Source organism: Podarcis cretensis (genome assembly GCF_951804945.1).
Source record: "Podarcis cretensis genome assembly, chromosome: 2".
Taxonomy (NCBI): Eukaryota; Metazoa; Chordata; class Lepidosauria; order Squamata; family Lacertidae; genus Podarcis; species Podarcis cretensis.
The window spans coordinates 45,516,939-45,589,027 of record NC_137171.1 but is presented as its reverse complement, the minus strand read 5'-3'; the positions used below and the strand labels follow the sequence as shown (position 1 = coordinate 45,589,027).

Here is a 72,089-nt window from a genome sequence, read left to right as displayed (position 1 = left end):
CTGATCACATGACCCAGAAAGCTGTCTGTGGGCAAACATCAGCTCCCTCGGCCTGAAGTGAGATGAGCACTGCAACCCCATAGTCGCTTTTGACTGAACTGAACCCTCCAGGCAGGGGTCCTTTACCTTTTTACCAAAATATATAAAATTCTCAAGGCTGTTGTGAGTAGGTTTCTCAGGGTGTGCAATGTGGGCAAGGGGTGGGCTTAGCAGTTCCACATTCCTCTAATTTTAACACGCCTGTTGTAAAATGATGCCACTACGAGCAGGTGATGAAACTCAAAATGAGAACACTGTAAATGCATTCCCCCCCCCCCCGAATGAACGGACCAAGCATGGGACTCTTAATCTCAGGATTGTGGACTCATGTCCCATGTTGGGCAGAAGATTCCTGCATTGCTGGCGGTTGAACTAGATGACCCTCTCTTGGTCCTTGCCAACTCTACAATTCTATGATTATTAGCTCCATAAGACTGAAAAGTGTCAAAAATTAAAAACAAGCGTTTATTGGTGCCGCTCAAAATGTTTATTAATGACTGAGTCCCAAGACAGCTGATGTGAGTTCATCATGGGCTGTCAAACATGAAAACAGCTCGAGAGTGTTTCAGGCATTGATAGAAAAAGCTGTGCAGTAGAAAGATACATAAGGAAGCAAGGAGACTCTAGAAGCCGATTATTCTAACCCTCTGTTGGGTTAGCAGCACAGATATCTACATGGGCAGCATTTCCTGGGTAGTTCACAGCTGTACATGTTTCTCTCGGTCAGATAAAATAAGGTTCTTGGCAAAGGGAAAAATGCATTTAAAAGGCAAGGCCATTTTTTAAATAAAAAAAAGCTCATTAGGTTAAAAAAAATGATTCTAAAGATGGTGATAATTTTGGAAAACATGACTCATTACATCTGAGTATTTATAGTATGACTTTAAAGTATTGTAGTAATTTTTCCTCAAGCCTAAGTAATGAAGTGCCTATATGGCATTTGCTACCCGTAAACTATTTTTTCTTAGAATTCTGAAAAGAAAACTGGGGCATGTGAGCAATGAGGGGAAATGTAGTCAACTGTCTGTAGATAATATAACCCATTTTTCTTAGAACTGTAAGCTAGGTCTTAATTATAGAAAATAAATGCCTTATTTACTAATCCTCCCAGTCTCCTCTAATTTGTTACTTTATCACACTAAGAATAATTAAGTTCTGTCAAAACATTCCATCAGTTAATCCTCCACCAAACTGAATTCATTAAATATATATGTGTTAGAAATGTAAGCCGTTTTGTTTCTTGGAACCTGCTGCTGCTGCTGCTTAAATAAGCAGAGCTGTGTTTGTATTACCGTATAGTAACATTTTCACGTTTCTGCCCCCCCCCCCCCCAGACATTTGGTGTATTGATGCAATGATTAAGAAAACCACGAATCATTCCAGAGAATCAAACATTGTCCTTTAACAATAATCCTCTGTCTCTCCGGACTATCAGTAGTTATCTCTGCAGCAGTAAACCTGTGTCTGTTCTTTACCATCTCAGATTGTAGATTGAATAGTCCTCCATAAGTGGTGGGGAGGGGGTGAAAGGGAAGGGAAATCCCTGCACATAGATACTGTGAATGTCAGGAACAGGGATGTCACTAGGGAAAACCCAGAGGGGGGGGGGGGTCCTGTACTAGGCTCCTGGTCTCATTGGAAACATTTATTTTTTTAAAAAAAAAAATGCCTACAGGATTGCTACAGAGCACAGTTCTGGTGACTCCAGCCACCCTCCATCTTAATTTGCTTTGTGGTATTCTTGACAAGGCCACAACCCTCAGAGTGTTCTTAGCTTGGGATGGCAGAGAAAATTGATTTAAAGAGAAGCTTCCTCATTCTCACTTTTGGAACCAATCCTCCACAACTGAAACACAGCTATCCTTTGAAATTCACATTGCTCCAAATTCTACAATGCAGCTCTCCAACAAAACAGTGAGTACAAAAGCACAGGCATAATAGAGAATTGTGCCTATAAATACATTCACAGAAAGCACAAAACAAGCATGATATTGGGATAAATCGCTTGTGAAATTGTGGACATTAGTCAAACCTGCATTAGCAGGAGAAATTCACAATAAAATGTTGACATATTTTCCTGAGGATTCCTTTCCCTCGCCCCCAAAATTAGTGCAAATTGATGCAGAAATCCTGAGAAATGAATTTAAGTTCGGGAAAATGAGAAACTGAGGGAAACCATCTCTACACACTAACCATTCTCCTGAAGTTGCTTTAGCATTCCTTCCTGCTTTTTCTTCAGTTTGCACTCCATTTTTGTTGTTTCCCTCAGCTTCCAGTGCTGCTGTTCCTGCCCCCCTACTCCTCTGCACATCTGGGCTTGATTCCTAACAGCTGTCATGGAGGGAGAGCCCAGCTGCCTCAGTTTCTTGTCCAGCCTCACCCCACACCCATTTTAGCTTTCGTATGTCCATGAGCAGCAATTCTCACCAATTGACTGTAGCTGAGGTATATGGCTCAATCCACATGCAATGTCCTGGGCCTAGGAAATCTTGCTGGCTCCCTGTAGGTCAGAGTCAGTGTTTGTTTTTTCCCTTCTGAAAATCTGCCTCAATATCCATCAGCAAAAGCTGGTTTTGTGCAGCCTAGCAACACCCTTGGTCAGGAAGAATGCTAGTCTGAAAACATTTTTACCTGAAAATCCAGTTTTCAGTGTTTAGAGAAACATTTGGATGCAGGAATATTTGATAATGAGTGCCTCCACCTGCAGTCCAAAATAGTGACATGACAGTCTTTGGGGCTGATAAATGGAAAGATATGCCACTTATAGCCAAAAAAAGAGAAAACATAGCACCAAAACAGAGGACAGAAGAGGACACAAACGTCCACATGTGCTAATGTGTATGTGCTATATATGTAAATGAAGAAATTATCATAATTTTACTAGAAATACAATGTATCTCACAATAGTGGGGAATACTGCTCAGTCAGCTGTCCAGTTTTTGGTGGTAGACAGGCAACTTCAAGGCCCTTCCTGTTTCTCTCTGCCTTCTTAGGGTTCTTTAGCATTCCTTCCAGCTCTTCAATTTTATGATTCTATAACCTGGCTGATCAGCTAGAGATACCTTCAGATACATGACTGTATTCTATGAAGTGTAAAGGGTCTAAAAACTACCGCCTAGAATGCCCATAAAGTGGGACACATGACCACCTTAGGCTTGGCTTTGAATCCATGGTAACACTGTCATCCTGCAGTTTAGTAGTAAAAAGTACAAGAATGCTTTGCAGGCTAGTTTCCTCCCATACTTCTCAATTTCCCTGTGCTGCGGTCCCTGACTATCATTTTTTTAGTTGTTCTACTGCCCCTCTCTCTCTCTGTTGCCTTTCATTTGTCTGAAAATGCAACCAACTGCTACAAAGGAATTTCCTTCCTAGTGAAGTTATACTGGCCCCATATCTGATGGTTTTCAGGTGGGCAGCAACAGAATCTTTGTTCCACCTAGATTTTAATAATATTTAATCTGATATATGAAATTTTCAACAATGCTCTTCTTCAATTGGTTTTAATCCTAGTACTGTTTAAATTTTAGTACTGTTTACATTTATTTTTGGATTTTGCGTCTCCCCACTCCATGTAAATTCCTTTCAGGTAATATAAAAATTGTTTTAACAAATAGTTTAAAAACTAAATACTTATGTGGTATCACCCACACACAGTGGAATGGGTACCTTTTATTTAGCACTAAACCAACTACTTTTGCCCTTCATACCTTACAGAGGCATAACTCTTATTTCAGAATACGTCTTTTTTTCCCCCTAAAGAAAACATACATCCTTCACAACTCAATACTTCTCAGAACAGACATTTCACCACCATCTACAGATAGACATCTAACACATAGGTAAAGGTAAAGGTAAAGGTACCCCTGCCCGTACGGGCCAGTCTTGACAGACTCTGGGGTTGTGCGCCCATCTCACTTAAGAGGCCAGGGGCCAGCGCTGTCCGGAGACACTTCCGGGTCACATGGCCAGCGTGACATCGCTGCTCTTGGCGAGCCAGAGCCGCACACGGAAACGCCGTTTACCTTCCCGCTGGTAAGCGGTCCCTATTTATCTACTTGGACCCGGAGGTGCTTTCGAACTGCTAGGTTGGCAGGCGCTGGGACCGAGCAGTGGGAGCGCACCCCGCCGCAGGGATTCGAACCGCCGACCTTTCGATCGGCAAGTCCTAGGTGCTGAGGCTTTAACCCACAGCGCCACCTGCATCCCCTTATCTAACACATAGCCTAGTTCTTTTAAGGGCATTTCTTCCTTTGGTTTTTCTTTGGGAAAATGTAATGATTTGCATTGCTGATTTTGGGAATTCCTGCTCAACAGTGATGTCCCGGTTCTCAAATGCCTACTACTTCATGGGTTGACTTTAATATACGAACATCATTTTCACAGCCTCCTGTTCTCCGAACAACCCAAGAACAGTCATCTACTTAAACATGAACTTAATATTTTTCGACAATATGTGTAAGACAGAGTTCCACTAGGTGGCATTGCAACAGATCAGAGAAATGAACTGCTCACTCAAGACCTGTTCTAGTTGTACAAGGAGGCCAGTCACGTCCTCATGCTTGTGATGAACACCCTCTGTTTGTGTGTGAGAGAGAAGTATTTCCAGTAATGCCTCACTTCTATAATCTTGTAAATTGGCTGTGAAATGTAATTATTTTCTGGAGTAGATGGTGAGGGGTTTTTTTTGTTTGTTTGTTTATTATAGGCAGCTCTAATAAAAATATTTCCAGAGGTTATTTATTACCAAAGGTTCCCTATTTGTGTGTAGGGAAGCTTTTAAATGTGTGGTGTTTTATTGTGTTCTTATATATGTTGGAAGCTGCCTGGAGTGGCTGTGGCAACTCAGTCAGATGGGTGGGGTACAAATAATAAAATTGTCGCTGCTGTTAATTTTATATCAAGATAAAAGAGGATTCTGTATGACAACAGTGTATAAAAGATGGTTTCTTTAAAGTGTTGTAGTGAATCTTGGAGGAGAAGAAAAGAGACGAGCTGCTAACTCTGGTCACTATGGAAACGAGAGACCACTTGAGGAAGAAAAGCAGTTCTAGGAAGTGGAGTTTCCAGATCCAGATCCTGATAGGGCTCCTGTAGCTTTAAATAGTTGCTTAGAATGGAAAAACCCCACTACCAAATTCTGATCTTCACCACTACATTACCTCATGTTACATGCTGCCAGGTAACATTGGCTAATTAAATATATAGGTATCCTATTCATTTTGCCCACATATTTCTGTTCTCCTCCCCTTTATTTTTGTTTGATATCATTGCAGAGTGTGATATGTGTCTATTTTGAATTGAATTGGTGAAAGAAAGGAAGGGAAGAGTGAGTGTGATATAGATTGTGGAAAGACCTGCTAAGATTTTGCCTTTATGTTTAATGTTGAGCTAAACGAGAGGTGGGGAACCTCTGGTCCAGGTACCAATTGTGCTGATTGCTGGACCCAAAACCAAGCCCAATTTCCCCTTTTGTGAAAGCATCCCAGAAGGATTGCATGCTGTGGATATTTGAAGACCTGTGTGGGGAGGTGAGTTAGGGGTCAGAGCCATAAGACTTGCTGGCTCCAGTTGACAGTCCTTTTTCAAAGCTTGCTCTTGGGTTGGCTGCTTTTGTGTACATTAAAATGTGCTGTCCTAATAAACAAAGACGTGGCTGACAGCTGTCATTCCAATATTCCAATCTTGTGGATGAGCTTGATGCAAAGGTGCAAGAGAGTGAGTTGTTATTGAGGCAGAAGTCCTAACTCTGGAATTTCCCAGCCCTTTTATTTCTAGAGGAGATGCTTAATATGAATCTCTTTGAGGTGACAAAGGGGGAAGAGAGGTATCTCTGGCTCAAGGTCACTAAACTGACGCAATGGCGCTTGCATAGCACAGCCATGCATGGGATAGTAAAATGCAGGGTTGCTGAAGAGAGCTACTCATCTAGGGATTCTCTTGGCTCAAGCACTGTCTCAGTGAACAAAGCCATAGATTTAAGAAGATAAATAATTTTGAATGAGCTAAATCTTAAAGTCATAATTGGGGGGGAGGCAAGTGAACAAACTCTGGATTATTCATTGGTTTCTTTGGCAAAGGGAGAATGTCAATATCAGGAAAGATAAATAGCTTTCAGAAATAGAAATAAGAGGAAAAATTCCCTCTGGATACAGCTTCAATTTATTATCAGTTAAGTGTTATGACTGTGGTTTAGCATTCACCGGCTAAGGCTGGAACAATAGCAGTTCAGCAGGGCTTTGCAGACCCTTTCTGATAATCCCGCCATCATGAAAAGTTTATCTGCTAGAGCAAAGCAACAAGTGAGCATGGATCACTTCAATCTATTTATAGCAAGCACTTGAGCATTTTCATTATCAGGGGGATTCAGGTTGAACATAAAGCACATTTTAAAACATGAAAAGGGTCTGTACAGGGAGAGATTGATTTTACAGCATTGCAGGATGGGGGGGGAGAATGATTAAAGACTCTCTGGAAATCATATTGGGAAGTATAATTTTAAATGCAGCCGTATATATTACTGCCCCTAGAACAGTACATAGTTTGGACCTGACACACCACAGATTATTCCCTCCACCATGACTTATGGGAGACCTCAGTGTGGAAATCACTGAAAACAAATGTTATGATGATTCTCCATGTAAGGGCTGGAACTGGCAACAATGTATGAACATGTTGAAAGTTTCCATATCGGTTATGCATTTTCCTGGCAGCTCTTTGCCAGCTTTGTATTAATTTTTATCTCCTTTGATGAGACATCCTGGGAAGTCCCTACCATGCTCTCATGGACATCTTGTTATAGAAATGTTTGAGCAATTGAAATGCAACCTTTAGTTGATGAAGGTGATCAGTTTTGGAGTGGTGACAAGGCAATGCAGAAAACTTTGTGCCAACTCTGAGCTGACCTCATTTTCCTCTAGTGATGTCATCACTTTAATCTGATTTGCTATGTGGCATCACCATTACTCTAAGGAGGACATGGGCCAAAACAAGTGCCTAGCTCAGGCTTCCTCAAACTCAAACTCGACCCTCCAGATGTTTTGAGACTACAATTCCCATCATCCCTGACCACTGGTCCTGCTAGCTTGGGATCATTGGAGACAACTCCAATGGCCAGAAACATCTGGAGGGCCGAGTTTGAGGAAGTCTGGTAGTTGATCCCTACTTTAACCCCCCCACCCCCCAAAAAAAACAGTGCCACCAAGCAGATTGAAAATCTGCCACTGAAGCAGCTGCCTCAACAAGACTCCTGGTAGTGCGGGGGCTGCAAAAGTGGGTGGCTAAATTGATGTACATTATAGCTTTACGGAAGACTAGTTTCTACATACAGTACACTTGCACAGCCCTCTCTACCCTCCATCCAGGCGATGCACTCAAGGAAGGCACTCATTATCAGAGATGAAGCACACATTTCCAGGCAAGGAAGATGTGAAATAAGGGGGGCTAGGGGTGTAGCCTCAGGGAAGCCCTGAGGATGTGATAGAGAGGCTTGGAGACCATATTTGGCCCCTGGGCCTGAGTTTCCCCACCTCAGACCTACAACCCCTTAAGGTAGACCAATATTGGTCCCATATTGCAAATGGAGAGGGATGAGACTGACAGAAAGTTGCCTGCCTGGGCTAGACAACCTTGACTGCTCCACTGACAAACCCAGTTTGCTCCACTGGTAAAAGGAAACACGGAGCACTCCCTAGCTTGTATCAGTGTAAGCACATTTTAGAAGTCCTCTGCAAATATCCCTAGGTTTTTTTTTCCCAGTCCCTCCTCCAAAAGCAAAAGACCTATTAATGCCCATCCAACATTTCCACAAGCAGTAAAAGCAGCGAGAGAAAATCCTCAAGTATCCAAGAAGGAATAATACACCTTTTAATTAAGATTTATAATAAAAAATACTATCCTAAATTACTCCCTTGTTGTTAAAAAGCATTCACTGTGTAATATTAATTGTGTTAATTACCTTACTGATTGCTTGTTCCAGGCCTGATCTTGTTGAGGTGTTGTTGTTGCTATTGTTTAGTTTGATTTAGTGAAAACTATAGCACTGAGAAGCAAGAGTGTCTTTTCTGTCTGGCTCCCTAATATGTCTTCCAGTTAAAAGGAAAAAAAAACAACCCACACAATCTAAATATTGAGGAGAGGTTTATCGGCAGTATGACTAAAATGTTGGACAGGTAATTGAGGGTGAAATTAAAGGGAAAAAATCCTTTATCCAGCCCTTCATCAAAGATTGCTCCTGTCTCATTAGGCTGCTCCTTTCTTCCTTTGGTACCTTGTGTTTCAGCTCTATCTTTTTAGGACATGACTTATATGCATGCACAGTGCAATGGCACAGAAGAAGAAGAAAGAAGTACTTTTCCTCCCTGGTAATCTATATTCGAAATCAATCTCTCCATTGTTCTGGTACCCATTTCTATTTTCTTTCTGAACGATGGCAGATAGCTTGGAGTGAAATATGTACACCCAGTTATTCTCTCTCCCCCATCGCCACCCCTGCCTCTGATAGTAATCCTTACAGCTCAGTGTGCTAGTATTATGGCAACAAACTGTGGAGCATTTCGTTGCAAGGCTAAAACCTGTCGAAAATGCTTAGGAACCAATTCCAGTTTAACCACCTGTAAAATGGGAACAAACAGAAACCTATTTCAAAGAGGTGTTGCAAGGATAAATGAAATAAGTATTTCTACTGCCCCAAAGGCTATATCAGTTTACAAATGCCATTGGAGAGCTGGAGTGTTGGAGCAGCTAAGATGCTGAGTTATATAATGTGTGGTCCTCAGTTCATCTCTCACCTCAGTCAGGGATTTAGAAGGTAATTTTAGGTAAGCCTTTCAGTGAGCAGCCCAAGTGGATCATTATAATAGGGTTGTTTTTTTTAAAATAATTTCTATATTGCTTAATATAATGAAAATATCTCTGAGCAGTGTACAAAAAGCTGAAGCAACAACAGACAACTTAAACAAAATATTACAAAAATACCCAGGTACATATAAACATGTTAGAAAGTTAGTAATATATATAATTCAATATCAATCCATTTTCCTTCTGACACACCCTCCCTCTCAGCCTCTGAGTCCAAACAAACTCTCAGTTCACCCACAAAACTCTCACAATGAGAAGAGTTCCTGGAAAAACAGCAGGCATCACCCCAGTCTCTCACTCTAGACTCGCTTTATATGGCAGGTCGAAGGTGGATGGTATGACCCACTGCTGTGTTCCATTCAGCTGCAATCTCCATATCTTGTTCCAGGTACAGCAGGTTGTCCGCCAGACATGATTATTGTAAAGATTACTGAGTTAATGAATGAGAAGAGCTTTGAGAAAGTGTGATATCACTAGAATAAGGGAAATCAAACTAAAATATTAGAATGGGAGAAACCCCACAGGCTGCTCCTGAGGCCCTAAAGGCTTATAAAATAGTGGTATTCACATAATTATCCAGCTCTTAGTCACTCTCACTCCAGCTTCAAGACACATTCTTACATGCTACATGTAAAATGACTCTGTTGCCCCAAAACACAAATCTCTTTACCACAGCTTCCACAGAAGCAGGGGACAGGCCAAACACCTGTACTGTATAAGGCAGGGGTCAGCAACCTTTTTCAGCCATGGGCTGGTCCACCGTCCCTAAGACCATGTGTTGTGCCAGACTATTTTTTTGTGGGGGGGGGGATGAATGAATTCCTATGCCCCACAAATAACCCAGAGATGCATTTTAAATAGAAGGACACATTCTACTCATGTAAAAACACGCTGATTCCTGGACCATCCACAGGCCGGATTGAGAAGACAATTGGGGTGCATCTGGCCCACGGGCCTTAGGTTGCCTATCCCTGGTTTCTCATCTTGTATGTGTTGATATGAAGATACAGAGGTCAGAATTATCTTCTGTGTTAGGTAAATTGATCGTACTTATGGGAGCTGGACATGAAACCAAGTTTGAAGTTAGTTTAAAACAGGTCTGTACTGCCCTTTTCTGAGAAATTTGCTGACTGGCAAATCTAAAAAAAATGTAGTATGAACACCGATAACTGAGAAACACTCGCCTGCGAGCGCTCCAATTGGAGAACAGCCTTTACCAAAGGTGTCTTGGGCTTTGAAAACCCTCAAACTCTGGGTGAAAGGGAGAAGCGTGCTAAGAGGAAGGAACACTTGTTAATCCCTCCCCGTGATCAACTCCTACCCGGAAACCTATGTCCCCACTGTGGAAGGATTTGTGGACCCAGAATTGGCCTCCACAGTCACTTACAGGCTCACTTTTGAAAACCGTGTTTATGGAAGACTATGAGTGATTGCCAAAAAAGAAGAAGCAGTATAAGAGACTTCCAGTGGCGTTGATGCTGAGTAGGAATTTTCTGCTTCTCCATTGACTGTCCTTGTCAGGCAGGTTTTCTTTTTTGCCTCCTCTGTGCTGGATGCCAGACAGTGTTGAGAGTTTAGTGGGCCCATGTCTCTAATGAGGTTAATTGCTCAGATTTGACAGGAAAGCATGGGAATTGAAGGGGTACTGGTGAGCACCCTTAGGTACATTTGCTATATAATACCTGTTCTGCATTTGTAATAAATTGGTTTGTAAGAACTGAAGCAACCCCAGTTATGTGGGATGTTGATGTGTGTATTAATCTGTTTTTAGTTTGTGGCAGGTTTTAATGTTTTGAATGTTTTAAACAGTTGGGTTTGGTGGGTTTGCCAATAATTTTAGTCTCTTTGTAAACCACTTTGGAAGGGACACAGGTGGCGCTGTGGGTTAAACCACAGAGCCTAGGACTTGCCGATCAGAAGGTTGGCGGTTCAAATTCCCGGGACGGGGTGAGCTCCTGTTGCTTGGTCCCAGCTCCTCCCTACCTAGCAGTTCGAAAGCACATCAAAGTGCAAGTAGATAAATAGGTTCCGCTCCAGCAGGAAGGTAAACAACATTTTCGCACGCTGCTCTGGTTTGCCGGAAGCGGTTTAGTCATGCTGGCCGCATGACCCGGAAGCTGTACGCCGGCTCCCTCAGCCAGTAAAGTGAGATGAGCGCCGCAATCCCAGAATCGGTCACAACTGGACCTAATGGTCAGGGGTCCCTTTACCCTTACCTTTAAACAACTTTGATGGAGTTTTTTGTTTTAGTTTTTTTGTTTAAAAGCAAATGGTATGTAAATTTTATGAAATAAATAAAGGTGTTGGTATCTCCGGAGGCAGGCTGCCAAGAGCCATGACCTGGTTAGGGAGCACCCTTGAGGCCTGGAGTTGTGGGGCCCTGGATGGGGTCAAGAATGCACCCCTATAGACCTTAATGGTGTGGTCCTGGTAATGGCATTTTTGCTAGTCAAAACCACATTCAAAACAACATCTTCTCTTGTTGGCTGTGTGGTCATTGAATCTTTTATCATCTGTGACAGCCAAGCATGATGGATCCTTTCCAGAGGCGTCAACTTCTGTAAAAGAGTGTGAGGGCCCAACTTGATGTCGTGAGGAGCTAGGGGGCAGAGCTGAACATGGTGGTAGCATGGCCCCAGCAATAATAATAATATTGCAGCTATATCAAAAACTGGATTGTGTTTTTTTAAAAAAATACACAAACTGATATGGAAATATGGAGAGCTACAACTTAAGATTGGTGGAAAATATGAGAAACTTTGAGAAACCAACATTGACTGATTCCCCAACCCTATATGCCATTCAAACACCAATTGTTGCCTTTATATATTTCTCTGGCTCCCCATGATTCCATCTGAAGCAGGCCACTTTACCTTTCTGCATGTCAGGGATGGTCCAATTCCTACAAGTGATTATTCAGAGGTTAGTTCCACTGAGTTCAGCAGGACTTGCTGCCAGGTAAGTGTGGGTCCAAAGGTCAGCAGCTTAGGTGGCGTATGCAGATGTGCAAATCCACCAATGTAATGGGGGACAAGATGAGTGATGGAGGAACTTATTCATTACCTTTTGAGTATTAGCATTCATTGAGTGGGTCCAGTGCTGCTAGACCTACTCAGCCATTGGAATCAAGGACAAATCATGGCTTCAAGAAAATGCAGTTAGTCCCCACACTTTCATATGCAATCCAGATGAATGTTAGTGATGAATAAATTGCAGAAGCATGTTACGTCTTCTGAGAGAGGATTTGTGGGGCAGCTAAAACTGTTTTGTTTTCTTGGTGATTAATAATTTGTGAAAGCAACAGCCACAGAGAGCAGGGGAAAACAGCTGGCCGAGGGTAAAGGGACAGAAGAGATTTGTCTATTCGTTTTTGTGTTTCTTTATTGCTTCCTTTCCATAGATCAGCTGTGGCCAAATATTTGTTGGCATTTAGGTCCACACAGTCTTTACAAGTCAAAGCTCTGGGGCACAGCTGTCCCAGGACGATGGCTTCCTAATCCTGACACAGGCTGCCTCAGGCCAGCCACTCTTTGCTCAAACCCACTGCAGTTTTCAGTTCCTGAGTCCCTTATGGCGCAAAGCAATCTGTCATTTCAGCTTTGTTCCCTGCCTGTCTCCTGACTCTGACTCTAACAGTGTTTGGCAACGGTGTCAGTGAGATAGATCCAGATGCATGGCATTCAGTGATGGCTTGGGAAGAGAGGAGGTTGATTAGGGCAGTACCATTCCATTCCTCTGCGGCTGTCACTTGAGTCACAGCAAGCAGGGGCTCATGCTGCTCGGCTTCACTTGGGAGCCTGGGGGTGCAGGAGGTGGGGAGAAAGACATCATTGGACAAACAGGTTATAGCAGTATGTTTTCTCCCCTCTGCCTCCTTCTGCTGTAACTGGGTTCCTTCCAGGACTCAGTTTCACCTCTCCCCACTTGGAAGCCTAGGTCTGTAGCTGGAGAGAGAAAGACGAACCACTCTCACCACTCAAATAAACAGCACCAGTAAGCAGAAAATGCACCCACCCGCCCATAATCTTCACTGTAAGAATGCCGTGGGACTACAGCAGGTAGCCCCAAGCCAGGTGAGTAAAATTAGACCCCCCAGTGCACTTTTCATTGCAGAATTTACAGGTTTAGTGCTCATTTCTCCTTTATTTTGAAATGGATTATTTTGTTCTAGAAGCAAGTGAATGCTAAACCTGTACTATCTTCCACTATGTTTCCAGAAGCAGCCTTTACATCACACGAAAGCTCAATTATAATGTGGAAATTAACAGTTAGGAAAATGTCAGGAAAACAACATAAGCTGTTGTGTGAATGCAGCCCATGACTGTTTAAAGTGATATGTAGCTTAAAATGTGTAGCGCAGATGGGGCCTTTATCTCATAGCACTCATAACCTCCTGGCTGATTGAAATAGGAGAAATAGAATGCCGGAGCTGTTTTTCTCAGAGTTTGCCTTTGTTTGTTTTTAAAAAGCTATGCCTCTGATGCCACAATTGAAAGTTCATGCTAAACTAGAAGAGGATGCTCTTTGAAAAATGTGAAAATGATGGTACTTTTCAAGGTTCTGCATTATGTGAAATCAGGTCCTGCTCACAAATGTTGAGCTGTATGCCATATGTATTCCCTGTTATGAGCAGGGATTGAAAATATGAACAAAATTGCCTTCCTGATGATATAGTAAAGACTCAGCATCAGTTCAAATGAAATTTTGACCTTCCTTATTGTGATTTCCATGACTATCCAGCCTCAAAATCCAGAATTCTATTATGCCCATGGCTGAGAAAATATGTTTATTTGCTTCTGTTAGTATTGTTTAAGTTTCTTTGTAGATAGCAAGAGATTCACTCACAGATATAGATGTTTTGGAAGAGTCTAGTGCCACTTGTTGATTTAGCAATTTTCCTCTTGACCATTTTGTCTTTTGGACTTCAAATTCATTTTCCATATCTCAGTAGAGTAGAATGATTCCATTCTATTCTTTGCTCAAACTCTGCAGAACAGAAATGGTCCTTTCCATCCATTCCTAATCTGGATCTCACATTCAGCATACTTGAGTCAGTTGCTACATTCTTTATTTGGAGGCTCTCAGGGGCGCAAGAGTTGGCATTGTTTTAATGAAATGTGACTGAAGTCCTGAGCCTCTGCTGGTCTGCCTAATATATATATATATATATAAATTTAATTGCTTCATGGCATGGCACCTCCATAGCCTGAGCTGGCTAAATCCCAAAGTGGTAACTGTAACCTCAAGCATTTTTACATTGACTCACATACTTACCCGTATTCAGAGGACTTACTTGTGCAGCAATGATATCTTGCTTCCATCTGACATGAGTTAACCTGTGACCTTTGCAAGCCCCTGGAAGTGCTATGCTTAAAATAAAATAAAAAGCTAAAAAAAACCATGAAAAATGACAATACATGAAAAATATAATAAAAATTAGCATCACAAAAATCAATAAGGAACAGAATTAAAAGAGCAACAACGATAATTGTTCAGTAATAATGGAGTGAAATGGATTCCGTTAAGGAAGGGTTTCTTCAATTTTGGTGCCCCTGTTGAGAATGCTATCTCCTATGTTGTCTGTCACTGCACATCTTGAAGCTTTTTCCTAAAACACAGTGAAAGCCATTTTAATAGCACTTTATTATCAGTATTATTTGGGCTTCAAAGTCAGGTAACTGAGTATTTGTTCCTGTAATTTATTTCCCTTATGTAGTTACAAGATAGCGTATGCAAGTCATGGCATTACATAACTGTTGGTTTCTTAGAAATTCATCCAGTATAGTTTCTAGGATTGTTGCATAGATCATGGTGCAGTGGATTCCCAACATAATATTTGCATTCCTATTTAATAATAAAAACTAATAGTATTACAATTTTGAAATATGATTGTATTGTTTTCGAAAGGAGGAACATTGTAGGATAAATTTTCTTTGTTTTGCTTTGATTTTTCTGTTGGGTGCACTCTATTGCTCTGTACTGGAAGTTCTTGTCGTTGTCCAGCTCTAATTATTTCTCTGCCCTAGAAAACCTCTTTGTTGTCCTGCTCTAATTATGTTCTAAAATTAAATGAATTATCATTTCCTTTTTGTGTCGAGCCTGCATTTCAAAGATCATAAATTCACCTTATCTGTCAAGCAAACTTTATTGCCTAATAGAACAATGGTGATAATAAAACAAAGTAATAGTTAATAGAATCCTTTGTGGGTTTGGGATACCTAGGGATAATAGCATGTCTGACACTCTTTAGAGCCAATATTTACCTTTATTGCTGCTCACAGCCTCCTGAGACCCATTTGTTGTGCAATTCCCATTAAGAGTTTGTAGTAAAACAGCCTGTTGTCTTACTATTTTTGCCATTAAGAACACTAAGTTATAAATAGGTTGTCACTGGTGAAGCAGAAGTATTACCAGAACTTCTTTTCCCTAAATAGTACTCATTTCTTCATTTATAGACAGCTTTTTTGTTTTGTTTTTACAATAGTCCATTTCTAATTTGCATTTTCGCACTTTTTTCCTATCTTATTTCTATTTCCCTACTATATAAGGTATCAACTACCACCATGCACTAACTGCAAGGTTTGGTTCAAATCCCAGTTTGGTGCTTTGGGAAACAGCCTATCTGAAGTGTTTCAGAGGCTTCTGAGTTCAGCTCAAGGTTCAAGGCTAATCCCCATTCAGAAAAACAAAGCTTTGTTTCTTTCTGCCTCCCACGCCCTTCACTATTGGATTATAAATAAATAAATGCTGTACTTCTTTTCTCTTTTGACAGAAGTAGATGAAATTTTCAGGCATAACAGCCCAGCAGAATGGATAAAGAATGACAAATCAAATCTCATTTCTGCCCCCGCCCCCCAGTTGATTCAGGGCACCTTGGGCAGATTCCACTTTACCTCAAGCAAGGCCAGAATCCTTCCAAACTACCCCACTATAAGGTTTGAGTTTTGTCCAAATCTGCTGCCTACTTCTTAGTGTCAACAAGATGATAGCTGATAGCTGGATAACCCCAATCCACAAATTCTCACATGCTGCAGAAGAGCTGTCTAAAGCCCAGCTGTCAGTGAAGGACAGGAGGGAAGCAGTTGATGAAACACACAATATTAAGGGCATTCCCCATGTCCAGCCTTTTCTCCCCCAATTTGTAGTGTTTCAAAGTGCTGTGTTGTTATTGTTGCTGTCATCATAATCACCTTCTAAAGAAGATTTCTTTATTTCTTTGGTTGCCAACATGTAGCCAGATGTTGTTGGACTACAACTCCCATCATCCCTAACCATTGGCCATGCTAGCTGGGGCTGATGGGAGTCAGAGTCTAACAACCCCAGAGATGGGTGTGTGTGCTTTCTTTATTATTTCAGAGGCATGTCCCAAATAGCTACTACCCTATAACACTGATTTAGAGAGTAGTCAGTGGTTGCAGAGAAGACTGGGGATCATCAGTTTGCCAAACTGTCGCTAACTATGGAACAGAGGCTTTAAAATCCCCCTATCCCATTGTCTCGCTCTTCTCTTGTAATGGCAGTAACACAAAGTAAAACGCGTGGGAGAGACACACTGCACATATCAACCACATGAATGGGAACATAAAAGGCAATTGTTCTTCACTTTTCTTTCAGATATTTTTGTTAGAAAATGTAAAATGAAATTGACAGAAATAATGTAAGAAAGATTGTGCCCTACATCCTACTGAAATCAAAGAGACTTGCAGGGAATTGTAATTGTGTCCCCTTCCAATGCTTTCAAGTCACACCCAGCTTTGGCTGCCTTGTGCTGCTAATACTCAATTTCTGTCACATTAGATGACAAATCAACATTTGCATCAAAGCCATGTCAATGATTAAGCTTTAAATCTAAATTTTGCACCAAGTACATATCAGATAAAGCAGCCTCTGTTGTGCCGTTCTTGGTCCTTGGCACATCAGATCCTTGAACAGCAGGTGAAAAAAACCATCAAACCCATTCTTTTCTGTTTATAGAGTGCAGATCAAAATCCCCTTTACCTCTGAAAAGCAGAGCTTAGAGCTCATCTTGGGTTTCATATCACATTCAATAGGCAGTGCCCTTTGCCTATCTTACGAAGGACTTCATTAAAAAATGAATAGCTGTTTCTCGCAATGTGCACAACAGACAGTGATGCTGTGAGTACAAAATACCCTCGAAACAGTTTAGAAAACTTCACAGCAGCTGAATCTAATGGGTTCCTAAGCATCAAGGAAGTCACTTGGTCTGCTGAGATGGGCCTGCAGTGAGACGGAAAGGCAACAAAAGAACCCATGCCTCTGGAATTTTGTCATTTAGAAGGTTTTGCCTCTCCCGTTTTATCTGACATTAATTGCAATCAGATGTAGTGTCACAGCAGCAGCTTGACAGACTGATAATACACTTCTGTACCCTAGTGGTAAAGCACCTGTTTTGCATGCAGAGGGTTGCAGTTTGCAGTCCTCACATCTCCTAGTATGGCAGGCAGAGACCCCTGCCTGAAATCCTGCTGAGATGTGCTAGCCGGTGGAAAGAGTACTGAGTTATATGGACCAGTGGTCTGACTTATAAAATAGCTCCCTATGTGTATTTGCATAATTCCTGTGCACCATCTTGGTTGCTTGAAACACTTCTTTCTAACCCATGCAATGTTTGCGTACAACAGTAATCGGTGGGTGCAAACCTGCAAAAAATAAAATAAAATAAATCTACAGAAGTCTTAAGCTATTCCCTTTTGTTACAGTAGTTTGGTGTTTTCCAATGAGGAAGAGAAATGGAACTTTCCCCAGTAACTCTCATGCAGTTATTTTAGAATGCATAAGCCAAGCTGAAGCAAGGTCTAGTTTATTGGGACTCTAGGTCCCTAAAACAGATGAAGACCCCTTTCTAGTCACAATGGTATGCTTTAACTCAACTTTTTTGATCGTGCTACCAGTGGAAGTTGGTGGGAACTGCAAGAGTACGTCAGCATGAAAGTGGCTTTAAGGCAGGGACGGGGGCGCTCTGGCCCTCCCATTCTTGCTGGCCTCCAGTTCCTATCACTCCTGCCCCTGTTGGCTGGACCTTATGGGGATTGGAATCAAACAACATCTGGAGTGCCCCAAATTTCTCCACCTTTGCTTAGAGAGCAGCGGTAACTGCAGACCTGGCACTAAAGAAAGACTAAGAAGAGGTACCTGCTACCATATGGTTTTGCAGCTGTTGCTTTTTTGTTTCTTTGTTTTATTTGTCTCACCAGCTTCTCTAAGGGACCCTTTTCTATAATGGACTTTGGAAGTACCATTATTTTAAAATGCAGATTGTGGATCTTTCATTCATATAACAGATTATAAACTTATTTGAACAAGGCCTTCCAATTTCCTTACTTACTGACTTCATTTGCTTTGCTTTGTTCTTTTATGCTATCGGGGCATAGGCCTTTAGCCTAGATAGGTTAAGTATCACTTCTTCCCTTAATTCATTTACAAGTTTTCAACCATGACCGAACAGGATATTCAAGAAATGTATAGTTGTATTCTCAGCAGCTGTGGGTCTCCCAGTTGCAGAGGGGCAGAAGGTGTCAACAACTAATAAACTCAATCCATTGCCAGAACTTCCATAATCCCTCCTCATTTGTGTGGGCTTTTATTTAGAACTTTTTTCTTTCTTTCTTTCTTTCTTTCTTTCTTTCTTTCTTTCTTTCTTTGGACCTTATGAGAATGTCCTCCAATAAGCAAAACATGCACACCAAAACATATTGTTCTACAATGTATTGTCTTCTTCTGTACATTTATTTCATTATTTGTTTTTTGGATTGTCTTTGAATGGCTGGGATTAAACATCTATGGGAAAACTTTTATCAGCTCATGTGACACTTCATATTTTCACTGAGGAATTTTATCTTGTCAGTTTTAATGGCCACAAATGCAGTTAATGGCTACAAATGGGTTAGTAAGGATTAGGGAGAAAAAGGAAATAAATAAAACAGTAGCCAAAATTATGCAGCAGCAACTGTTTTTCATATCCCTTTCCACAGTGCTTTTTTTCTTTAAAAAAAACATTTAGGGGTAATCTCATTTTGACTCAAGAAAATCACCATTTTATCAAGGGGGGGATATGGTAAGTGGACCAAAGTGCAAAGATTCACAAAAAGTTTAGGGGTATGCGTACCCCTGCCTACCCCCAGAAAAAAGCACTGCCTTTCCAAACATGCTGTCTTCTGCCACTCCTTCCAAATCACTCATTTTCTATAACATGGCAAAAGAAATTTCTGTCTGCCTTATCATTTATCAAATCAGTCTTAAAATGAAGCCATGTTTAAACATAAAATAAGCCAAGTAAAAAACATTCACTTGTGTTATTCGTAGTATTTTTTTAACTTTATTAGTATAATTAGAATTACAGTATGACATAAAATAACGAGCTTTTGCTAAACTCTGTAAAGCATTACATGCGTCTGCCATAAACAACCTCTATTATAGATTTAGGTTTTATTGCCACATCACTGCACTGAGGTGCAATAAACATTCAATGTCATCTTTTGTTTTTGTTTTTTAAATTATCCCAGGAGTAAACAGAAACTGTCCTCTATAAGAGTGTATCATTATTTTCAAGGAAGACTTACTATTATTACATGGTTTAGCAAAGCACTGTAAAAAAGCTACATAGAGAGAATACCTTGTCCTTGATAAACTGTGCAATCAGGTTTATACAATATACTATTCACATAGACTAACAAACTAAGAGATGATATTATGCAGTCATTGCATAGCAAAAAAGCAGACTAGTTAAGTAATATTCACATCTAATGTGCAAAATGCAGACCAAAAAGTAGCAAAATGGATAATTAGGAAGGTAAAATGCCCTGAATGAACACACTAGTTTAAACGCCAAAAATAACAAGATAAACAAATACCGAAGTTAAAGAGTCGTATTTTATTTTATTTTATTTTATTTTCTATACATATATCTACACATAATACCAGAAGATTACACATCCTCCTTTAGCAAGCTCCAATCAAATTCGCTCATCAAGTTTAGACAGGACTAAATGGTAGACAATGAAGCATTAGTTTTTTGTTTAAAAAAAGTGTCCTTTTCTAAAGAAAAAGTTAACTATTTCATTTTGTAGATACTAAGTGAGCAGCAACCTCTTGATTTATTGAGAAAGAGTATATAAAACATTGCCTGTAACATGTATAGATATCAAACTGACTATCTTATTAGCTATTTTGATTGAAGGTCCATGTAGCATTGTTTTTTTAAAATGCATTCACTACCATGTGTTATGGATTCTGAACCACTGCGTTAATGCTTCCAAAACCCCATCAGTGTCTCCAACATTTTGAAAATATCCGTCTCTGAAATTTGACTCCCCCCTCTTAAAATAAATTCTCATCAGAAATGAAACTGGCTAGAATTATTTTTTTGAAGGGAATACTAATAACTTGCAAAATGGACATCTTGTATTTAAAGCCCTTACATATTGTTCCTACAAATATATTGCTACAGTAAAAATGAAATGTAATAAGTTTACTCAATAAAATGTATTTTCCTGTACATTCTTTTGTGTATGTTTTTTTCTGTATTTAATGCTACATATATTACATCACTTATAATTAACAGTTATGTATCAGCAAATATAGCAATAATATACAGATGATTTTTGTCTTAAATATTTTACCATTTTCCTACCAAATATAACTCCATATTTTTTTGTATTCACGCGTTACCTGAGCATACCAGTCTTAGCCTAATAATATACACTGGATGACAGCTTCAACCTGCAAGTACTGTACAGATAGCCACTTTACAAATGGAATTAATTCCAAGCTCTCCTCTTTGTCTTTCTTACATTTAGTCTTTTCATTTTCTTTTAAATGCCACTGACTCCTTTTTTGTTTTTAACTGCAGGCTCTAAATATGTTTCTTTTTAAAATATAACATATTAAGAGCTTAGAGAGGTGAACCGTACACAATATATTAAGAACATAAAAAAGTAAAAAAATGTACAATCTCATGCTGTATATTTACAAATATTATCGAAATAATAGATTTTGTCTTTCTCCTATCCTTATATTTCAATCTAAAGCTTTTAATGTACGGTTTTATAAAATAATACATTCAACTTTTCTAGAGCTTGCAAAACTGTGTTCTTGTTTTTCCCCCTTCCTATAACAAACAAAAACCTAACCAAAACAAAAAATTCACCCTGTAAATAATCCAAGAGTCGATTTCTCTAACGCGTTAGAAGTAATTAGAGCTCTGCACTTAATGTGCAATAGATTCAATATTATCAAGTCAAGTGACAATCTGATGCTTAAAATAAGACTGCAGCGAGAGAGCATATTAAAGCATTCATCATCGTTAATCAAATGTGCTATTCTGTGATAACCTGTACCATTAGTAAGTAGGCTTCCTTTTATGTAAATAACATTATATACTTTTTAAACTGGTGATTGGTAATTTAGGCAAAGAAAGAAAGAAAAATAAATCTAGGAAAAATATTGTATTTTCTGGAATCCACCACTTTGGAAAGATGTATATATTCTATAAAAGAACTGAAAATAAGTAGCACTCCAAAAATGGAAAATACCATACCATATGTGCAACATGAACATATATAAAGACTGCTTTACCTTCTATCATTTTGCATAAAAATATTTCTCTTCTGACATGTACAGCATCTGTTATGGGAACATTCAGCAATAGGCTATCTACAAGTGATTTGGATTTCTTACATTTCCCTCTCTTGTTCAGATTCACGGTTCAGAATCAGGTGTCTACATCACATTGTTACAGCCCTAGAGTACAGAATTAATATCTTTTCTATTATATATTTATATATATATATAATATACTTTTACTTCATAAAATAAGGAAATCTCAATTTCTTTTAAGACAGAGGCAATGAAGCAAATGGGAATTGCTGTGTGTTTAAAACCAAAAATAATAATATTAATAAGACAATCCCCAGTGCAAAAGAGACTGAACAAACTATATATATGGTTAATGGGGTTAGTGAGGAGGAGGGTTTTGGTCTTTAAGCTGGGGCTCTCTATTTAAATAGGTAGCCCAATACACTAAATTAAAAATCCCAAAAAGCAATGGGAATGCTATTCTTGATAGTCGGTCAATTTTGCTGACGCTGTTAAAAGTTTTCTTGGGTTCTGGAGGTTTTGCTGCGTCAGATTTGACTTCTTTTGGCTCTATTGTTGCGCTTTTAGCAATGGTAGCTAGTCCAGGGTCCCTTGCGATATTAGGGGTGAAGCTAGTTGCTGTCGCTGGTGCTGTGAACGAGTTGTTTTTCATAATCAGAGGATCCTTTACTTTCTTTGGCTAGGAATGAGAAAACATAGACTTTAATCCAATACATCCATTCGACCATCCAGTCAAATGCTTGGACGGCTCCGAAACATACGTATGTTTTAGGAATATGCAAAACATTCCTTTTGTTTTCCACATGGATATTTCCATATTGTAAAAAAAAAAAAACCATGAGATTGCATTTCCCTGCCATTTATGCACAAAAGCAGATGTGCACACTTAGGAAGGGCAAAATTTTCTGATATTTGTTTAAAGGTCATGGGGAACTTTAAATACACATGTATTGAAGGGAATATATATATGTAGGCTGTTTTATATAGATAAGTTTGTTTTAACAGAAGGGTGTCTTGTAAGCATGGGTGCATCCTTTCCCATAAAAATTAAAAGGCTGTCTTTGACAGAGTAGGATGTAGAAGAAGGGGATACCACTGTTTACACACTTCCCTGAGAGAAAATCAATTTAATTTAGTGGAATTTTATTTTGAATAGACATTCCTATGATTGCACAATTCCTATTATGCATGCCCCCCCCATTTGAAATTCTACCTAGATTATATTGTTCACCTAATCTCCCATTCTATACATGTTGTTTTGCACAGCAGCTTCTGAGCTGCAGCAGCAGACTTTGTAGTAAAAGCATTGAATTTCACTATCAATGCCTGTAAAAGCTCATAACAGTTATTTGCTAGCCCAGTGCATTACATTACAGCACTGCATATGAGAGGGCTAGTAACTGGTTGGCAGCCATGCATGGAGAAAGTGTCACTTCTATGTTTGCCAAGTGCACCTGAGCACAGAGATGTGTAGCAAAACTACACACATTCCTTTTAGAAAAGAACGGAACTCTAGATGAGAGAACTCCATTTTCTCCATTCATTTCAATTAAATGAATGGAAATCCAAATGAACGAGCTCCAAATGAAAAATCCATTAGTTTGCCATTAGTTCTATTCATTTAATTGAACTGGAAGCCTGGAAAGGCCTGTACAGACCATAGAGATGTCACATGTAGGGGAAAAGAGGCAGAGAGCAGCAAAACTGACAGAGGTGAACGCTGTCCAACCCCTTGCCTACTTTTTTTAAAAAAACCTTTTGGCATCGTCTCCAAGAAAGCCTCCAGCAACGTGAAGTCTTCTGCCAACATCACAATTTTCCCCAGTGCTATTATTTTCAGACTCAAGGGTCTGGATGGCACGTGCATATACATCACTTGATGTCTTGTGATTTGATGAATCATCCTTTGGTGGCTCACTGCTGAATGTCCAAATGTTCTTAACTGAAAAGTCTTATTTTGACATGGCAACAAGGGTGATATGCAAGCTGTCTTTGAGGTGCTGAATTGATGTTAGCTGTTTCACACATATATGCAAGTGCTCAGCAATTCACATGCGTATGTGTGATTCACTCTTAGCTGCAATCTGAAAAGGAGCTGCAGTAAATTCCATATTTCAATGCAGATATGAACTTTTTTTAAAAAAAATCTTAATGGGCTGCTGAATTCATAAATAAGTTTCTTGTTAATGTTGAAAGGGAACTGCTAGCATCTGAGTTGTAACATCTTTGGGAGGAATTAATGATACTGGATTCCTTGTAACAGTCCTAATTCAAGGGGGAGGGACAGAGAGAGTAAATTGAACTCAGAGGGGCTTACATTTGAATGAGAATGTTTAGGACAGATTATCAAGTTCAAGCACTTTGGTTCTGTAGGATCATGTTTCCCATGCAATGCGTACAGTGGGTCATATGACAATGTATATTATTACCTTTTCGGGAACAACACTCTTGCCATCCCATGCATAGCCTCTCTTTGTAAAGTAGTTCACTGTTGCAAATTCAATCAGTGCCGAGAAAACAAACGCATAACACACGGCTATGAACCAATCCATAGCAGTGGCGTAAGCCACCTTGGGGAGAGAATTCCGTGCACTGATGCTCAGGGTGGTCATTGTCAGCACAGTTGTCACTCCTGCAAAACAAAGTAAGAACATTTCAGAACTCATCCAATCGCCACCCTGTTGCCTACTCCCATCCACCGCACAACTGTGATATCGCTTTGATTATATGCCATTGTAGTTAGTTACAGACGTCTTCAGGTTTGTTTAGCAATACCATGGTCCTTTTTGTAACGCAGACATTGGATCCACCAGCAGGAGCATCCCCTGACCAGAGTTCCATTTGGGGTGTGCTCCAGTAAGCAGAGCAGGGGAGTGTGGCTTTTGTCTTCTACCCCTGTAGCACTCAATGCTACCTCTCACACTGTCCCAGATGTTTGGAGGACCCTTTGGATGTATGTGAGAAGTGGCACTGGCAGCCACCAAGGGAGGAGGGATTGGCAAAAGTTGTTTCTCCCGCTCTGCCTGGGGGATCCCTTCCCTGGATCAAAAAACTTGAGTCTGCCAAAGGAGAAGTCTGGACCAGATATAGATGTAGGAACAGATCAGTCAAGATCCAAAGTGCTACTTTAGAGTGCCCAAGGGCTTGTATGTTTGTGTGTGTGTGTAGGAGGCATTGCTGTGGGCAAATCCTAAATCCAAGCTCTCCTTGACACGTGGAAGGAGTTTCAGATACCTCACATCCTAGCTATAGATAAAACACACTGAGTGACAGGCATTATTTTCATTCAAGTATTCTATATTTTTATTGGATTTGAAGTTTGTCTTATGCCTGTTTTTTTGTAATTGCTTTGTGATGTTTTATGGGGGGAAATTCATAAATGAAACAGATAGTATTGAACATGTGCAGGGTAGCTACTTTTATATATACCACACCATCTTGTGCATGTTTACATCAAAGAAATTTCCACTGTGGGCAATGGTGCTTGCTTCCAGGCAAATGAACCCAGGATTGCAGCATTAGATATTGCAGTAACATAGAATCACAGAGAGTTGGAAGTGACACGAAGGGTCATCTAGTCCAATCACCTGCAATGCAATGCAGTCACCTGATTTATGGCAGTTCCCATGCTTTCTATCTTCCATAAATACTGATGATAGGAAATCATCAGGTTGCAGCTGGAGAAATCAAGTCATATCAGGATTGTCCCTGACCACTGGACAGGGTGAGGAAGTCCACATGAGAGGACAGAAGGAAACCCTATTTAGGTGTTAAAACAATTTGAAAACAGAACACAGAAACTGTGGGAGTGGGGATGGGCACACCAGCTCTGCTGCTCTCTCATCCTCTGCCCCCCGTCACCTTCTACAAATTTTGTGCCTCACAGCAGGGAGCCTCTTATACTCATGTGGGCTCTCTGTGCAATGCTGACATCTGGAAAATCAGGGTTTTACCTCATGTGGAGAAGCGTACTTGTCCCCACTCTCCTTTCCCTGTGGCCTGGATTACTATAATTCCTGAATAGGACTCTTGCTGTACCATTGAACTGGCAAAATGTCAGTTAATTGGATGATTGTGATGGTTTACCACTAGGAGATGCCATTTGGATTTTTCTGCCTGAGGCACCAAAAACATCTTGAGGCAATCCTGATCAGAATCACATCCCTCTTGGCATTTGAGGCAAATTACAGTTATGGCTATGCCTCAACTGGACGAGCCAGCTTAATGGTTTTCAGATGAAATGAATAGTCCTTTCCATTTGTCTTCTTGTTTCTGAGCCCTATCTCGCATGCTGCAGCAACATTTTCAAGCTGTTCTCCACAAGCTTAAAGACTAATGCTGATGAAATAAGAAAAATATTGCTAATGTTGATTAAATAACAGGGGAAATGCCACTGTGATCATATACTTTGCATTTTGAGTAGTGATGTTGTTCACCCGCCGCTGAGCAATTTTATTTTAACTAGCTGCTGAGCTTTTACTGAAAGTGAGAGGTCTGTATCTCTGTTGCATTGCTTACCGTTGCGTTAAATCACATATTCACCAGTTACCTTGACAACTGCAGACATTTCATGTATTAAATCTCTGCTGCAGTATATTTCCACTGTGTCAAGTGTTAGCCAAAACACAGAGCAATCAGAAATATCTTGCACTATCCATATTCAGATGCATTATTTATTGTCAGAGGGGGAAAATAATATGACCTTTCAATTATCAGTCATCCCTATTCTGAAATGTCTCCAACTGCATAACGATTTGTGTAGAAAAAACTGACTTTAAGGCTGTAGTCCTGGCCAGCACAATCCTATGAATGTCTGCTCAGGCCCGTTATGTTGCTTATACTCTCATGTAAATGTGCATAGGATTGGAGCCTAAATCACAGAGAAGTAAATGGAATTTAAGCACCCTGGTCACTCACAGAATAATGAATCAAACTCTGCTGTTTGTTTCTGTGTGTTTACATTCATATGAAATATTTGGAGGTTTTCCTTTTCCATGATAGCTAAACATAAAGCTTTAGAAGGGAAAACCTAGTCAAATACAATATATATAACCTCCCAGAATGAATTGAATTGCTTTGTGCAGCCTTCCTTAACTTGGTGTTTTGCACTGCCATTCCCACATACAGCAGACAATTGCATACAATTCTCATCTGGAGAGCATCCAGTTGAGAAAGGAGGCTTTGTGTCTGGAGCTACTGACAGTGTCTCATAGGATCCTTCATGGAAGCCCCATCACCAGTAATGGACCAAACCCAAAGAGCAATGCTGTGCATGCTAGTCCTACTCCTGCTGCAGCATCCCCTGTTGGCACCACTCCCACACTGCCCAGCCATACAGAGCTTGCCTGTTCAACAGAGAAGCCTGTTGAACAGACAGAAATTTTCAAGTGCTTAGGACCCTGATCACGCAGGATTGTGGAAGGCCTACCTACATTCAGCAGGCATCCCATCAGTGGATGAGCTGCTGGTGCCTGGAGAGCATGGGGCCCACTCTTTGTCCATGCAATACTTTGTGCATTGCACAATACAGCCATAGATTTTATTGGTTTCTGTGGTCCTTGTCTTGCTATTGTCTAACACCATGATATTGCCACAGAAGCCTGGAGATAAGAGGTGCTAAAACACCGGTTGAGGGAAACTGTTCTCAATTATTCTGCTTATTACAAGACCAGAGCAGGCTGGTCCGTTAGGGCAATTGAAGAGCTGCCCCATCAACCTCAGCCAGCCCCCAGCCAGCATGCCTTTTACTAATAACTAATCAGGAAGTAGGAACACGGGTGGCACTGTGGGATAAACCACTGAGCCTAGGACTTGCCAATCAGAAGGTTGGCGGTTCGAATCCCCGTAACGGGGTGAGCTCCCGTTGCTCAGTCCCTGCTCCTGCCAACCTAGCAGTTCGAAAGCATGTCAAAGTGCAAGTAGATAAATAGGTACCGCTCCAGCGGGAAGGTAAACAATGTTTCCGTGCGCTGCTCTGGTTTGCCAGAAGCGGCTTAGTCATGCTGGCCACATGACCCGGAAGCTGTACGCCGGCTCCCTCGGCCAATAAAGCGAGATGAGCGCCACAACCCCAGAGTCGGCCACAACTGGACCTAATGGTCAGGGGTCCCTTTACCTTTAACTTTGCCCTTACCAGTCGAACTGAGCACCAGTCACCAGTGTACAAGACACTTACCAAAGACAGTTCTTGCTGGAACGGATTCTCTGTTGAGCCAAAAGGATACCTGGGATAGAATCACTGTCATAATGCAGGGCAGGTATGTTTGAATGACAAAGTAACCAATCTTTCTCTTCAAATGGAAATGGGTCATCATCACAACATACTCTCCTGAATGGGAGGGGGGAAACCCAAGAATGAAACGTCAATGAAATTCCTATGGGACAACATGCTTCAAATTCACCGAACAGAAATCATGCAGAAACTAGTATACTTTTTGTGCGTGGGATATGTTGTTTTTTGTTTTTGCAACAGCTAGTCAAGAAATTCAGGAAAGGTTAAGAATTCCAGGCTTAGACTATTGGAAGTGGAAGTGTTCTCCCCCCCCCCCCCAAAAAAAAAAATCATCTAAGAGGCTTTATCAGTAAGATACATCATGCCAAATGATTTAAAGCTGCACTTTCCATCATCTTAAAATTCCTTTTGGATAGATTTTGCTGGTGACCCCTTATTTCTTGTTTTTCTCCTTCTCCTGATAGAGGGGATAAACTCAGCAGAAGCATCTTGCTATCTGGACATCTTCTGGAGAGTATCTGCTCTTTGCTTATGGGATATCGTGGCTTGGATTGCATAGATCAGGTTTCTGCTACCTTTGGATCACCAAGCTGAATACGGCTCATCTGCCCTGGTTGGCAGTGTTGTCCCAACAGCAGCAAAAATGCAGCTTCTTGTTTTTGTTGCATTTCTAGGACTGCAAAAATAAGGGGAGGTCATCATGTATCTGGGATGGTCACTATTCATAGCTGCTAGATTGGGTTCACCTTGGTCATCTCAAGTTGTGCAACCCTGGCATAGATTGACATTTGAGGGGTTTGACTGGGCTAACTTCGTTTTAGGAGTGGTGATTTGCCCAAATGTCCTTCAGACCCTTCCTATATCTGGGTTTTATAAATTAGTTTCCTGGCTTAGCTTTCCTCTTTTAAAAAGGGCAAATTGTTCAATGAAAATCGCGGTGGTGTCTGATAACTATTTAATGGCCCTTGTGAAATGGTGTTTTCCAGAAATTAAGCAAGTGCCTCCTTTTTAATCTCATCCTTTTTGACAGTTAGTTGAAAATTTAATATCTTGAAAAGATCAAATTCCTTAGGGTGTCTAATAATGTGGTATTGTATTCGCACAGAGAGAACTGAAACAAAACAAATGTCAGCAGAGAAAAGAAATGAGAAGGTCTGAAATCAAAGGAAATCATCTCCTCAAACCAGAAATGATGCATAAAATAGTTCTAGATCTTTTTGAGCAGGTGCCCCCAATCATGTCCCAATGTGAAATGGAGGATGGTATATATGTGTCCCACTCTCTATACGTAAATATAAGCCAATACTTAGGGGCAAACCTAGTGGTCTTTGGTGAAGCATCAGAAGGCACATTCAGCCAGTTTAATGGGGACCAGTGCATGGTGTGTGGGAATGCTCATACAGATGTGAAACAGATGTGCAAAGAGTGTTTTCTAGGCAATTCCTACACAGCTTACTCCAAAATATATGTCAGGAGCAAAAACAGTTAAGGTGTTTAATATTACCAAGATCTGAAGTTGCACAGCAGTACTCTATCTTTACTTAGTCTAGCAAAGTATAAATTAATTTTGCAAGGATGCAGAATTAATGGGGGCAAGGGGAGAGCAAACTGCTAGAATGCACTGATTTTAGGGATTCTCACCTATTCATAAAAAACATTTGTTCAGCTTCATTCTTAATGGTTTAAGTAGGTTTTGCACAAATACTTCCTCAAAATGTTGTCAAAAAAATGATCTGGGAGCACTGGAAGGCTTTGCTTCAGTGAAAGGCTTGTGAATCCAGGATTGTTTAGTGTATTAGAAAAAGACAACTTAAGAAAGAAAACGATATTGATTTATATAATATATTATCTACATAGTGAGGGGGTCACCTCAGGAAGCATAAATCTGTCTGTTTCAGATCATGTTACTTTTGCATGTTACCAATCATTCGCCATGATTCCATGTTAATCTGCCATTTTGAAATCCATCTCAAAATATATCTTTTAATTAAATGCAATTAGCTGTGAATTATCATTTCAAAATATGTATTTATTTAATATTATATGTAAATGAATATTTTGATATGTTTAAACCACTGAGAATATTTGGAATGTTGCAAAATATTGTGGATGGCTAAAATTATGTGTTCCAGATTAACCAGAGAGGTGTGGGTCAGGTCATTTTATATAAAAAATCATCAAGAACCCCTGAGGTATTTCAGTGAAATTGATTGACAACAAGGTGAGCAAGATAATTAATGTATGGAATTTATTTACTGCTGAAGACACTGCAATGGCTTCTAGGTGAGGTGGCACAAAAGGTAAATGTGTCCTCTCTCTTACACAGAATTTTGAAAAGGCAAAATATCTGCCTTTGACCTTTCTTTTGTTATGTAAGTGCCAGGGAAAATCACATGATTTAAAAGGTGGGCCTTCATTAATCCTTTCGTTTCCCTCCCCAACATATATTTTAATGTTCATAGTTCACTCTTCAATTTCTCTGAGTCTGGTTTGGAATGGTTTTGGTTTTTTTTGGTTTTTTTTTAAATGACTCATCTACTGTGTCTGCATATGTAGATAGATGGATACAGTGCTTTTCCTGGGGGGTATGCAGGGGTATGCATACCCCTAAACATTTTGTGAATCTAAGTTTGGCCTCATTGAGGGGCAGTATTTCAATATGAGTAGGAAAATGAGAGTACCTCTAAACATTTTTTTTAGAAAAAAAGCACTGGATAGATGATAGATAGATGATAGATAGATGATGATAGATAGATAGATAGATGATAGATAGATGATAGATAGATAGATAGATAGATAGATAGATAGATAGATAGTTGATAGATGATAGATAGATAGTTGATAGATGATAGATAGATAGATAGATAGATAGATAGATAGATAGATAGATAGAGATGATAGATAGATAGATAGATAGATAGATAGATAGATGATAGATAGATGATAGATAGATAGATAGATAGATAGATAGATAGATAGATGATAGATAGATAGATAGATAGATAGACTCTCTAGTTCACTATTTCCAACACAGACTCAGGTTTATCAAGCAGAGGTTTCCTAGAGCCTCGTCCTTCATACCTCCGATTTAAAGTATTACAATAACTGAACCTGAGATCTTATGCACTCTTTCACTGCATAATTTTCCCCCACGATATCCCTCCAGGATTATTCATATGTTTATGTATCTAGTTATCAGGGAGGGAGAGAACAGTTTGCAAGCTTAGCCTTTTCTCGTTCCTCCATTGTATGTATCTATTTAGCAGTGATGTGGCAACATTTCAGGTGAGGGCCTCTCCAACCTTTCAAAAGGGTCCAATCTCCACTGTGCAGTGTTGTAGACTTAGCTGTCTTTCTTCTTCACTGGATAAGTTCCTTTGATATTGTTTATTCCTTGATGCAAGTTCCTATCCTGCTTTGTTTTGTTTTTACTTGTCTGTGCAAACATCTTGTGCAGAACTTGGCGCTAATCATAAATAATAGTGATTAATGTCTTTTAAGCCATTATGCTAATTTTGTTTTGATATCTTTGCAAATTGGAATCCCTTATTTTTTCTGCCTGAACTGCCTCGTTCCTGACAGCATTGAGAAGATGATGTGAACAGTGACTCGAATTTTAACTATGCTCCTTCCATTAAGACTACATTTCTGTAGGGAACGCAAATAGCAGGATGGGTAAATGATCTTTCATATCCTGGCTTCTTTGGATGGAAATAAAGGTTTGTTTTGCACATTCCTGAAGATGCAACCAGTCAGGCTGTATTTCTGATACAGCTCAGCACTCTCCGAGATGCTTATTTAGTTCATGATTGACATGGAAAGTATGCTTGTGTGGGAGGCAATATATTACAGTGGCTGGAACCTCAGATTCAGCTCTGTAAAATAGAAATAGCTGCTTTCTTAATGGGATAATTTGGTAGGTTTCATTGACCATTCAGTCTGAGACCAATGAGGGCCTTTCTTGAAGTCCACTCCCATTGGGTTTTGCTAATATGGCTTATTATTATTATTATTATTATTATTATTAAGAGGAGAAGGAGAAACAGGCAAAATAAAACTAATTTTGGTAGCTTTGATAACCCACTGTTGAACAGTTGTATGCATGCCAGGCAGCTTATAGAATGTCATGCAACATGGACACTGAGCTCTGTTTGTGTATATGCTTGAGCTTCACAGGCAGTGTGATTTATTTCCCCAGAAAATGGTAACACTCAAGCTTATGAACAAATGGTGCTCAATTTTAACAGCAAAAGGAGTAGGTGGGTGACAGGAACTGAATCTTCTCCCAGCTGTCACTTATTATCCCACAACCCATTTCCCACAACTTTTGCACAGCTAAAACACCCAAGGGAATGGACAACAAAAAATTAAAAACTATAAACATTTCAAAAATAACAATTTAAGAAAACCGAAAAGTGAGCAGCAAGTAAAATCAAGATGGGTGGTTTGTCAAAATGCCTCCCGGAACAAAATAAAGTTTTCTGCTTCCTTCTGGTATGGGATAGTCTACCATTTCAGAACCACAACATAAAATCCTTTCAAGTGTCCTAACAGACCACACCTCAGATGCATGTGAAACATGCAAGTGGAACTCAGGGAGTAAAAGCCATAGGTAAAATTATACATTATGTGAAAAGAACTGTCCTGGATCACAATTAGTCACTGGGCATGTATGCTGCCTGGGTTCTTTAACACCAAAAAATATTGTCCAGAATGTTCCACAGAACTCCCCATATACTTCAGTCATCAGTTGGAGCACTGCTTACAGTGCTGACCTTGTCTGAAGGAAGGTTGAGTACCTCAAAAGACAGGGCATTTTTGGTGGTTATGCCTATACTGTAGGCTTCCCCCCCTAGAGACTACCATATTTTGATATGGATTCTGATATTTTTTTTTCTGTGATTGTTGTTATTTACATTTATTCATTGCTCACTATATAAAATGTCTCAAAATGACTTACAATTGTAAAAAAAAAAAGCATACACAGACAAGTCTTTAAAACAAACATCAAATAAAGCAGCATTATTTACTAAAAGTGTTCATCCTGCAATATTATTAAAAGGCTAAATCCTGCCCCACTCTATGAAAACATGAACCCCAAAACAGGCAGAGTTACCATATGATCCCAATCAAGAATAAAAGTTTCAGTGTTAAGTTTTGATAGCTTTAGGTAGTTAGATTACTGCTGCTTGCTGGTGGTGTAAAATATTTTTTATTTCCACTACCAAATAATTTCAGTTGTATTGTTTTTATTCTTTTGTGGCCTGACTAGAGCATTTTGAAGAGCATATGGCAGAGGACAAATTTAAAATAAATTATAAAAATACATCTCATGAGATATGTCATTATTTTATGCAGAGTTCCTGACATTGATAATACTCTTGCTGATCTGGCTTAGTAGAGAGAGAGACCATATTTATCACCCACCTGTACTGGACTGCACAATTCCAGAATCTACGGTTTGTCCCATGAGATCATATTGATTCAACCGAGAGCCATCTTCAGCTACTACAACAGACCTTGCTGGTTCCCGTGTCCATTCGTACATCACCTCTGATTTCGTATAAGCATCTAATTAGAGGGGGGAAAGTCATTTCCAAAGATGGCTCAAAAAAGTAATAATTGGCTACTCTGTTTCTCATCACATCATTCCCTTTCCTGTTCCTCTTGTCAACAAGACTGTCTTTTCTCCCAACAGTTTATTTTATTTTGCAGCATCAACATTCCAATGAAGACCATGGCAGAAGTGAGTTTGCCGAACTTTTTCTTTCTGTTATCCAAATGCACACCATGAAATGGCAGTAATACTGAGAGGTGTATTTTAAGAATATTTGATATGAAGGCATATACCGCATTTCTGAAAGTCTTACCAAGTGTATCAACCCAAAAAGCACAAGTAAAGGCTGGGGAGTTTTCTCTCTCGTTTGCCTGACTGATGTGGTATGAAAGCACCTACCACAATATCCTGACTTTGGTCCAAATGTCTGACTCCATCACTCTTGAACCCACTTATACTTTGCCTTCTGTCTACCATGTACATCCCCCAGGGTGACTTGTGCAATTTCAATTAAGACCCAAACCAGTCTGCTTCCAGATTTTAGATTTAAATCCCTGAAACTGCTTGAGCAGTAGAATTATCTGAGTTTAAAGCATTTGGCAAGAACCCCAATGCCTTTCTTTTTCCCTTATCAGGTTTCTGTTGTAGTTTAAATAAGTTTCACCTTTTTAATTCCCAAGGAAATCTTCCTAATGAGTCCCTGCTTTAAACCGCGGTAGCACAAAGTTTGGAAACTATCCATCACTCCTTTCTGCACACTTGGTAAATGCAAGACTCTTTAGTCCATAGTAAGTCATTCTGTTTTAGTACCCAACAGGGAGAAATTATAGAGCTAGTATGCTGACCTCCATAATAGATCAAGGTACTAAATATCAGGAAAATACGGCATTTACAGTGGAAAAAGAATTTATAATTGATGGAGCAAGTTGTATTATCTTGACACCCCAATGCGCTAATGCTGTTGGTGCAATGATAGGGTTCACCAGCACTGAAGAAGGTCACTTTGTAAACAGAACTTCTTCTAGGCAGGCAGAAGATATTCAGAGCTGTGACCACTCCCAAACTCATCTTTTGGATGAGAAGCTGACACCGGGTATGGAATCTAGTACAAAAGGTGGCTTTTCCCCAAGATAGCAGCTGAAGGAGTGACTACTATATCTCAGATCTGTAGTAGTCACCCGGTTTTCCCAAGATGGTAATCCATTATGTTTGGGAGGCAATTTGATGCAAAATGTTCCTCCTGATGGTCTCTCTCACTTCATGGGATCCTACACAATTATTTTCAAAATAGCTTGGGCAGAGACATGAAATAGTAATACTGGGAATCATTGCTTGGCGGGCATTGGCAAGGGCCTGTGTTGATGTCTAGATCTTTAGGTCAACATGTGAACTTCAAATGGCCATCACTTCATTAGACTGCGCTGGCTCTTTGCTATATATGGTTAACCAGACCCTTTGTGGTATTTTGTGAGGTTCCAAACCCTCATTTACAATTCCCATGATCCTTTTGGGAATGATTAACTGGGACATCTATGAGTTAAAATCCAACTGAAATGCATATGATGTTTGTAAGTACATCCTGCTCTTTCAATGGAACTTGTATACCAATAGATTAAACACTTATTTGCATTAATTTTCAATTTAAAACAGGATTGCTCCCATTTGGAGGATCCACATTTTCTCTGTATAAATTGCTGAAGTTCCTCTTTCCCTCGTAAAATGTAGCTGCTGTCAAGAAGAAATAGGAACTATCTATATGCTGTGCTATCACAGTGCTTTGTATAAACCTGGAGCGGAGCCATTTCCTTCTTTGGCTAAGGCCTATGCCAGACAGGATTACATTTATTCATGTAGAAAATCTTCATTTAAAAAATAAAAATGCAGTGATTGGAAAATGTGTGTACACACATACAGTTCCAGGCTTTTAAGTCTCCTGTTCTGACTGTGGAAAGGAAGGATGGGGGGGGGGGATGATTGTTAAAGTCAACTTACAGCTTCCAAATTTCAAAGGGCAAGCATGTGCATCCATGGGAAAGTCTTCTAAATGCATTGGACATTCTGCTCTCACTGTGAGTCTATAAGGGGTCACAGGTAATAGTACACATTTAGTAGCAAAAAGTGACTTTAATACAAATTATAATAAAAGATATGTATTCCAGCACAGTTTGGTTAATGTAGTATATCAAATTATCATTTGCATGAGCTTCCTGAAGAACACTTGCTTGCTTGGCTTAAAAAAAGCATTTTTCACTTCTGCTCACCCTTCTATTGTCACCTTGCAAGTATCTTTATCAATAGCAATAATGTTTTGTGCTATGTTATTACTAGGATCTTTGTAGTTTTCAGTTTGCTCTGTCGGCCACATTGAGGGGTTCAACGTTTTGACTAGAATGGTGGATAGAATACTCAATTTATCAATAAATAAAACTCAGTAGTCACTGGTTATTTTTGCTTTTGAGGCCAGCTCCAACACCCTTACTCCAGTGCTCATTTCAGTAGGACTAGGCAGGAAAAAATGGAGTTGCATTGTGAAAGTCTAGTATGCAATAGCAAAGCTGGATTTCTGCTACGTCTCTTGGTCTCCTTCTCCATTTAACCTGCTTTCATTACTTTCAATTTGTTCGCTTTTTATTGCTCAGGGTTGCTCGTCATCATTACATTCAGAACAGAGCTGTGCTGAAGGTACACATTTCTGAAAGTCAGAAATATACCATTTATTAACTATGTTTATACCCCTCCATTCACTGAAGGAGGTAAGATGATGTACCTGGTTGTGGCCACCCATGTAACAACTCCAGGTTCATGAAGGAATGAAGATTTAAACATGGCTCTTCTCCATCCTAGGGGATGCAGGTGGCGCTGTGGGTTAAAGCCTCAGCGCCTAGGGCTTGCCGATCGAAAGGTCGGCGGTTCGAATCCCTGCGGCGGGGTGTGCTCCCGCTGCTCGGTCCCAGCGCCTGCCAACCTAGCAGTTCGAAAGCACCTCCGGGTGCAAGTAGATAAATAGGGACCGCTTACCAGCGGGAAGGTAAACGGCGTTTCCGTGTGCAGCTCTGGCTCTGGCTCTGGCTCTGGCCAGAGCAGCGATGTCACGCTGGCCACGTGACCCGGAAGTGTCTCCGGACAGCGCTGGCCCCTGGCCTCTTAAGTGAGATGGGCGCACAACCCCAGAGTCTGTCAAGACTGGCCCGTACGGGCAGGGGTACCTTTACCTTTACTTTACCTTCTCCATCCTAGTCAGGCACCCTAACCACTACACTAGGCTGATTTTCAGGAGAATTCCCAGCCCTTTTGTAAAAGAGTTCCTTGTACTTTTATGCTCTTCCTCTTTTTCTGTTCCAGAACACAAGCCTTTACTGGGGTCTGCCAAGCAGACCAGAAATGCCTATGCTCCTTCTGAAGAGCAAAATCAGCTCTGGATCTTGTAAAAGGAGCAAAGCAATATCCCGTTCTTCCCGTCTCATTAGTGTGCTTGGCTTGCCAAGTGAGACAAACCCCAACTTGTCATGTACAGGATGCTACTTTAATGCCATGGAGGAAAAGACTGTTTTCACTGCAGCAGCTACAGCTCATCCATAAGACTGGACTGTAAGAGCTTAATCTCCAAACTTGTTAAAGTGAAATATGAAGCCTTTTCAGTATCCCAAAGAATTAAGTGGAACTTAAGTAAGCTTAAAGGTCATAAAGTGAAAAGAGAAGCTCAGAAGAGAAGAAAAATTGATACCAAAAACAGCTACGTTCAATGTATCCTTAATGTATCCTTTTCAGGATGTATACATCATTTCAAGATCTAGAATTATAAAATAAGTGGTTTTCTTTTTTAAAAAAGAGGAATATAGAAATAACTTGTTCATTAAGAATGATAAATTATACAACATGATTTCATAAAAGGAGAAGATGCCATGTTGCGATTCTTACCTCATTGTATAGAGCAGTGTCCCATCTTCCGTAATTCGCAAGAGTTTGTTAGGCATAGTCATGTTGTGAGCTACTGATTTCTTTCCATTGTGGAAAAAAGTATCTGGTGTCCATATTTTGCTGGCCATTAAATTATTAAGTCGGAGGACTTGCATGGGTCCTTTGAACTTCAGTCTTTCATCCCTCCAGCTTTGCCGGAAAAATACATCTATTGTGTATTCCTAAAAATTGGACAATGGGGAGTTTTGAAAATAGTACAGTTTGGCATTAGGACTACTGAATAGGAAGAAGCTTCCAGAACAAGGCAGAGCTTATTTTATAGCATGCTCTCTGCTATACTGGCAAAGAATATCTGAAACCCAAAATTGACTTTGGAAGGGTGTTACTCACCCAGTCTTCTGCATCTGGGCCTCTACATATGCAATATGGACAGACAGTAAGATTACTTCCTCAGAAAAGTTTCATATCAAAATTCAAGCCGCAACAGGGAATTCCCATGGGGAAAATGGAAGACCAGGACCATGCTCTCTCATTCCTTCTCTTCACCTGAAGCTATAATAGGTTTTGGATCTTTGGAACAAACAATACAGTCCTATACATGTCTACTCAGAAGTAAGCCTTATTGAATTAAAGCGTGAAGAACCTAAGGCTCTCCAGATGCTGTTAGACTCCAACTCCCATCAGCCCCAGCCAGCATAACCAATAGTAAGGGATGATAGGAATTATAGTCCAGCAACATCTAGAGGCCTATACATTCCAAAGGTAATTTGCTATGCCACACACATTCTGCTTCCACAAATTGCCATTCACTCACATCCACAACCAAATATAATGACAGTGCTGCAACCTGGACACAAACACAGAGCTCACTTTCATTCTGCTTCTTTCACAGAAAGTATTCTCTGCACCATGGGAATATCTAAATAAATTATCAAATGATAAACTCCAGATATGTATTATTTCACTCATACCGCACTCTTCCTCCAGGCTGATCAGAGCAGATTGCACATGGTTCCTAAGCAGCTTCTCAATCAGACATCTTATAGGGCCAGACCTTCTCTGATTCAGCTGTAAAATGATCATGTGTCTGTATAACATTTCTTCAGAGGCTTCCTTAGGTTAAAAAGGCCTCCACAAGTAGATGAAGTACATGAAACCAGCAGTCTCTGGGTAGCAGATACCAGGATGACTATTATTTTCTCTGTTCTCTACCAACCCTCCAAATGCACCAGTTACTTTGAGAACTTTAAAGTACCCTCATTGGGGTTTCAATTCTCTAGCTAGAAATGCAACTGTTTTTCATAAACTGTTTTAAAGGGGTAACATCCCAACCCTAAAAAATGTTACAATAACTTGATTGTAAAGAGAGAGTATCATAGAATAAGCATTAACTGTGATGCATGTTACAGGAGACACTGATCCTCAATGGAGGACAGTCTCACTACTATAGAAGACCATTAATGAAAGTGAACAATAGCTATGCCAGAGCATTAGCTGTGCGCAAAGCACTTGTGAGCGGAAGCAGGAATAAGAACACTTTCCTAGTCCTGCCCTCACTGTTGGACTAGCTCTGCCCCCAAAATCTGCACTGATCACAGGGATCTGTGATAAGAAACAGCTATGTGTAAGATACCAATACTCAATACAGAGTCATCGGGGACAAGACTAGCCCAGGGCTGTAGTGTCAGAGTGGCTCCAGGTGTGTGGCTCTGTTCTTGATTCAGCTCATAGTGTCACGCAAGTAATGTGGGATCATCATTCCTCAGTACATCTGAGGTCAATGCACTAGACATTGGAATTGTATAGTCCACCTGAACTGAGATCTATGCACATAGGCCCTGATGGGGCATCTAGTGAGTGCTTTGGATGTGCATGGTTTGGAGGAAAGTTCTTCCTACGATCTTGCGAAACCAAGTAATCATAATAGTCATAACAATTGTGGTTGTCACTCCACAAAGAACTTTTCCAATAATATTCATGGCCCATATATTTCAAGATTCCTGAAGGGAGTATTCTGGAACTGGTTCTGCAAAAGTATTTGCAGCTCCCAAAAGAAATTAACTTTGCAATTCATATGTCTTTTTCAGAAGATATCCATTATATGATTTACAGATAACAAACCACATCTACCTGAAAAATCGGTAGACGACTACAACCAAGGGTATGAAAAAGTCTTGCTAACTTTGGCCTCTTAAATCCTTTTAGTTTTATTAAATTATGTCATAATTTGGCATGTTTTCTAATCAATACTCAATGTTAGGGAATATCTCTTTGAAAAGGCTACATCTTTGTGGCTTACCACAAGTTGCTTAGGTACAAAATGGATAATGAAATCCCACAGATGCATTTATTATAGGTTTTTATTTTGACTTTACCTCTTTATATGTAGTAAAGTGGGTGGTCAGGCTTTTAACGACTTGAGTAGTCATGCCTGACATCATCCTTACAACAATGACAACCACAAAAACCTGCAGTTCAATTACCCATTCTTTAGGTGAGGTATGTGAGTTATATGTGTCCTCAGTAACTGTGCTGAGGATGGCCTGAACAATCAGACAAGATATAATTTACTATCATAATTTACTGTCATCTGCATTGCCCTAAACTGGTTCGCTGGATGTCTCTTAATCATGTATTCTGCACCACATACTTCAAGTAATCAATTTGCATAGTAACATGCTTTATCACGGGGAATGCTTCCTTCCCAGTTGCTGATGCTTCCCCATATTGGAAAAACTGCTCCAAACATTTCAAACAAATTGAACTATCAAACTTGGGATAGCCCTTGAGGTGAATATTTAAGTGCACTGAAATCAGTCAATGTGAAAGACTCAGAACTGGTCTAGAAGCAGAAAGCAGACAGGGCGAGACTGAGAGAAGATAGGATGGCACTTACCATATCATGGTCAGAAACAGGCCCAAAGCTGGTGACGAAGATGTCGGTCTTCACTGCAGTTACACGCTCTGATGAAGCAGGAAATTAGGATAGTGAGTGCTTATCAATAGCTTTCATTAGATCCAAAACCAGAAGCTGTTATCCAAACAAAGAACGCATTGACTTTTAGAAGCTCCGAAATAAGAGGAGGGGCTTAGCTCAATGGTAGAAAGCATGCCTTGCTTGTGGAAGGTCTCAATTCTTGGCGTCTCCTCTTCCATCTGAAACACTGGGTCACTCCTACTAATCAGTGCAGACATTACTGAGCTGGGTGGAGCAAAGGTCTGACTCATTATAAGGCAGTTTCCTATGTTATTCTAAAGCAGCAATGCAGCAGCAAGCAAAGGCTATAGCAGCCCAGTCAGCTGCTTGTGGCTGCAAAGCCAGACAGGATGTATGTGACTGTTGCCATGGAAACAAAGGGGCAGTCCATTCTGTACTGAGCACCGGATGTTAGCTCAGTGTGTGTGTCATATGACCTGTACAGGATGTACATGGGTGGAGTTTGGTGTTTCTCTCTGTTTGTTGAACAGAGCAGACATGTTTTCTCTTTTACTGTTTGACTGCTGAAGACAGGAATAAAACATGTAGATACATTTCTGTCTGAGTCTGATTCCCCTCCCTGGGGATATGCAGGGAGCAGGGAGAAGAGGAGCAGTTGGTGTGTTTTTCTCACAGCACGAGGAAAATCGCCGGAACGGACCTCGTGTGTTTATCCTACCGGGAGTCGCCGGAGGGAGGTCAAAAGAATTCAGCCGGTGCCTGGAGAGATAGGCACATACCTCTGACCGGCCCTGAATTCTGACATTGGTAGCAGAGGATGGTTGCTACGATCCATGGGAGTCTGCATCAAGGAGACTGTATTCATCCCTCTCCATGGAAGCCTGAGATGGATGCTGATTCTCTGCAGCTAGAAGCTGACCAGAAGAAGCTGAAAGCCAAGCTACGGAGCCCAGGTATGAGATTTTCGGGCTTAAAAGTGTGAATGCAGATTGATTAATTCTCTGCTTCATGGGAGCAACGTTTGGGAAAAACAGCTCCGAGAGAGAAGAGTCTGCATTCCAAACATTCCTGTGGTTTTTCCTGTCCAAGGAAAGGAATGTGGTTGCTAAGCAACGCAGATAAGGGCTGGAAGTCAGGCTATGCCCAGAGTGGCACAAACAAGTCGTGTTTTGACTAGGCCTTTACACAGGAACTGTTGGAAAGGGACTTTCCAAGCGGCCAGTGTTAGAGCTGCCAGGTGCACAGAGTGTAAACAAGCCAGCTATTGGATTTTAGAGGCTTGTGTTTGAGAGTCAATGCAAGGACTCAAAATGGATGCCAAGAAGGGGGGAGGCCTGCCTTCTCCACCCCACTTGACCAGTGACAATTATGCATCTTGGTCTATTAAGATGAAGGCCTTGCTGCAGAATCAGAGACTGTTTGAGGTGATTGAGAACCCCATCCCTGCAGCACCAACCCGTGCTTGGGAGTCACAGGATGTGAAGGCCAGAACTGCTATAATTCTGTGCGTGTCAGACTCTCAGCTTATTCATATACAAGGTTTACCGCACGCGAAAGATGTTTGGGACACGCTGAGAAGGACACATCAGAGAGATGCAGGTTCTTCAGCGTTGCTGTATTTTGAAAAGCTGACTAACCTGAGGCTTGCGCCTGATGGAGATGTTCAAGCGCACCTGACGGAAATGAAATTTCTGCGTCAGCAGATGGTGGAACGCAATTTCCATCTGGATGAGGAAGTGTTTTGCTTCATGGTGATCAACAGCCTGAATCGGACTTACAAAACGGTTGCCAGTCAGCTGGGGTCTCTCCCAGCGCAAGATCTAACGTCGGACAGGGTCTTTGCCTGCAAAGGCTTTGATGTCCCTAAAAGCCACACCACAAGTGGGGAATTCCTTCGTTTTAGACACGGGAGCGACGGTTCACATGACCCATCGCAGGGATTTGTTTTCGTCGTTTAAGAAGCAAAGCTTCGTTGTACAACAAGCCAACGGTCAAGAGCTGGAAGCCACCGGAATTGGGACTGTGTATCTTAAAAGTCTGAACTTGACTATAAACGATGTTTATTTGGTTCCAGAGTTGAGGTACAATCTGCTCAGCGTTTCGCAGATTGCCAAGAAGGGACTAAAACTGTCCTATGATGATCAACACTGCGAGATCTACAAAGATGGAGAGCTGTATCTTTCTGCCGAAGAGAAAGATGGACTGTATTTGTTGACTTTTGATCAAAGTGATTACATGGAATGTAATTCTTGTGATTCTAACATGATTTCTTTTGCAGGTGTAGCTGAAAAGAACACCAAGCAGGTCACCTCGAGGGTTGACAAGGCATTTCAGCGGGTGTATGCTGATGTGATTGGTCCTTTAGCACCATCTAGAGGCAATGCAAAGTATTACCTAATATGTGTTGATTCTTTTACAGGTTTTGTCTGGATTTATCTTTTGGAGAGACCGAAAGAAGCCTTAGAAAGGTTTAAAGAGTTTTGTGACAAGGTTAAAAATATGCATGATGCTGACATAGATTGTCTTTGCACAGATGAGAAGCCAATTTTTCTCTTACAGGATTTCCAGAGGTTCCTGAAGAAGAAAGGGATAAGACTCAAAATTGCAGCTTCCGAAGAAGCTTGGAAGAGATGTGTCTGTGTTAGGGTGAACAAAGAATTGCAAAAGGGAATGGAAGCGCAATTGCTTAGTTCACATCTGCCACATGAGTACTGGGCTGAGTCGCTAATGTCATATTGTTACACGTGGTTGAGAAAGGTTTCAAAAGACGTGGGATGTTCTCCTTTTGAGAAACTGTTCCACAGAAAACCTTCTGTTGCCCATTTCAAGGTTTTTGGGTCTCATGTGAGGACAGAAGCTCCGGGTGGAGTAAAGAATGCCAGAGGCATTTTTGTGGGTTATGAAAAGGGTCTCTACAGAGTAATTTTGTCTGAATCTGGAAAAGTGATTCTCACAAAATTTCTAGAGAGTGCTCCTGAACAGGAGAGAGTGATTGTTCACACATTTCCCACAGGTGATGATGATGATTCTGATGATGATGAGTTTGATCTTATTGAATTCAGTAGTACTGATGATGACAGCGATAGCTCAGACAGCTCAGTTGTCACAGTCATTGAGAAGAAATCTCACACAATGACTAGACCCTCAGAAGAGGAGGATGAACCACTGATTAAGCTTAGTACTGGTTCTTCAGAGAGTTCAGAGGCTGAACCAGAAAGCAAAGAAGAGCAGCACCTCTTACGTAGGTCTGAGAGAGCAACGAAGGGTGTACCACCCAAGAGGTATTCAAAAGAGTTTGCTAACCTAGCTATTGCATGTGTTGCTGTTGTAAACGACCAAGGTCAAATTGAAGCTGTGTCTGAGTCAGAGACAAAGGCACAACAGAGAGTTGCTAACCAAGGTAATGCAGATGCACTCATTCCTTGGAAGTCACACAACCAGAGAGGTACATTGGTAAAACCAGTGGCGGGTAGTTCCAAGGGTGGAACTGAAACAACAGGGGAGTGTTATAAGTATAACAACTGTTTGTTTTCTTCTCTGGATGACGCTTTGCTCGCAGCACGCATTGATACTTTAGGGGGAGTATGTTATTCTAAAGCAGCAATGCAGCAGCAAGCAAAGGCTATAGCAGCCCAGTCAGCTGCTTGTGGCTGCAAAGCCAGACAGGATGTATGTGACTGTTGCCATGGAAACAAAGGGGCAGTCCATTCTGTACTGAGCACCGGATGTTAGCTCAGTGTGTGTGTCATATGACCTGTACAGGATGTACATGGGTGGAGTTTGGTGTTTCTCTCTGTTTGTTGAACAGAGCAGACATGTTTTCTCTTTTACTGTTTGACTGCTGAAGACAGGAATAAAACATGTAGATACATTTCTGTCTGAGTCTGATTCCCCTCCCTGGGGATATGCAGGGAGCAGGGAGAAGAGGAGCAGTTGGTGTGTTTTTCTCACAGCACGAGGAAAATCGCCGGAACGGACCTCGTGTGTTTATCCTACCGGGAGTCGCCGGAGGGAGGTCAAAAGAATTCAGCCGGTGCCTGGAGAGATAGGCACATACCTCTGACCGGCCCTGAATTCTGACATACTGTATTCAAAATTGGCCCATAACATTAACTTAGTCATTTTGGCCCAGATCCACAAAACCATCAGTATGCTGTTGCTTACAAATTATTTTCATCCCCAGCAGACTGATCAGGCACCTGACTGGCCTTCCCGGCTACAGAGAGATGATAGATTGTATTTCTGTTCAGGGAAGTTTTTAACGTGTGATATTTTACTGTATTTTTGCTTTCTATGGAAGCCGCCCAGAGTGGCTGGGGAGGCCCAGCCAGATGGGCGGGGTATAAATAATAAATTATTATTATTATTATTATTATTATTATTATTATTATTATTATTATTTCTATGTTGAGGTGTTCTATGCTGAGACACCTAGGTTGTGGAACTCTTTCCCCATTTATAATACGCAAGCACCATCAATGTTTTTGCTTCGATTGCCTGATGAAGTACTTTCTGTTTATATGGGCCTTTTCTGATGCATACAGATCCTTTTGTCATTGTGCACCACTATCCAGACAAGTACTATTCTATTTTGTTTTATGGATGTGTTCTATTCACTGCCTAGGCACTTCATTTATTTTTGCAGTCTATGAGCCTTTAAAATAAAGAAATAAATTTAAATTACTGTAATTACTCTGAAATGTGCATGTACTATAAATTAGCATATGCACATTTTATTCAAATATATGTCCTTTTTGTGACACCTAAGTGGCCACCACAGACACATTCCTTTTATAAATCCATGGGTGAACACATGTGCACTGTTACAGGCTGGTTTAGGTAGGTCTGTGCTTCCACCTCCAGTGAGACTCGAGGTGAGTTCAACACTGCCGTTTACTCTGCATTCAGTGCACTCCCGCCACAGATTTGGTGTTAGCCACAGTCCATATCTATCCTGTTGTTTCTTTTGAAATACTGTAATTGATGCATCCCGCTCCCCCTCCCCGCAAAAAAACAACAAATAGTTTTGATCTGAATTGAGAAGAAGAATGAGGAGCAATGAGCACATGTCAGGGACTGGCTGGACACCGAGGAGTGGTGGCTGGATACTGATATATGGTCACCAGGAGAAGCGGGGTTGGAGATTGACTTGGAATAAGGGACCAGTGAACTGGGGGAACCTGTAACCAGGAGCCAGGAGATAAGAGTCACAGGCAGGAGAAGCTGCAGGATTGGAGAGTAAGGAACAGGTACTGGGGGGAGGAGACAGATAGGTCAGGCTGGTGTAAAGCCAAGGGTTTTCACACCTCCTCCTCCTCCTCCTGCCCCCACCTCTTCAGCTCCACTTTTGCCCAGGGCTAGAAGAGAATTGAAGCTGGAGGAGCAGAAGGTATTGCGCACAGCTCAAATAGGGGAGATACATAAACTGCAGTCGGGGGTGGGGCCTCTCTGTTGCCTCATAGGGTGCACACCTAGGAGTAACTGAGAGATATAGGACTGATGGACATGCCTTCCCCTAACTTACAAGTGTAGCTTTTACAATAAAGAGTTGATTTCTCACTCTGGACATTCTGCTCAATATCAACTTCCTGGGAAGTAAAAAATAATATTGTAGTATTCCAGCTGTGGTTGCTTTGTCACACAGTGACTTTTGAGGGCTATTTTTTGACTGCTCTTAGGACTGACAACCATACAAATGATATTGAAGAGTCAGTTAGACAGTGAGTGTTCCTAATTAGTCCTCCAGCAAAATGGATGTGGCCTAGTCAAACCTGCTTCCAAGAGAATATTAATTGCCTTAGAGAAAGGTACGGATTTTCTTGACGCCTAATTGGGTTGGAGCTTAATCCTAAAGAGGGTCATAGTGAGAATTAACCTCAAAGCACTGAAGTTGTAAGGTTACTCTTGCTCCCCAAAGAAATATTCATCTTGAAAAATGAGTCTTCATTTCTTGGTGGAGCAAACTGCTTGGGAACTGAAGGCTGTGTTCTCATCTAAAAGAGCAAATTAGATTTAATGTTTTTCCTTAGGTCGACTAAGGGACCTAGCTACAGTATATGTTACACACAAATAGGTTCAGTGCAAACCCTGAAAACCTATTTTCCAGGAAAATCTGTGTTGGGTTGGGATGAACTGAAATGGAGAACGGAGAAGGGTGAAAGGAGCAGACTGGAGAGGAGAGGATTCCTCTTAATGCTTAACTTAATGCTTAATGCCTTGGTTCCTGAACGCTCCAGCCCTATATACATTTCCTGGGAGTAAATCCCACTGAGCTCAATGGGACTTCTGAGCAGGCATTCCTAGGATTGTGATAGATGTATATTTTCCTGTGAAACAGGCTGCCTGGGTTTATTTTTATCAATCTGTTTAGTTCTCAAACTTTATACACCTCTTAGCATTGCATCTCATAGGTTTAACTGGCAGGTCCTATTGAATTCAATGCAATTAAATTAGCTTAAATTCCTATATTTTAATATGTGTGCTCAGAGTGCCTGACTTCCCAAAGTGATTCTTAATGATGATCAGTGTCAGGATAAACCAACATGGTGCCCTCCAGGTGTTGGATAACAACTTAGACCATTCTTTGGCATTGGCCATATATTGGTTCGGGCTGATGGTAGCTGATATCCACAACATTTAGAGGCCACCACTTTGGCTAAACTGGCCTAGGTAAAAGATGAATGAGTGCTGGTGCTCAGTGCTTTTCAGCAGCTATGACTATGCAGACAGCCCTAAGCAATTACAACATGTCGTGTTCTGACCTTACCCAGAGTCCTCTCGTCCCAAATTGCATCATTTATGTCATCAGTCATGTTACGTGACATATATTTTTTTTTTGTTAAACTCTACCTGAATAACTAGCTTTCTCTGAGTAGATTCTGTGGGGGGTTTTTTAATAATGATGATGATGATGATAATTTCTGCACGCTGAGAAGGGAACTGCCCTTTTGTAGATTCGTGTTTTTTAAAAAGACATGCATGTGCTTGTTTACCACTTTTGCAATTAGATGATTCAGCTGTGCTTTGTTACATGCTCCAAAAATAATGACTCATTCTTACATAGGACACTTTAGAGCAAGTGACTCACAGACTTGGGGTATTACTTCACAATGAAAGATAACCATCTCTTCTTTTACCATTATTAGTTTGAGCGTTTACACCCACCATCTAGATGGAATTGTGTTCCTTTGGTCTACAAAACCTGGTGCCAACCTGGACTCAAAGCCGCCTCAGGCGTCCTTATGGATGACCTTTATGAAAAGGACAGAGGGAGTGCAATTCTGTTCTGTTTTCATTTCATCCTCAAAAATGCATTGGGGGGCAAGGGAACTAAGAAGAGGTTGTGGGCTAAGGTCTTCAGCACTCAATGTAAGCCATAAAGAAAGGAGCTAACAGAAATTCTAACATAAAAGGCCTACTTTTTCAAAATACTCAGAAGTCTGTCTGTCTCTGTGTGTGTGTGTGTGTGTGTGTGTGTGTGTGTGTGTGTTAGCAGAAGTATAACTGGAGCATTTGCCCGTTTTCAGCTCACAAGTTTGTAAACAGAGTAGGATTGTGCCTCAGCTCTATGTGTACCCTGAATAATGAGGTAAATCGGGGTGATTTAGGATAGTCATTCACATTATCCCCCCTCCCCAGTTGAATCACTCTATTAACAAGCATGTGTTAAAGGCTAATAGGGGGCTGTACAACCTTGCAAGCAGCTCTGTTGCATTAATTTCTCCATAAAGTTAAAGCATGACTGCTGCCACCCTTTTCTGAGAAGCAAAACCAAGCTGACTAGGGAAATGCCCAAAGCTTGAAAGGGAAGGGGGTGCAAAGGAGAAATGCAAAGGTGGGGGCCTTTTTTTTTTAGGATGGACAGGTCTAGGTTTTAATCACAGCAAGTTTTTTCCCCAGTGCGCTCCAATCACAGTGATTTGAGGGCAGGATGTTGGAGTCAACAAATGGGCCATCACTCTCAATTCATAAGGGTAGGGGAAGACATCACAGTCTCCTTTGGGATGTAGAAAACAACTAGAACATATTATTTTAAAATAATGACCAACTACATAGAATCAACAACCAAACCGTTGCAGTTGATCTAATATATGAAGCCAATATATGTCCCGTATGAAACGTAAAAAGGAAGAATAAAACATGATCAGGTGGGAACAAGCTAGTCTGGCTGCTTCGACATTATTATACTAATGTCACTGGATACAGTGGAAGATTCATAGTTTCTTGTGTGACTAAAGATTAATAGCCACCCATCGAAATTCATGAGCTTAACAATTCTTAAAGCCTGTTGGATTTATTTGTGTGAGGCTTTCCAGTGATCAAGGCTCCAACCAGATGTTAAGACTTGTAGCACTGGCTTACTTTGAGTAAGGTGAATTAACTATTAGTAGCACTGCGGCATAAAATATGATGCTTTATTTACTGCAGGGATTTTGCAAACATCATAGCTGAAAGACGCACTCATACAAATATATAGCTTCAGGACATTATGGTTGGATGTCTCTCTGGCACTTTGAAGGCATCTGTATGTTGGAAGGTGAAATGCAATAATGCTATCACTTTTACCCATTAGCATACTAGTTGACATAGGTCTGTGTTCTGCTAAACATCTCAGGATAACTTCTTTAATTGATGGACAATCAATCGATACAAGTGATATACTATTACTTATGCCACTAATCTAAATGTCAATAAGTGCCATTATCTCTGTTTAAAAATAAAGGTGTTGCAAGTGGTGAGTTGGTCTTGCCAAAGAATCTAATCTTCATCCTATCTCCTCAGTCTTTACCTGAGCTATTTAAGTTTTTTTATTTTGGAGCACTTGTTTAAGGATAAATAATAACTCAAAGATGGAAGGTGTTCATTCTAATCTACAAATACATGCTGTTTACTTAAAAGGTGGGGGGGGGGCTTGGTTGCCTAAGAGATAATTATTGGACCTAGCTATCCAAACTGATGGATTCTACTTGAACAAGAGGATACAAATTCAGTTCCGTGTGAAAATAGAATTTGAATTGGATCAAGGGTCAAAACTCCACTGAGTGTATCATTGCACATGTAATAGGAATTGTCTTCCAAAAAAACCCCCCACACATATACAGAGCTATACATTTGAAACTCTATAGAGCCTTGACTAATCCATCTCCATCTCATGCTGGCCAAGGAAAACGGGAACAGAATATATTTATACTGCAATCTTCAGAAGCCATGCTGCCAAAAGACGGGATAAGAATGTTTGTTCATCGTGTGTGTCTTCCTGCCAAAGGATGCAGCACCTTCAGCTACCTGATTTTGAGAAACCTAAACGATAGGGGTATCAGAGAACTCTGCAAACTTTAGATCTGGGGGATCCAGCTCCTCTCCCACCCCCCACCCAAACACATCAGTTTGGGGGCAGACCCAAACTGTCTTGGGTCTTGTCTGAAATGAGCTTGGATTGTGGCCTTAGACATCTCCAGGCTCCATATCATGTTGAAAATGTGGTTAAAGGCATGATTTTATCTTTATCCACATAAATAATGCTGTTTTAAAGATTGCACCTTTCTCAGATATCCTACAAGGCACATTTGACTCTCACCAGTTGCACTGCAACGGTTTTTTAGCTGTTAATGGCCACCAACCCAATGGCTATAGTATAGCCAGTGATGTGGTCACAATGTACACACAGGCCCTGAAAATGTCTTCCATAACACAGAGTTCCTGGGTTTTATAGATAATACTTTTTGGGAAGCTGTTCCTTTGAATTGGTAGCAACAGTTTTATTAGACAGACACCAGTAAAATGTGCTGTTTCTCAAAGTTACATGCTTGATGGCTTGATTCAAATGTTTTATTGACAAATCCCAGAACTTTCTCTATGAGAAAAGAAACGAGTTCACACTGGGGACATATTTAAGTGCCATGTTAACACACTACTGCAAACTATCACTGTTGTTGGCTATGCCAATGCATATGTTGAAAATGGGGCCGCTGATCTGTGCTACGGCTTGTCGTGATTATACGTGATCATGAATGAAATCAATTTTCAAAATTTAATTAGTTCTTTTTCTCTTGGTCTCATGGCTATATGCAGGAGTTAAACCTTATGTCTTGGTGCGGGGGGGAAGAGGTGGTCAGAAAGAAAAAGGCACTTTAATGCAGAAAATATTTCAGAATAAAGGAGATAGCCTTGGACTAAGTATGCTGCAACTAGCGACTGGCACTGCATAGATAATCTACCTGGATTCATCCTGCTTCCGTCCAATTCACAGGTTATGGATGGCATTCCCAAGCCTCCCTTTAATCCCCACTCACAGCAGCTTGAATACCCCTGAATCATTTTTAATAATTGATTTAAATTGCATCAAATTATCCCTTCGCCTAATCAGAAAAGGCATTACCACTAATTCATGTATTATTCTTAAATGAGATCCATCCAGCTTTACTTGTATAGTATGTTCGGCGAGAACCATTACGGTTGACTAAAACCTACTATTGTATTAATCAAGGATCAAGAAATATTTATTTCTGGGCTAATCCTTGAGTTTACATGAAAGTAGAGGAAATAGCAGCACAGGAAGCAAGCAGAATGATTCCTCATTTGTTTTTTTTATAGATAGCTTCCAAAATTAAATTCAACGTCCTCAGTGCAGAACAATCCATTATTTTCTTCAGTTCTTCATAATCTATGAACAATATATACTCAACAAAGCCAAAGTTTAAAGACAATCATTGCTAAATTCAATGCCATTATAATAAAGACTTTATTCAGCATCTACAGGGGAATCTGATAAAAGTAACAGATAACAGATAACCAGGGTGGGGAGTGGGGGAGGCACTGAATAACTGGTTAGATGATAGATTGCACATGTTTGTGTTTTCTGTGTGGCAAATGAACGCTTCTTTGAGGGTTGTTGAAATTAAATATGACAAGTGGAAAAACATTTCATTTTCTATGAAACGTACATACCTGATAGCTGAACATTTTTTCATCATTTTATGCTTAGTAGATGGTTTGGGATCAAAAGAAATGATATGTGCACAGATGAGAGAACTATACATACAGCTGATTTTTCTTTTTTCTTTTAGCTTTCTGTTTTTGCTGCAGCAATTCCAGCTGCTGAAGAGACAATGTACCATCTGATTCAAGCAAACATGCCGGGCTGAATCCAGACATCCTTTGCATGAATACAAGGGTTCCTTCCTTCCATTTCCGTACAAAGGGGCTGAGACTCAGCAGAGTCTCCCGCTGGATGAAACAAGGGTGAGTGAAGTTTTGCTGATTCCTTCTGCAAACCCCCCCCCCCTGCTTCCCATACTGTTCTAGAGAGGGTCTAACCCTCCAGAGCAGCTTCTCAGAGGGCATGGGATGGAGTCTTCAGGAGGAAAGAGGAGTCAGCAAAAATTGTCTCCCATCCTTCCTCCAGAGGTAGAGTCCTATGAGTGGGTTTTCATTTTTGGTTATGGATCCAAGCCATTGTCTCTATGACAGCAAGAACTCCTGAAGGAGAAATAGAAGTCAAAGCTCTGCTCAGTTCTCTGACACATCTACACACATGTGTTCTTTGGATCCCGGTAATTATCTTAATGGTCATGTCCTTGGAAGTTCATAAGATTTTGAAAGTTATTTGACAAATATTAGATACAAGTTGATGCATCAAATAAAAAACCATTAGGAACAACATTGAGCGTACTATATCTTGAGTGCCTAGACATATCACCAGCACATCTTAAGCTGCCCCTTCCTGTTGTAGCCCCCTGTTCACACCCACCCACACCTGAAAAGAGTGCTCCTGGATGCTGAGAGCAGTATTTGCTGTAAAGTGAGGAACTACAATCAGATGTAGAAATTGGGACAGTCTCCCACATAAATTGTGGTAGACTGCAGCATCAGAGAACTCTTAAAAAGAAAATATTTTTGAATACATTCTAAAAAATCCTAGAGCAGCATTATATGTTAATAATACAAGAAATACAGTCGACGTTAGGTTTAAAGATGCTCTTTTTTGCCATTATTATTTTTTTAAATTGTGATGTGATTATTTTCGTAATTATGTCACTGTTCATATTTCACATTTTCAGGGCTGTGTAAAAAGGCTGATTTTGGCTCTGAAGTCAACTGTTAGAACTGATCAGGCAGTCCTTAAATCAGTATGGCCCACTTCTGCCAACAGGGTTAGCTTCTCAATCACAAGACACATTTATATGATAGTATGCCCCATTGTCATTAGTGGGAATTACTTACTAACAAATATGATCACCACTGCTACCTTCAATCTAACTGTGTTCAATCTGGGAGCAAAGTATAAATCTGATTTAATGGGAATGATTTGGTCTTTAAAGATTTAATACAGCATCAGTCATGGAAGATGAGACTTTCATTTACTTTGATTCAGATATTTACTGCCCAACCCAATGGAAGTGAATCCCATTATATTCAATGGGATTTGCTCTTAAGTAAATGTGCCTAGATTTGTGACTTTAATCAATGTTATGAGAGGATCCGGGAGCGGGGAGGGGAACAGACTTTTTTCATCTTTTGGATCATGGAATTTGGCTGCATATTAAGAAGTGTTTATATGACAACAAGAGAGGATTTAGCAAGGGAATGTTGTTGGATGGATCAGTTTTCAATACCTCTTCGTTAATTTTATCAGTTTACAAACATATAAGGTAATATGATTACATTTTCAAAGAGCAAAAGGAACAATCATTTTAGGCAATATTGTTCGTAAAGTCAATCAAGGTAACACACACCTCCCAATCCGGGTCTCAGGCGGTTATCGTAACCATCAAGCAAGCGGTCCAGAATTCGAGTGAATATTGTTGTGTTGTCCTTAATTTCATCTTGTAAGGAAGTTGACTGTCCATAGCTAGGGAGGAAAACACTGCTGTTAACATTATAAACCATTAATCCACCAACAAACCTACAAAATCATAATTCTGAAATCTGCTTAATCTTGCTTATACTGATTTATAGATGCAAAATCTCTTCCATCATGCCAGATTGCAGTAGCATTATAGGATACTTTCTCCTGCATGCTTTCTTTTTAAAGAATGCATAGTCATTGGGCAGCTTAGAGCAATGCACAGGATGCCTAGAAATGGATAATAAATTAGACAAAAGAGGCCCTACAACAAAATGTTGTGATGTGGGGTGCTTCTGTTCAAGATTTCAGACCCTTTGATCCATTCATTGACCTCCCACTGCGACAGTTTCCCTCTTCCCTCTGCCCTGCAATAGTAACTCACCAACTCACCACCACTGAGCATGGGGGGAGGGGAAGCTCACACATTTGTGCCTGATCCTGTTATATTACATTCTTTAATTTCTCTTTAATGTCTATGACATTAAAGCTCTCTCTTCCATCCCTGGAGACATTTTAAAATAACTTCTCAGTTTGAACCAGGAAGATACAGATATAGGCATATTCCCTTGCTCACTCGCTCAACTGTCTATTCCTCTCTCTCTCTCATGCAGTAACTCAACCTTTAGTTCCTGGCTGGGGGGGGGGGGGTCCTGCAAAAATTTAGTACCTGCGGAACCTCACGGTTGCTCAAAGTTTGCCAATACTTCTCTTTTGTGCAATGGTGGTGGTGCAGAGGCAGCTTTGGCTATATACTGTATGCTTCAGTATATAAAAGTACAGGGAGACTCCAATTGGTATCAGTATATAGATTTTGATCCTTTATTTTTTTATGCTGTTTTATGCATTATTTCTACTTTCCAGTCTACAGATTTATGAGTGTAAAATAGTGTGTTTTCCTTAAATCCCCTCCCTCAAAAAATCAGTTTATGAAAGCTTACCTTAAAAAAAGTACATAAATCATCTAAATATGCTAACAGAAGTAAACTGCAATCCTAACCCCACTAATCTGGGATTCAGCACCATTGTACTCAATGGTGCTTCCTTCTTAGTAGACTTGGTATGGATTGCACTGGGAACTAATAATCAACAACCCGTTGCTAAACATTTTCCCTTAGAAATACGTGGCAGTGGTTTCAACAAAGTATGTTTCGAATTGTGGCCAATGATATCTCCATGTAGCACAGCCTTGTTTGCATCCCTGTAAACTGGTTGGCACCATCATAAAAGGTGTAGTCATTTCTAATTTTTCTTTACTAAAATGAAAACCCATTTACACCTAAATTTTATTGACGTCTTTGCTTTTATTTTAGGAAAATAAACCTGGAGGCATACCTAAATCGTTGCTTAGCAAACAGGAAATTACATTTTGATATAGCAGGGACGTTTCCCCTTCTCTCTCCTAGATTTCATACCTCCTGCCCAAATGATAAATAAACATCTGCACCCAATATACCTGACAGCAGGGCTGTTCAGGCATCCTGGCAATTGCAGGGATATGGCTTTATGGTTCATGCAGCAGGTCTTTAGAGCCAGCTGCTGAAATTAGCTACGAATATCAACTGGAAAGCTAATGTGTTAGCATGGTAGTACAGCTCCCTTTTTACCAGAATGCAGTTTTGATATATATAAATGCTGGTAGCAGTTGGTTTCCATGGATTTGCCACGGCCATGAGCTAAGTTCTGTCCTCTTCAAACACCTGAAGTTCTTGTCATTAAGAAAGTGCTCCCCTTTCTGCACTTTCAAGTACAAGCCATACTGTTTTCTCCTAATCATCTATCATGGTTGTCTAAGAGCCAAATCTTGGAGTCCTTCTTCTGCCCTTTAACTGGGAAAGATCCTATTTGCAAAGTGGGCCATTTGCCAGTGTAAACTCAGCAGGACTTAGCCCTTGAACCCCAAGCTACTTTCCTCTTGATCACTTTGTCACATACATTATTACTGAATCAGCCTTTTTTGGGTATCTGATGTGAGGTAATGAACAAAAATCTTTGCTCCAAAAAGTCCTCGGAACCGTACCTCTTCATGAATGTTAACAAAGGGGATAAATGTTTTATAAGGTACAATTATACTGATCATCTTTTCCCATAAACTGTCATTGAGATGGGCGATATGCAATATTAAGCTGGTGTTACTCTTCCTAAATGTGAATATGAGATTTTTGTACAACTAACAAGCAGAAATATGGAAAAGAGCTAGTTTGTAGTACCTTTTTATGAGCAGAAAAATTCAGCTATAGCTCTTTCAAATGTCGCCCCCTCCCGCCCCCAATAAAAGATTTCAAATTGAAACAGTGTTCCTTCAAACTACCGGTTAAAAATGCACATAAGCAAACACAGAGTGTGTTTAATTACAATTAATTTGATTCTGTATGAGAAATGTTGCTGTTGCTGCTGCTGCTGCTGCTGCTGTTGTTAGAATATACTGCCCTATACCCGAAGGTCTCGGGGCAGTTCATAGGATAAAATCAGAATATAAAACCACAAAGTACATAATCAGCTCACTAGAGGTGTAATATAATTCCTATCCTAAGTACACCTTTGCAAACTGATGGATTTTTATTAAATTCCCTGTTATTATTTTTAAACATCGGGGGGGGGGGGTTCTTTTCTTTTCTTTTTTTGCTACTCGTAAGGAACAAGAGTGTACTACCCTATATAGTTTGTTAAGGGCCACCTGCCACATTCCAGATAAGACAGGTCTCTGCATCGCCTTCATACGCTAATTGCATCTTTTCTGTAGCACCTGAAGGTCATTTGCACTTTTGGAGACACAATATCAACATGTCCCCAAGAGCTGTATCTGGTAAAGACTTCCTGACACGTGTTTGCCATGTGGTTTTCAGACGTACCAAAGCCTTTCAAGTACAATGTGGTCAAACTCCTGCAGAAATGCAGTGGCCCATTTTTTCCTTGGAAGTGGAAGCAAGAAGCGTCCTGATGCCTAATTATTGTACTACATTTTCCATAATCAGCAGGATCTTCAGTGTGTTTCTCCTGGTCACGTGCCATTAATCTAAATGCCAACACAATTCTCTGAAGAAAGACCAGATGGACACGACTCTTAGGAACCAAGCTGTTCTTCAATGCCTATATCAGAATGAAGGTGGGTAAGAGCAATGGGCGAAATCCGAAATGTATAGGCCTTGTTATGTCCCATTGAAACCAATGGGGTTTATGTGAACAGTGATTGGTTTAAGCAACATTAATTTCAATGGGCAATCCAGTTGGTGTGCTTTACTACACAGCCCTATATATGTCCGTTCAGAAGCGGGTCCTGTTGAGTTCAGTGGACCACCCTCCCAGGAAATTGGGCATAGAACTGCTGCCTTAGTATGCTCAATTATATTCTAGAATTTGCTCATCATTGAAAATGTACTGATAAATGCATACATATGTTTATGAGAGATAAAGATCAAAGTGGCATACTACTGGCAACATTGTGAAGATACAATTGATAATACCTATTTCCTGAACGTGATGCTTTTAAAGACATCAACTTAGAAGTCTTGCTATTTTTTTCAGATAAACACTCCGTTGAGCAGATGTCTCCTTCTGAATAGGCCTCTATATAATGCAAACACAAGCCCCTTTCTCCACCATCATAAAACGAAACATTAGAAATGTGAAATTTGCAGTGTTTCCTACCATTTCTCTTTGACACAATCCACCAGTCCTCCTCCTTTTTCTTTTTCTTTTTCTTTTTCTTTTTCTTTTTCTTTTTAAAAGCCCAATCTCTCACAAGCATTGGCAATGCCATTTATAAACACAACTGTTGGATTACAAATTTGTGACCCTGCCTTCCATTTGGCTGGCCCTCTTTGTGTTATTGATCTCTAAACAGCCATAAGACAAACCTGTGCAAGGATTTTATCTATGAAATTAAGGGGGGGGGGTGTTCAGTGTATTTTGAACATCTTGAAGGAAAATGTCAGTGACTGTGTTTGTGGTTCCATACTAAACAACTGTATAATAAAACACTGTGCACTGACTCCATCTACAGGTCATTATAATAGTGACACCTCATAAAATTTTTCAAAAGCAGGCAAATGCATCTTGATTCCCAATTCCAAATCCACAATTCCAGTGAAACATACACATCAGCACATGATAAAGAGAAAATGGCAAAACAGAGGAAGATATCCATGGGTCAAAGTTCTCCTGTTCCCCTTTCCTTTAGGAAACCAGTGTTTTTGTTCCTTCATCACTCATCAGCTGTGTGAAATAGAGCTGTACACATCTTTTGCTTCTATATTTATTTTATTGTCCTGTTCTTTTAGAATAAATGCTGAAGCTAAATTCAAAAATCCTCTGCCCCAACTCATTACACAAACACACATTTACACCGTTACCTGGGAATGATTTATATAATGCTGCTGAATAAAGGGAAGGGAGTTATGGGGAACAATTCTGTACCTATAATTCGTTATTCAGAATGAAAACGTATTTCCAATGATATATTCAGTATATGCATTATTGATAGAGGTGATTCTTATATGTACATTTCAAAGTCTAAGAATTCTCCCCATCCCCCATTCAGTATGTTTGAAGTGTATTTCACATTCTATTGATGTTAGTGACCAATTTCCCCTGTCTAATAATGCAATTAGATTGCATCCTTCTCATGCATGGTGTCAAACCATACCCAAAATTTCAAATCCACAACTACAATATTTAGGCACAATTGTTCACATTTTTTAAACCCAATGTATTTTAGCAGCACAAACCTATGAACCTCTACTCAGAAGTTAATCCTATTGAGTTCAATGGAACTCACTTCCAGAAAGTGAAGATGGGCTCAAACTCAGTATTATAGAGCAACTACTTAACAAGTAAGGTCCAGTCCTAGAGTCTGCAGTCCTGCTAATTTCAGTGAAAACAGACAATGAAGAAATCTCTGTATAAATTGCTAAAGCAAAGCTGTGGTTTCCCCTCTGCGCAGAATAAATTGTTGCAAAAATTATCTGTGCAAAGGCCTATCTAATTTTAGCTGCATTTAAATCATTAATCTAACCTTAGGGTGGGTAAAGTAGTCTTGCTGAACTCTTTTTTGAAGAGCAATTGCATTAAAAGATGTTATGCAAACAAACTGTAGTTTTCTTTCAATCTTCTCGTATTTTGACTTAGCTGGGATTTGAGCAGGATTAACTTCCCCCACATACAATTAGTAGTAGCCTAGTACATGTGCTGCTTCTTTCTTATTCTTTTGATGCAACCAATAGAAAAAGAGTTCCATACTTATATTAATGAATTATTTTTTAAAAAATAAACTCTTTCCCCACCTTTGTCCAGTTAGTGTGCTCATAAGGAGAACCCAGGCCCAAAGGCGGTCACAAAGAAGATGCATCCTCTTCATGGTAGATTACAGATGTTCAGCTGAAAACAAAATAAAAACACAAGTCAACATTTCTTACTTGGGAAAACTGCTTGAAGACACAACAGGTCTAGAAGAACTTTGGATGGTTCGCCTTGAAGTCAAGCAGTGATATCACAATGGTGCACCATTTAGAGAAAAAGAAAATGGCCCCATCCATAGTACATCTAATAATTTCTAGACACTCCAGAGGCTGGGTTCTTCATTTAGTTCCATCTGATCTACCTGGTGCTTAAAGTGCTCTGGCACTCCAAAAAAAAAAAAAAAAAAAAAGTATTCTCATTAAGTTCTACTACTTTTGAGTGCTTTATCTGTGATTCCTTCTGCTGGCAACATAAAATAACCAGAAAGAATTTAAATATTATTTTAGTTTTAATGAGTGATAAAGTGTCCCTTGACTGTCTCATTCAGTGCTGAGGGAAAGGGTGTCCCCTGAGGTCATGGAGATTCACAGGAGGTCCTGTGGTGAGAACTTTCTTCTGGAGGGATCTCCATGCCTGCCTTCTTTGCTACCAAGCAATTTTAGCAGCAGGATAATGTCTTTTTCCCCAGGATTGCATTGCTGGCCATGCACATTGATGCTTCCATCAATCTAAAGGACATGCACCATAATCAAATCATGTGCTGATGACTGCATGCACGTTGTCTTCTCCAAAATCGCTCTCTCTCTCCGTTGTTGTTGTTGTTGTTGTTGTTAGGACACCCATGTTACAAAAGTCTCCATTCACCCCCCCACCTCGCGACTAAGCCCAACCCAGTTTCAATTAATGTGCAAAGAGAGAGTCTGCCCCACTTCTTCTGTTCCCCCATCCACCCCAGTCTCAAACTATAGATTATATTTCTGGAAGCAGCCTGGTCTGTTTAGGCAAATACTGTTGCTGCCTTCCTCTTAGTCTGTGTCTAGTGCTGGAATACACTTCACTTGCATTGTTCTTACCCAAGATTTTTTTCCTCTCCTCTCCTGCACTTGGACTGACTAGACTATTGGAAAGCAATGGAACCAAGGAGCCGAATTTCAGGCAACACGACCCTATCAACACAAGACGGCATGGAGAGGAGAGGCAGCGTAACAGAAGAGCTGTGTTTGGCGCGTGAGGAAAGCTGAAAGCTAAACGGCGAGGAAGGGTGCAATAGATGGGGGGGCCCTCTCCAAATGGACAGTCGTGGCAAGGCAGTAACAGAGAGAGACCCTCACGGCAGGAGGATGCTTAGAGAATCGCGCTGCTCCCCCTGCAAAAACGAGGGTGGCATCTCCAGTCTCCAGGTGAAACAAAACGAATGAAATCCACCCAGAGCATCGTCTCCCTTTCAGCAATAACTTTTGCACTCTTCCTCAGCCCGAGCAATCTTGCAAATGCCAGCCGGTGTCAGTTCGCTTCCCTTGCCCTCCGACCCCCCCCCCCCGCAATAAATAAATAAAGGCATCGATAAAAAAAGTCACCGAATCATTAGAAATAATTGCCTGTGGATGCAGCCTGTGGAAAGGGGACACACACACCCCAAGTGCCAAAAGAGAAAAATGCCTTCTCTTCCTCCCATTCACTCCTCATTTCTCTCCTCTTTCTCCCCCTCCCCTTCCCACCACCATTATTTTTTTCTCTTTTAATAGTTCAAAATGAAAGAGCAAAAGCATGGGGGGGGGGGAAGATACCCCCACACCCGGTCTTCCATGTTAGGCACATCCGTTAAAACCCACATCCAATAATACCGAGAGGCATTTTCCGGAAGACCTCGGCTCCGCGGTCTTGCCTGCTTCTCTAATGCCTGTGATGGAGACTTGTGGTGTGTGGGGATTGTTGTGGGGGCTTTCCCCCCCCCCTTGCCGGTATAGCAACTTTATATCCTTCCTCCCTCTCTCCGGGAGAAAGCCACCCTCCTCCCCACCCTCCCCACCACCTGCAAAATGCAAGCCATTCTTGTTGCTGTTTTGCTAGCAGATCGCTTCCCAATGATCTCTCTCTCCCCCCACCCCCATCTCCATCGCCTCTCCTTCTCCCCTCTCCACAAACCCGCTTATCAATTGCCCATCGATCGCTGCGGAATTTCAACCTGGGTAGGGGGTGGGGGTGGGGTGGGTGGGGGGAGACGAGGGGGAGAGAGAGAGAGATCCGCGAATCGTGCCCACCAGGTACCTGCTTAGGAGAGCAGCCAGCGCAGCCAGTCCCCTCCATCCACGGAATGCTCTTCCCGGGAAAAGCAGGCGGGTGGGGAGGGTGGGGGCAGCTAACGGAGCTGCTCAGCAGATGCTCAGGCAAAAGGGAAGAAAGGCACCGTTACCTGGAGACCCCACTGAGGTGCTGGCAAAGTCCGGGAGAATCGCCTGGGAGAGTCGCCCAAGATGCCGCGGCTGCTGCTGCTGGCAGGGGAGAGGGCGCCTGGGAGCCGCGAAGAACCGGCTGCTCCGCTCACTCATTTAGGCGCTCTCAGCCATCATGGACTCTGCCGCCGCCGCCGCCGCTGTTGCTGCTGCCGCTGCCGCCGCCGCTTTGCTCTCCGATTTCCAACACCCAAATTCCCTTTCCCGGGGATCCAGATCGCAGCTCTACAACAAAAAGCGTTGCTCTTTACCAAGACAGTAGTAGTACGTCCCGGGGTAAACCGGATGTGAAATAGGCTGTGACTTCATGCCAGGCAGATTTTATTTTAGAAAGGAAGGTGGTACCAAGCTCTCAGCTAGAGACCAATCCGCCCATTTTTTTTTTTTTTAAAATATGCAGCACAGTTTAACTTCCAGCTCTCTCGCTCTTGCTCTCTCTCTCGCTCTCTAATCCCTTTCTCTCTGGCTGCACACTCAAATCCTTTCTACAATCTGCAGCGCGATTATTATTATTATTGGGGGTGGGGGTGGTTGGAGGGAGGAGGGAGGGGGGATATTTTTAGGACCGGAGGGAGGGGGTGGGAGAGCGACGCTTTGCAAGCTCCGGACAAGATGCAATTGACCAAGCAGTCTATTTTGAAAGCCGGTGCGGTTTATTAAATAAATAATTTTTTTCAAAGTTTTTTTTAAAAATAAAAAATAAAAAATTCACCCACCCTCTCCGATCTGCCTTTCTTGTTATTCAATCTTTTGATCAAATATTCAGTCGGTTCATACATATGAATGAAGGGGAAGTGGGGATCGTTAAAAGATGCCTCTCCCTCTCGTTCCTGTGCATACCCATCGCCTGTATATTATTAGGAAGGCTGAACAGAGTGATCTTATATATATAGCCAGAGATGGGATATGTTGCTAACTGAAGGAAGGAAGCACGTAGAAAAAGAAGCCGCCCAAGCCGGGTTTCTCGGCACACCTTGAGGCAACTGATAATTGGGAGGCGACATATTTGTCTAAAGTGATCTTTCTTGGGATGACAAGGCGAAGCGGAGCTTTAAAGGGGATAGGTTGTTGTTATTATTATTATTATCATCCCGCCACGTTTGGACAGTTCAGCGTGTGCGTGCATAAGAGTGAGTGTGAGTGTGAGTGTGTGTGCCTACGCGCATGCCAGTCCTGTTTCTGAATGAACAATTTACTTGCCTTTGCCAAATGATGCAGGAAAGCGATTCTTTAATATCACTTTGAATAAAAGTCCCCTCTCCTGCCAAACAGGCTTTCAATGTCATTGCCTGTTCAAGGATGCATCTGTCACTGCCCAGCAGAATAATAACATCAGGTGGCCAATAAGACACAGTAATACCCTATTAAATACTGGTCCTTTCTCTGGGCTCACGCACGCTTTCCCATAGATATATCACCCCTTTTTCCTCCCCCCTCCTTTCCCTTACTACCTAGCTGTGGTATTCAGCGTCAGATTTTATGAATGGATATATGTTTCTAGAAGCAAGGTACAACAGATGTAATGCAGTCGAAGGATATTGCTCAACAGCCCTCACTTTCAAGACCGGTGGGAGCTCTCCATGGTACTGGAAATCCTAAATGGCAACGCTAATAGTAGTAAACTGCAAGCAGGAAGTCCTAACGTTTGGGAACATGGTCCACAGAGTAGCGTTCTTGTATGCTATACTGCAAAACTATTCTGCCATGCTGGTCTTTGCTTTTCTTGTGGTGGCTTATCATGTGAGCATGACATCCCTTAACAGTTTATTATGGGCGGAGATGGCGGGATGCCCCTGAAATGAATTTGATACTGATGTGTGACAATATTGAAATGCATTTGTGTGAGAGAGCAAGAAAGTCATATAGATTGCCCCTTCAGGAAGTTTGTTTGCCATTTGATAGAGACTGCAATGTGGGAATCAGATTCATCTGGTACACCATCTAAAACTGTGAGTTTCAGATTGAGTTGATTGGGCACAGATAGCCATGAAAAACAAACACGAGTACCTCATAAATTATGAAGGTTTTTTGTTTTGTTTTGTTTTAAAAAATGGCACTTCCCTTTTAAGACACAAGAAAGTGGGAACCCAAACTTTCTCACTGAAAATTCCATTTCCCCATCCAGAGTGTTAGTAAAGGTAAAGGTACCCCTGCCCGTACGAGCCAGTCGTGTCCGACTCTAGGGTTGTGCGCCCATCTCACTTAAGAGGCCAGGGGCCAGCGCTGTCCGGAGACACTTCCAGGTCACATGGCCAGCGTGACGAAGCTGCTCTGGCGAGCCAGCACCAGCGCAGCACACGGAAACGCCGTTTACCTTCCCGCTATAAAGCGGTACCTATTTATCTACTTGCACTTAAGGGTGCTTTCGAACTGCTAGGTGGGCAGGAGCTGGGACCGAAAGATGGGAGCTCACCCCGCCGCAGGGATTTGAACCACCAACCATACGATCGGCAAGTCCTAGGCACTGAGGTTTTACCCACAGCGCCACCCGCGTCCCATCCAGAGAATTAGTCACTGGCTATCTCCCCATTGATTTCCATGGAACTGAAGGAAGATACGCAGGCACTAAGTTCAGTAGGACCTACACCTAAGAATGCATCATAGAAATGCAGCTTTGCTTTCTCTCTGAATTGGACCTCACTTATATTTACACTAGACACCCACATTTGACACTTTAGTGTGTCTTGGCTAATTACCAAGTATGTACGGATTTTCAAGCTATCTCATAACAAGGAGCCCATTGTACATTGTATTTAGCCCATATTTATGAACATGGACACACAGCATGAAAATATAGGCAGTGAGATGAAAACACATATTGTCATGTTGTGAAGAAAATATAATCTTTTTTTAAAAAACAAACAAACAACCTGCCTGTGCATACATAAGAAGAGTATATGACACCCTATTGCTAGGGATTAAAAAGGAAAATCAACCATCATATGGGCCTTTTTCTTTTCTGTACTTCATCTATCAAGCTTGATATATATTGGCCTGTGGTCCAGGCATGCATGTTCTGCATGCACATCCGCTTGATTTTTTTCTTTGTTTTTTTCCCCCATGTTGTATTTCAAGCAGCTAATTTCGAAACTCCTTCAATGTGCATCCAGTTGAGGACGTCTCCAATTTTATCACACTCTAAGAGAACCCACATCAAATGTCCACACTGCTTTTTGTTTCAGATGTGGGAGGTGGGTTCAGTATGGTAAGGGTATTCTGTGAGGCCAGCTACTTGAAACATAATTCTAAAAAACAATTCAGGAATGCGTGCATCACCCATTTGAACATGAGCTTTACATACCTATAAAATTAATGCCCAGTATATATCCTCAGTGTCTCAGTGTTGGTCTCTTGGTGGTGACCTTTTCAAAATACCAAACATGTGCAGCCTAAATACACAAGGTGGATTTTTCATTAACTGCTTGCCCAATGTGGAGATCTCTTCCTCCAGAAGTCTAAGATATAGCTCTCTATTTGCATATAGCGACAATGGATAAGAATGGATAAGGATGACATTCTTGTAGCTCTATCTTCAAGCTACCATAGTCTTAAAATTAAAAATGTTAGTTTGATATTTCATGTAACCTGAAACGGTGAGAGTAGGTTTACAGTGTACTTTCTTTGCATCACATTTTTCTGACTGAATTAGGGCTTCAGTTGTGCAGTCTTGGTTGTTTCTTGGTTTGTTTATGTAAAAAATAGTATGTACAATTACTTGAAAGTAAATCCTGAATTACTGAATTAAGTGGACCTAACCACAGAGCCTAGGACTTGCCGATCAGAAGGTCAGCAGTTTGAATTCCCGCAATGAGGTGAGCTCCCGTTGCTCGGTCCCTGCTCCTGCTAACCTAGCAGTTAGCATGTCAAGTGCAAGTAGATAAATAGGTACCACTCCAGCGGGAAGGTAAACAGCATTTCCATGTGCTGCTCTGGTTCTCCAGAAGCAGCTTAGTCATGCTGTCCACATGACCCAAAAGCTGTATGCCGGCTCCCTCGGCCAGTAAAGTGAGATGAGCGCCGCAACCCCAGAGTCATCTGCGACTGGACTTAACGGTCGGGGTCCCTTTACTTTTAACATATGAGCAAACAAGCATATGATTGCCTGATACCCCCCCCCCAAAAAAAAACACCCCTCTCTTTACTAGTAGTCACCAGTTCATTCCAGGTGCTGGTGTTTAGATTATGTTGTTTTGCTTTGTTTATTTTGATATTGGAGCAGGAGAACACCACAAGAAATCATTTCTAAAGAGGTCAATAATAGCATAGTTTCAGGAAATTAAACATTCTCTGTATTACTGAATTAATGTCTAATTCACACACATACACTTTGGTAATTCTGCCATAGACTTCAAAAGCACATGGCTAGCCCTCACAATGAGTGGCAAATGTTATGTAGTCTATATGTAGCCATCATGTAACACCCCATTACCTTATTCCAACATAAATGAGATTTTCTGGAAAGCATTGCAACTCCTAGTTAAACATACAAATACTGCAGAAATAGAAGCTTGGGGATTCGGCTGGAGAACTCTTTTTTGTCTGTTGACTGAAACCCATCACAGTCTTGGTCAAACTTACAGGGGCTGCATGTCAGTGGTGGGTGAATGGACATAAAAGGTAAAGGACCTCTGGACAGCTAAGTCCAATCAAAGGCAACTATGGGATGTGGCACTCATCACACTTTCCAGGCTGAGGGAGCCAGCGTTTGTCCACAGATAGTACGTTCCTGCCCCAGCGGTACCTATTTATCTACTTGCACTGGCATGCTTTCAAACTGCTAGGTTGGCAGAAGCTGGGACAGAGCAACAGGAGCTCACTCCATCATGCAGATTTGAACAACAGATGTGAATCTTACTTTTGTGTCGTAGGCTACATTCCGCTCATGCAAAAGTCAGAGCTTTTTACACCTCATTACTCCACCCAATCAAGCAACAAGCATAAACACATTTCACATACACGCTCTAGGCTGACAAAGGCTGATGGATGCGGCCTGGGGAGGGACAGATCTTGGGAAGAGTCCCAAGGTCAAGCTAGAGAGTGCTGCATTCAGTTCACAGGCCTGACGTTCCTCACCACCTCTGCTCTAAGGGATGCCTTCATGGCCTTGGCCTCCTTTAGGAATTTGTTCATATGTGAAAAGAGCACACGCCATCAGCTCAATTAAATTACCATACTTTCCATGAGAAGCAGGTGGGAAGGAGAAAGATATAGGAAAAGCCATAGTTCAGTGGCAGACATGCTTTCATGACACAAGCTGAGACCATTGGCTTGGGCAGCAGGCACAGGGAAGCAATGGATTAGCAACTCCTCTCCTACCCCTCATTTGCTTGCCTTATTATCTGCCCAGCCTGACCCTGACCCTATTGCTGGTACTGACCATCCACTCAACTAGCAAGGCTCTCCATTGCTCACTCCACCTCCTTCCTGCCTCACTCCTGAGGTCCTTCCTCAGATGAGGCTTTCTGGGCAATGTGCCTCTGCCTGCATGGCCATTTGCCACGGTGACTAAAAATGCTTTTTAAACTTTGTGTGCATGTGTGTGTGTGTTTGAAGTTGTTTGGTGCTTCCTAGATTGAAAGGCAGATAGGTGGAAAGTCTATTGCAATGAAGAAAGCACCTAAAGGGAAAAAAGTAAGCATGTAGCAGGCAAAACAGCAACAGAAAGAGGAGTGTGGTGGCACTGGGAACTGCTCGGGTGGCACAATCTGTTGAACTGGCCCTGGTGTCAGATCATACGTTTGCCTGCAGGGAGCCCCAGGCTCATTTCATGGCACCTAAAGTTGGGGCTTGGAAAGGCTGCTGTGCTGTCTGAAACCCTGGTGTGTAGACAATACTCAGATGGCCCAGTGCTCTGACTCAGAATAAAGCAGCTTTCTATATTTCATATGATAATTAAACTTGGAGCAATAAATTAACAAACATCTTTTTTCCTTCAGCTTTAACCATGAAATATTTGCAAAGAAATAAAAGAATGAAGTGCAGCACTTTATTGCTTTATTCTTCCCTTCAGTCAAATAATCATCCTAATAAATTTAAATCAAATGGGTCACACGTAATATTAAAATTAAGTGCAGAGTAGAAGTGCAGTTGCCAGAAATTGAAACAAAGTGAATAGGTGACATGTACGCTATTAGAGGGGCCTGGATGGTGAATATGACTGGCTGGCAATAGGGAACCTTCTTGCAGGCATGGAATAAAGGCAAGTGAGTCAGCTGGAGGAGGGCGGGGAATGAAGTACCACTAAATCACCCCAGCACAGAAAGTGAGTTGGTTGCCAGAGGAGGAAACTCCCTCTTCCATGCCAAGCAGAGGAATACAGTGGGCTGCTAGAGGAGGGGCAGAGCCAGCCCTGAATGCTAGTACAATTCTTTTTCTTTTTGCAAGCTAGTAACTTTTATGGGCATATTTACAAGGCAGGCGTTTTATTAAAACTGTCAGTGTTGCACCAGACATGTGGTGAGCTAAGATCTGGTTATACTATAAAGCATCAGGAGATCATCACACAACAAGGGCAGCTGCTCTAAAATACTGAGCCAAACCACATTTCCCCAGGGTAGGATTGTGGGACTGCTCATTCCCACACAAACTCAAGCACACCACTTACCTCCAAAGAGAGGTGGGAGGTTGGCATTGGCATTGTGCTTTTTTCTGGCACCAGGTTGTTTTTATTTATTTATTTCTGGCCTCTTTGTATCGATTTCAGTAAATGATGAAACCAAACTAAACATGTTGATATACAGATAAACTATCCATAGTGAGGATTCAAATGGTACATACCAAATACAGAAGCATAACACAGAGTTTATTAAACAGAGTCCCTCAGAGATTACTTAGGAGTAATGTGTGCCTGCCACACTGGAATCTGAGACACAGGAAAAATGCATTAGTGTTCTCCCTTATTAACACATACTCATGCTTCAAATTTTGTAGCTGATTTATTGTGGTTTTGGTTTATTGCTCCTCAGAGTGTGTTGCTTTTGTTTTTATTCCAAAATACACCATTGGGACCAACCAAAATGGCACAAAAGTGTGACGAGCTTTTGAGTTCCCCAGAGCTCTTCATTAGGGAAGCTGTTACATGAAGCAGGTGGTAAGGGGACAAGGAAAAAGAGGGGAGGAAAGCATAAGCGTTAGGTTGATATTCTAGCCATGAGTTCAGCTTGTAGATTCCATTCCAATATAGAGATCGGAAGCTAAATGATTCCCTCCCTGGTGCTACAGACATCTTGCTACACATCTAGGATTCTGGGATGAAGAACCAGTGGCTCCTCCCACCCCAATCCCTGAGAATTTAATATTTTGTTGCTATTTGGAATCACTAAATGAATTGCAACTAAATGTACGAATTACACCAACTGAAATATATAGGGCTGTATTCAACACTGCACACACAGAGTTCTCTTTCTTTTCCTCTTCCCATGCTCTCAAAATCTGCTGCACTAGCAAGACAGGCGTGTTTAATATTACCCGTGAATATTTCTCATCCTGGAAATGTTTGTTATTTATATCTGTCTGTCTGTCTGTCTGTCTGTCTGTCTGTCTGTCTGTCTGTCTCCTGCCCTGCCTCTCAAAAGAGCCCAGAGTAGCAATCACACAAGTGATAAAAACAATGTCTTATAAATATCTTAAAACTGTTCCAGAACAGATGCAGACTGGGAAACATCTCTTCTTAAATGGCTTGTTGGAAGAGAAAGGTCTTCAGTAGGTGCCTAGAAGGCAACAGGGACAGTGCCTGTCTAATATCAAACAGGAGGGAATTCCAAAGACTTCAGGTTGCATTCTCCCATTCTTATCCATGATAAAGATGCCCAAGGCCGATCCAATCCCATAACCAGGCCTGAATCCAATTTGAAATGTGTCACAAAGCAATGGATCCAGACTGGGCTTTTTCAGGAGTCCTTGGACAGTGGTCTCAGTTGCTCCCAAATCTGCCAGGATCCAAGTCTTTTGTGTGAAATGGGTTACAGATTTGGCTGATTAGCATCAGGCATACCTCTTCATGGTTTGGACTGCAGAGGAAGACAGCTGGTGAGTGGCACATGCAATCAGTGGGATGCTCAGTATTTAGTGTTCTCTTCGAGCATCATGCCAATAGCACTGTGCTTCATCATCTGCACCAACTTTGTATGCTGGTACAGGGGAGGATTTGGACAAAGCAGACAGCCACACTTCATATTGCAATTACTATGCTGCAATAGGTCTGTCAGAAAAGTATGAACCTGATAGGCTCCATTTAGTAGCTCCCCTTGCTCCCTTTTTCTCTCCAGGGAATTTGTTCTTTTAATCTTTCTCCTTCTTCCCCAAGGAATGTGTAAGTATGAAGAGAAGTGTGGCTACAGCTGTTTTCAAGGGTCTTATTTATACACTTGTCAAACGAGCGCAATAACTATTTCAGACACAAAACAATTCACCATCAAGGAAAATCGGATGTGACCAGGGTTTTCATACCTTCTTTATTTAGCTATTATGTAAACATACCCCAAAAATATTCTGCAATCCTTTGCTAAAATATTACCCCTGTTCCATTTTAATGTGAGGTATATGGGCTTTCTATTTGGATAGATATGTCCACCAGCCTAACACAATGTGTGTTTTATGAATGCTGAAGCAGCTCGTTGTAGATCAAACACCCAAATGATGATATAAATCCCAGAGTAATTCTGCACACTCTGTACATGGCTGTCATAGTTGTTGATGTGACTGGAGTTTTAACCGCTCCCAATCATGACACAGAGACAATGTTTACATTATATCAGGGGAGTCCTCACATTCCATCTTTCTTTTCAAAGTCACCTTTCTCATGAAATAATCCCTGTGGAATTCAGCAGGGCAAATGCAAAGCTGCCTAGTCTTTTCCCCCTCTTTTATGGTTAAATTTTAATTCAAGTACATAAAGGTAAAGAAGGTAAAGGTACCCCTGCCCGTACAGGCCAGTCTTGACAGACTCTGGGGTTGTGCGCCCATCTCACTTAAGAGGCCAGGGGCCAGCGCTGTCCGGAGACACTTCCGGGTCACGTGGCCAGCGTGACAAAGCTGCATCTGGCGAGCCAGAGCCGCACACGGAAACGCCGTTTACCTTCCCGCTGGTAAGCGGTCCCTATTTATCTACTTGCACCCGGAGGTGCTTTCGAACTGCTAGGTTGGCAGGCGCTGGGACCGAGCAGCGGGAGCGCACCCTGCCGCAGGGATTCGAACCGCCGACCTTTCAATCGGCAAGTCCTAGGCGCTGAGGCTTTAACCCACAGCGCCACCTGCGTCCCTTCAAGTACATAAAAGAGCTCACTAAATCAAAAAAATTAATTGGTATTTGTAGGATGATGATATGTCACATTTATATTGGTGTTACTGTTCTCCCACTGCAGATGTGGGAGCCAATGCTGACAGATAGTGACCCCCACCATGAGTTCATAGTAGATGCAAGATCTGAAATAGGGACTCTCCAGATGACCACTCAGTCTCAGGGCCCATGAATGGGAAATCTGTATTTTTGCAGAAGGAAAGAAATGAAAGAGGTGAAGACAGTAGTAATGATATCCAGTTAAAAACAATTCAGTTTACCATTTGGATATTTGTTACTATTCCATGAAAATCACAATATGTGCTATATCAGAATGAAGGCTTTGAACATAGCCAAAGAAATGTTTTTTATTGTTTTTAACCTCTCTTGCAATTCATCCTGAGCTTTGACCTGCCTGACCTTCTTCCTGCAACTGTTGGCTTCTCATGAATACTTTTCCTTCATGGTTTCCCCTTTCTCCCATGTCTTATACATGCCCTTCTTAAATCTCAGCTCATCTGTAAGCTTTTTATGCAGTCACACTGGTTTCCTTAGACGCCTCCTACTTTTCTTTCTTGTTGAATTTGTCTAAATTTGTGCCCTCAGCATTTTACTTTACGAAACTTCCATCCATCTTGGACTCCCTTCTCTTTAAGTATTTCGGACCATGGGGTCTCACTCAGTAGTTCCTTAAGCTTTTTGAAATCAGCCTTCTTATAATCCAGAGTGCATGTTAGACAACACTCAGCTTTCCCATGCCTCTGTATAATGAAACCCAAGAAGATATAAACATTTCCTCTCAAGGCTCCCAATACTTCCATGTTGTTGATCAGTTCCTCCCTGTTGGTGAGGACCAGGTCCAAGATAAATGATCCCCTTGTTTCTTCTTCCACCTTCTGGGAAATGAAATTGTCAGTGAGACAATGGAAGAATTTATTGGACCTTCCATTCTCTGCAGAATTTGAGTTCTAGCAGATATTGGAGCAGTTGAAGTCTCCCATGACTACTATCTCTCACCTTTTTGAATGTTTGGTAATCTGCATCATCCAAGTCTTCAGACTAGCTTGGAGGTCTATAGCAGACACCTAAAGCTGTAATTTGAATATATTTCTATGTATGGATAAAAAAGCATGATATGGCTATGCATTAAATCTGAGGATTAGTTCATAAAGCAGCATTTGTTCCAGCAGTAGTAAGAAACCAAATGCTTAATCACATTATACAGAATTATAGTACCATAAATTTCTGTGCTGAATGGCTGGTGCCAATGGCCATATGACTGCATGATTGATGCTACATACATTGAATAAAGACAGTGACATGCTCCAGCCTCTGAAATATAACAAACAACTCTGTTTTCCTTCACATGCCAAATCAGATACATAATGAGCATTGTCAGGAAGATGAGACTGATACAAATTACAATTCATGGGTTAGCGATCCACCATGTGCATACAGATAAAACAAATTAGCACATGAAACAACAACATTTGAAACATTAGAGACTATACCATGAGTCTAGTGATCTGGCAGATGGTAACTAGAGGTGGTCTATTCTTGGCCTTCTTTTTCTGATGTAAAAAGAAAAAGTGGAGGCTCAACAGGAGAAATAAAAGTCACTCTTATAAAGGCATTAGGTATAATTTTTAAAAACAGAAACATTGAGCCTGCATTCAGATGGCACTTTACTTGATCTTTCCAATGTTTCCTTAACGGTTAATTTTAGCATCTTTTGTAATCTATCACATGATGTAAAATATACTTCTAGTGCATTCTAATAGACATTTCATGCTCATTTATTTCTGGTATTAATTGTTTACTGAAAAATCCATTTGCAACCCTGGAAGACCATAATGTAACGGGAGTTCTGCTCACATAATAAAATTTCAGGCGGTATTTTGGCATACTGCCCAGTGAATCATGGGAGAAACAGAAACATACATGCCTGGTGAGGGTGGGGGAGTCGCAACATGTCCAATGACGTTCATTGTTGTGTCACACCCCACCCACTGGTGCAAATGAAATGTATTGCTACATGGCAGCGTATCAATCAAAAAGCCACAGCTCCATAATGCAACAGGTACTGTAGTGTAAAAGGAACATTGGAAATCAGGACAGAAGT

General features: G+C 41.1%; 1 protein-coding gene across 5 annotated transcripts; it reads right to left on the bottom strand.

Moving 5' to 3' along the window:
* Nucleotides 1–19,767: 19,767 nt before the first annotated feature.
* GABRA1 (gamma-aminobutyric acid type A receptor subunit alpha1) lies at nucleotides 19,768–61,501 on the bottom strand. Of its 5 annotated transcripts, XM_079964855.1 has the most exons (11): nucleotides 61,407–61,501; nucleotides 60,651–60,915; nucleotides 58,282–58,375; nucleotides 52,890–53,005; nucleotides 40,114–40,181; nucleotides 37,218–37,438; nucleotides 35,292–35,374; nucleotides 33,170–33,313; nucleotides 27,686–27,838; nucleotides 23,940–24,142; nucleotides 19,768–22,189 (listed from the first exon to the last, which is right to left on the bottom strand). In XM_079964855.1, exons 3-11 carry the CDS (start codon nucleotides 58,353–58,355, stop codon nucleotides 21,869–21,871), a joined length of 1,383 nt encoding a protein of 460 aa, XP_079820981.1. In that variant the 5' UTR covers nucleotides 58,356–58,375; nucleotides 60,651–60,915; nucleotides 61,407–61,501; the 3' UTR covers nucleotides 19,768–21,868. The 5 variants fall into 5 exon arrangements, with proteins under 5 accessions (XP_079820981.1, XP_079820982.1, XP_079820983.1 ...); XM_079964856.1 differs by lacking the exon at nucleotides 61,407–61,501 and having other exon boundaries at nucleotides 60,651–61,154; XM_079964857.1 differs by lacking the exons at nucleotides 60,651–60,915; nucleotides 61,407–61,501 and adding an exon at nucleotides 60,082–60,195.
* Nucleotides 61,502–72,089: the final 10,588 nt, after the last annotated feature.

Bases quoted from the DNA above. Each gene is read 5' to 3' on its own strand.
- GABRA1 (XM_079964855.1), bottom strand. From the start codon at position 58,355: ATGAAGAGGATGCATCTTCTTTGTGACCGCCTTTGGGCCTGGGTTCTC. The intron at 40,182-52,889 runs GTGTGTGTTACC...CTGCTTCATCAG, and splicing joins CCTGAGACCCGGATTGGGAG to AGCGTGTAACTGCAGTGAAG. The intron at 27,839-33,169 runs GTGGGTGATAAA...CCTCCCATTCAG, and splicing joins AATTGTGCAGTCCAGTACAG to GAGAGTATGTTGTGATGATG.